The sequence below is a fragment of the Podarcis cretensis genome, assembly GCF_951804945.1.
Source record: "Podarcis cretensis genome assembly, chromosome: 1".
Classification (NCBI taxonomy): domain Eukaryota; kingdom Metazoa; phylum Chordata; class Lepidosauria; order Squamata; family Lacertidae; genus Podarcis; species Podarcis cretensis.
In genome coordinates this window covers 83,534,409-83,595,356 of record NC_137170.1, presented here as the reverse complement: position 1 = coordinate 83,595,356, position 60,948 = coordinate 83,534,409, and the positions used below count along the sequence as shown (strand labels likewise).

The window sequence follows — 60,948 nt, the reverse complement described above, 5'->3', positions numbered from 1 at the left end:
ATCTATCTATCTATCTTTCTAATCTATCATCATCATCATCACTTTCATTGCAGTATTGTCTTATCTCAGATTCTGTGTGTTGTTTATTCTATTATCTTTGTGTAGTTATATTTTGCTTGTTTCAGTCCACACACAAGAATCCAGCATGTGGAGTCCATAATCTGGAGGGTGTGTTAGACACTGAATCTTAGCGGTACATATTCCAGATTCATTTTGTACTGGGCCCAGGTGCCTCCATAGTCTAGGCTGATGCAAAGTGCCTTATGGTTGCTGTCAGGCCTCCCCACTGGCCCCTCAACTTGAAAGATTATGAGAATGATGGTAGTAGGAAGGGTTTTGTGGAATTTAGCGTAGCTTTTGGATTGGAGCCCAGCACACTTCCCTGGGCCTCACAGCTCTCCGTCCTCCAGCTACTGTAGCAGAGTTTCCGCAGCGTAGAAACTGTCGCAGTGTGTGTGTGTACCGAATCAAACACACTCAGACGTTAGTGTGTATATATCTCAGTCTTTAATCGTGTAGATAAACAGTTCAGAGATTTCCCAGCGACAAAGCGCTCATTTTGCTTCTTTCTCCGTCAGAAGCCCGGAACAGAACAGACACAGAGCAAAACCACTCCCCTCTGTGAAATCTTAGCCACGCCTCAGGAATGTGAGACGTCACTCAGAACTTCTTAACCTAGTTTGGTGGAGGAGCTGCTGCTAGGCCTCATCAAGCTCCGTCAGGACCATTGGTAGTACAGCAGGGCTTTAGTTTGGAAATAAACAATCTGAAATTAAAATGGATTAACTTTGAATGTTCACCTGATTCTTTCCAAATTAATGCCTTAACCTGTCCTAATCAGGTGGAGGAGTTGTATCTACTTACCACAAGTTAATACCTCTGGCACATTGCCAGGGGGAAAGGGGGATCCCTGGTTGGCTTTAGAATGAAATATAATTCTTGGAACTCCCTGCAGCACCCAAAGGCTGATTAGATCCACACAACCTCAGCAAATGGAATCCAGGCCACAGGATGCCACAGGCAGAAATTAGATACTCTGCAGATCTCTTTTGGCAACAAAAACAAAGACACAAACTTCTCTTTGTGGCAGGACCGAGTCAGAAGCTACAATGACTTTGAAAGAGACAACTCAGGCAGTAATCCTAAGCATACTTACTTGGAACCAAGTCCCACTGAAATCAGCAGGACTTACTTTTGGGTAGGCGTTTATAAGATTGCGCCATCTATCTCATATTTAGATGAGATGCACCAGGGCGATCTAGTGTCACAAGGCAAGGATTACAGAGATCTAGGTTCAAAACACTCAACAGCCATGAAGCTCACTGGATGAATTTGGACCAGTCACCACCTCACAGCTTAACTGACCACACAAGAGTTTTGTGAGGATAAAACTGGGGTGAGGAAGACAATGTACATTGCCTTAAGTTTCTGAGAGAAAAAGCATTATATACATGTAATGTGGCAAATGAATAAAACAAAAGCGATATTTCAAGGTAGATTTTGCATTGCCATGGAGAAGATCCAAGAATCTTTTCCTTTGGTGCAGGAGGGTCTTCTGACCAATTCCTTGGTACCTCATGTTCCCAGTTTTCCATCTCTGTTTGCAGCAAACTCCTGTCACAGGGATTTTCATCAGTGTCGCCTCTCCAGACTAAGCATGTATTTCCCCTGGAATTTGGTAGTATCATGCAAAACACCCACCCACCCACCCCTGGTTTTGCCTTTGTGCTTGCTGAGGAAGCAGTTCTGGCAGAAGCAGGATTTACCTATGAGCAGCAACAGCATCAGGAAGAGGGAATGAATCCCCCCCACCACCACCCCGTTCTGCCTTTTCTGCAGCATATCCGACTGTGTGTGACATCACCACTGACAGAAGCCAATAAGACCACTCTTTCTCCTTTCCCTCGAAGAGAGAGTGCTGGAGCTGAGCGCAACCGGGCCAAGCGAGCTGCCATCCATGCTCAGCCTGCGTGGGGCTGATGCAGCTGAGTGTTCAGTTGCTAGGGACCGAGTAGGCTTGGGAGCAAACGCGCCAGCTAGTTCCCATGCAGGGAATGGGGACCTTCCGGCTGGGGAGAAGGACTGTGATGTACACAGTGGAAACCATTCCCAAAGGGAAGAATCGAGTGCTGGGGGTGAGTGACAGAACGGTGGGGGAGGCACTTTGGGGAGGGAGGTGAGCTGGGATATTGGGGGAGGAGGAGGAGGAGGAGGAGGATGGAGAGGACTGGGGTGGATTCCCCTGAAATGGCAGCCGATCTCCTAACTTAGGGGGCAGTGGTATTCTAGATCACTCCTGTTTCTGAATTAAGCATGTGTGAGAGAAAGAGAGAGAAGCAGGACGGGGGATGGTGGAGAAACATCAGGACGGCTAATCATTATGGTCCCTAAAACTAACCTGGGAATTTATTATGTCTCTCAGATGAAAGGGAATAGCTTTTTGAGAGAAGCTCGTTCTCAGGACGTGGTTTTGTGTATGTGTGTGTATTCATATGCTAAATATTCCCAAGGAGCAGTAACCTGCAGCCAGAAAGGAAAGTGGGAAAAGATCCTGTTGGTCGCTCTAAAATGCCCGGTGCCCTGGTGTGTGCTACGGGGTTGCAGACTTCAGCATCAATTTTAGGAGAGGGGACAGATGAGCATTCGTGCCTCGGTACATGAAGGAAGTGAGCAGCATCGCTCTAGCAACACAGCACAAAAGGCAGAAATAGGCAGTGGAACAGGATCAAATCCTAGCACCACTATTTGCGAGAGAGAATTGCTGTGTCCATCACTGTTAGCTACAACAACTAAATGGAGCCTTCATGTTCAAAGGCAGTATACCCCGTAATGCCTGGTGTTGGGGACAGACAAGGGAGGGCCATTGCTTTTATGCCCTGCTTCTGAGTTTTTGAGACACAATGGGCTGATTGCAATTGGAAACAGAATACTGGACTAGATCGACCATGGGTGGGGAACCTGTGGTCCTACAGATCTTGCTAGACAACAGCTCCTTTCATCCCTGACCATTGGCAGCTGAAGTCCATCAACATCGGGGAAGTGGGGGCACAGGTGTCTATCCTTGCATCAGTCTGATGGGGGAAATTGGACTGTTTACAAAGCTGACCTGGGTCCCTGAACACTAATTCCAGATATGGTGTGTGTTTGTAGGTGTGAATACTTTGCACATGCCCAGAGGCCTTCTCCTCACTATTAATCTACATACTCCTGCCAGAGCTCAGAACTAGCTTTTAAAATGGGTTCCATGGCTAAGTCTTGGTGAGTGGTGACTCAAAACAAGCCTTGGCACTGATCCTAGAGGCAGAGTGAGTTTTTCAGCCTTGCCTTGTTCTGAATGTTAAAGGCAGAGTCAGAACACTCTTGCAATGGTTTGCAGATAATAAGGAGCAGCAGTACACCCTCCCCCCAACAGCCTTCTCCCTTCTTTCCTTTCCTGCCTCTTTACAGACTGATGGAAGATAGCAAGACATAGGGCAACACTTTGGGGAAAGAGAAGGCTTTAGGGCCACATTACTGAGTGGATCTGCTCAGTACAATGTCTTTATACAGCCCGGATTCCATGCCACTCTCTTTATGCACATGAAAAGGTTTCTTATTCTGCAGTTGTAAGAAGACAAAATGCATGGGGCTGCCTTTAAGACAATAGCTTAAGCACACGGCCATATCAGTTGGAATCTGCATAGAAAGTAACTGCTGTGTCTACTACACACTCACGTGTACTGGTCCTGCACAGGTTCAGAATAAATGAGAGTCCAGCACATTTACAAAGGGAAATCTCATGGCTGATTTGATGCATTAGTGCTACAGTGAATTATGAAAGCATGGAAACAGACTTTTCCCTACCTTCTAAAAATAGGTATGCTGCTGTGCTGGGATTTCCCAGACCAGCAACACCGACTCCCTTTATGAACAGAGCCCAGCTCCCAACCAGAGCGTGTGGGCTTGTGAGGCAACAGATATGCTAGAAGAGTGCTTTGGGTCACCACAAAAATAGCCTCTTGTCAGAGGAACTGATGTCAGCACACTGCTGTGCTAGGCTGCACCATGCTGAAAAGAACTACATTTACAGTGCAATCCTACACATGCCTACTAAGAAGTAAGTCCCACTGCATTCAATGGGGCTTATTCACAGGAAAGTGGGCATGCGATTGCAGCCCTAGTCTTCCTGCCCATCTGTTGGCACAAATGCAATTCATACGGTGTACCTTGTTCTCTCTTACCGAGCCGCACAATCTGCACAATTGCATGGAAGCACAAATGCACTGAGATGAAGATTATGTTCAGAAAAAAATGAGAGGCACACAATTCCGCCCCCCCCCAGCTGACAGACGGACAGACAGACAGACAGACAGACATTTAAAAAGGAGGAAAGGAGGCTAACAAATATCAGGTTATTTGTAAAGCAAATTCAGAAACCTTGGTCAGGGGTTGTCCCAGTCATTCAGCAGTGTGTGGCGTAGATGCAAGTGGTAATCTCCTGTGGATGGCAAATTCTACTTGGTTTTGAGCCAGTGAAACTGATGCTCTACCAAGTGGGACCTGATTCACCAGCAGTGAAGATGTGGCCTGGCCTGTAATTTCACAGACACCTGCCATTTTCACCAGATGCATCAGTATAGTTCAACAGTGTCCTTTAACTTTGAAAAAGTGATTTAGCGACTCTAAAGGTGTCAGACTTGTCACCTAGTGGCGCCTTTCCTTATGCTCACAGTGTTGTTGTTTCTTACTTGTTACTGTGAGGATACCTAGCTGAAGAAATATTGTCCCTCCACCCCTAGAAACACTATTTTCATGTGCACCTTTCCCAAAGGTAGCCAAAGTGGTTCCCTCCATATATTGTGGACTATGATTCCTATCATCCCTAATCATTGGTCACAGCTGGCTAGGGCTGATGGAAATTGTAATCCATCAACATCTAGAGGGAACCACTTTGACTAACTCAGCCCCAACATGTAATGTTGTCAGTTACCTTCTGACGGCTGCTACCTTCTTTTCCTCCTTGCACCTGTCTAAGTTTTCCTGGCCCTTTTCCTTCAGCTGCTTGTCAGCCAATGCCAGGACAGAAGAATGGCCCTAAAACAGACTAGATCCCAGAAGGCAGACAGGCACAAGCTTGGTGGTCCTTAAGAATCCTTTTTGCTTTTTCTGCCTTTAAACAGGCTCCAAATTGAAACATCTTCCTCATATTATGAGCCCTGATCAGTGTCTATCCAGCTGACCAAAATGCAAGAGGCTTATGTTACAGTATTGCTGCGGTTTCTTTGGCTGTAACATGGTGGCAGTTTATTCTTACCCAAACTTTTAATATTTGTACAACCAGCAGCAATTTGAGTTGAAAACTGGATTTAACAGAGTCCTTTTACACATACCTCACAAAATCCAGAGCAGTGGCAAACCAGATAAACATGGTCCCCTGTGTACAGGCCAGGGCAGAAGAACACATTTCAGTTGATATTCTCCAATGCCTCATTTAGAATAGCCTTGTGTAATTTATGACCCAGCTAAACACAGCCCACCAGTCATAAATTTCAGCCTGCTACGTATCTCCCACCTCCCATTTTTGCTGTGCCAGGCAGGTGGTAAAACCAGGATGTTTGCAGATAGATAGATAGATGTGGCCCTATCATAAATGGCTGGTGACCTGAATCCAGCTTATTTGAATACATTCTGCATACATCCTCTGTTATCTCCCATAATCTGGCTGATTCTGAGTTAACCAAAAGACCAAAATTCATTGCCTGCTGGGAGTCCTAGGAACAATCCAAACAATCATCCAACAGGATTTGCTGTGGTCACAAACCCCCTCCTCCAAATCTCACTTTCTCTTACTTGCTCATAGGTACACCTGGATCAGCTCAGCCTGGCTTGGAGTAGATTTTAGTGGGATGTCCTCCTCCTCTGCCAACATCTGAACAATACGGAAGTGTTAATTAGAGCAGATTTTGTAAATGTCAGCTTCCATTTAGTTACCAGATGACATTAACTATACTGGTGAACAGTCGAGAAGTGCTTAGAACATAAAGATCTCCTGATACACAAAGTCAAATGAAATAGATGAAAATTGTGAAGCACTTTCTCAGCAGAAAGATGCCCTAGAACGTAAGGAATAGTGATCTTACCATTAAAAAGATCAGCTCAGAAGATTCTCTGGCGTCAGTCCTTCGAAGTTGGTGTAATCATTAAGGGGTGTGTGTGTGTGAATGTTAATTTAGTCCATCAAGTGCCGAGTATTATTCCCCTGATTGTTCCCACAGACCATCCAGATCATGACTGGCTTCATACACATTAGCTTTGGGATCATTCTCAGCACCTTGACCAGTGTATATACCTCTTACTTTGTGTCTGGAGAGATCCCCTTCTTGGGAGGAGCATCCGTGAGTATCGCACATGGGACTGGACAAGCCCCCCTGGGAAGATGGGGAGTGAGGTGGAAGAGCGAGGAAGGAAAGAGTGGAAAGAGAGTTGGCATGCCCAGTGTGAGAAAGAGATAGTAACAACCTGGAAGGGGCATCAGCTGTTGAAGGAAAAGTTTGCAGAGCCATCAGAAAACTCCCGGATTAGAGTGATTTGCAGCGCAATCCTAGTCTTGTCTACTCGGAAGTAAATTCCATTGAGTTCAGTGGAGCTTACTCCCAGGCAAGTGGGTGTAGGATTACAGCCCTAATGGAGATTTCAGGCAATGCTGCGGAGTGAAGCCATCAGATACTCTCTTGGTTTATAATGACAACAGAGGTGATGTTTTTCATCTTTCAAAAGTGTGTAATCCATTTTGAAACTCATTAAGTGTTTTGCCTAAAAATGTCCTTTATGTTAAAAAATATGTTATAAATTTGGACTTCCTTGCCTCCCTCCCTCCCACCCTCTTCAGTTTTGTTTTGAAGTGTTCAGAATTCTTTTCTTTTCGTTATAATGTATTGTTAGCATAGTGCAACTAAAAATGAAAACATTTTCATTTTGAGGAGATTCCAATTTACATTTTAAAAATCAAAAATGAAAATCAAGCCATTTCAGATGCTCTCTTTCTCATTCTTGAGAGCAAAGACAGAAATGATTGTATATGTAAAGTTTGTGTTGTGCTGAAATCCTTAGACTAAATTCCTGAGGATAAATTTAGTATTTTACTTCTGGGAAATTTCATGTTAGAGAAATCTGACACTGTCTAGAATGTGTGTGGTTTCCCCCCCACAAAATCTGTGCAAAACTTAAACAAACATGTCAAAAACTCCAAAGACACAATGCCCTTTCTGCAGAAAAGTCTGTTTTACATCTTGTCACCCAAAGATGTCTTATTTGGGTCTCCATGCAGAATTACACAGAAATGCATGAACCCTCAGGTGCAAACTACCCGCTATATGAACATGTGTTTAATTAATTTCTGACTAAAATGAAATGAAAAGCACTCTTGGAAGGCTTAAATTTCAAGTTGGGAAGTGGCAGGGGGAAACGGATGCTAAGCAGTGTGTGTGTGTACAAAATCACCTGCCCTCCACTACAGGTGAAGAGGTGGTGCTGAACTCAGCACTGATTTCCGGCAAGATCTCGCGAGATTTTGGCAAGATCTTGAGAAGTCTTGCTGGAACCTACTGTTGCCGCTGCTGCTTCACACTGCCACTGCACAACCTAGGTAAGAGATGCTAGGGCAGGGGCAGTGGGGCGCAGGCAGGGTGGCATTCCCCATTTCTTCTCAAACAGCAAAACAGGATGTGCTACCCTTGGTTTCCAGACATCAAAATGGGATTTTTCTTCCCTAGGGGAATAGGGAGAAAGCAGCTTTGGAAGGAGCAATGTTGCAACAGAAAATTAGCCAGCAAGGAAAGAGTGAAGCATAACACCACCTTTGCTACTCCCCTCAAAATCACAGCCTCCTGAGGCAACTTTTCATTAAAACAAACAAACAAACAAACACACACTGAGCAGGGCTTCTTTACACACTGTTGTATAACGTGTGTAGTTTTCCTGAGTCATACAGTGGTACCTCAGGTTATAAACGCTTCAGGTTACATACGCTTCAGTTTACAGACTCTGCTAACCCGGAAGTAGTACCTCAGGTTAAGAACAGATGAGAACAGAAATCGCACGGCAGTGGCAGTGGGAGGCCCCATTAGCTAAAGTGGTACCTCAGGTTAAGAACAGTTTCAGGTTAAGAACGGACCTCCGGAACAAATTAAGTTCTTAACCAGAGGTACCACTGTAATTTGAAATTATGAACATTGAACTACTCAAAAGAAGATATGCAGCAGTTCTGTCAAATGTTATACAGTATAGCTACTGTGGGTGGCAGCCTTAGAGAGGCTTATGTTCCAGTCCAAAAGATTGGTAATTACAAGCACCTTCTGTAAATAGGTTCAGGGGTTCAGGTCTGAGAGCCACACTGGTCTTATTTGGGGTTTGGCCTGAGGGTATTTTTTAAAGGATATTGTTACATGCCACCTCAATCTCCAAGTGGTGCGAGATTCCAGGGGTTGGGGCCTGGAGCACAGAATCAGTCATCAGGTAATAGGCAGGTATAATTTCCACTGCAGCAGTCTAAATTACCATTTAACAGCCATGATTGTTGTACCAAAGGGTGGCTACATTATCTTCGATAATGTAGTGCCTGTCCACACTAAGTGACGGCAACATCAACTCATAGTCCTCTCTTCCAACAACATGGAACATGTAAAAGGGCTTTGGGAATGTAAGACTGCAGAACGGTATAGCCTATTAAAAACTTAGTTGTTGCAGTTCATGCTGAAAAAACAGCAGTAATTTTGGATTTTCAGTAACTGAAATAAAGTGAAAACACACAGTCATATAAAATGTTTCCAAGTCTCACAACTAGTTCTTTTTTTACAGAAAGGATAAAATGTGCCTTCAACCCTAAGTTTTTTTTATATAAAAAAAATCTCTTTCTGTCAATGGCAGAATCAAGCATCTTATGACAAAATGTCACCTCCAAAGCTTTGTAAAAGATTAGCAAGTATTTCACATACATAAACCTTGAAAAACCAAACCAAAGTGAGATGGTTGTTGTGGTATGGTTGGAATTGTGATAACATAAAAAATCCCAGTGAATGTCTGTACATTTGCCACCTATTTTCCATCTCCTGAGGCAACCAAAATAACTTCAGTATTAGATAGTGAATTCATTCTTTTTGAAGGAGTGACCCTAAGACTTGGGATAAAAAAGACTTGGCATAAAAAAGCAATATTTGTCTCTGGATAATAGAAGTATTTTTAAAAAGTCCATTGCCAGGCTAAAAGTTCATTAGACCTGTGCAGGCCTTCCAGCTAGCATTAAGGAGCCCGCCCAGAACCATGGTTTTATGTCACAGAAGACCTACAGCAAGAGGTTCTCACCTTTTCTGCTCTCAGGGCTAACATTACTGAGCCCCAACAGTCACAAAATGGTGGCAAATGGAGAATCAGGTGGCAAATGGCATAATCAGCTGGCAATTACTGACATCATTTCCTACTAATATCTAATCCATCTTTGGACATTCCTAAATTCTTTGCTCCAGCATTTTCCTAATGGCAAGGGTTCTGTACCTAAGCTTTCCTCAAGTACAGACCTTTGCTCTGGAGCTATTTGTGACAGCCTCTCTGATCCATTAAGAAGGCTTTTTCTTTTATATATTTCTCTCCCCATTCCCTCTCAATGTGTTTTTTTTTTTTAAAAAATCTCCTGTAATTTCATCTCCCATTCTCCTTTCACACTAGTACCATATCCCACAATTTCCAGTTTCTGTCACCCATTTTCCCTGGTCCTTTTACAGCCACTTCTCATTCCCAGAACAGTTTCTCTCACCTATGCATTCCCTTTTTATTCCCGGTTTCTCTCCTCTGGCCCTTTTACCTCGGTGGAGGGAGACCTTCTCCCCGCACCTCCTTCTCTGACTCCTGGCCACCTTTACTCAGCATGCAAGCAGTTGCTAATGCTGGCATTGGGTCCAACTAAAAGGCTATTGCTAGGAGGGATGGAGCAGGCAAGTGAGGAGGCTGTTTACGAATCACTGGCTTAGAGGAGACAGAGTCCAGTGAGCTAGACAAGAACTTTCCTGTCTCTCTCCAACAAGACCAGAGCAGCAGTGGTGTAGCGTGGGTTGTCAGCACCCGGGGCAAGGCAAGTAATTTGCGCCCCCTAACCCGTGGATTTGCGCCCCCTAACCCGTGGATTTGCGTCCCCTAACCCGTGGATTTGCCCTAACCCCAGATGTTGCGCCCGGTGCGGCCGGCCCCCCCTGCACCCCCCACGCTACGCCACTGCAGAGCAGCAATTGCAGACTTCACCCAGCCGCAACTAAATCCAGTGCCACCTAGTGCCAAAACTGTCCAGATGGGATCTTACTGGATTCTCTGTGCACGTGATCTTGTTGGGTTGAAGGGTGCAGTTCACTGACTGGGCAGAGCTGCCATCTTCAGAGTGACATGGCAGAACATGAGCAGTTAGATTGAAAGACCCTTTGGCTTAAAAATAAACAAAAAAAACACTTCACGGGTATTCAGACGTTGATGCTGGGGAAGGCAGGGCCAGCCCCAAATTTTTCCCTGTCTGAGACAGAACATAAGATGGTGTCTCTACCCATTCTGTGTACTGATGCTGACTAGATTGGCAGTTGAACTTTACTTCAATGCTGTCGATGCGATAGCATCCTGCAGTGCACCTGAGGGCAGCAGGCTAGTTCAGGGGGTATATTGACAGGCCTGCGGCAAATTTAGCTCTGATCACCAACAGTGAACAATGGCTGAGGGGCTCAGGGGTTCTACTGCCTGAGGCAATGACTCCACCCTACCTGATAGTAGAACCGGCCCCTCAGAAAGGTGTTTTCAGTAGTGCTCTGTGAATAACGTGAATTCTAGCCAGTCCTCGGAAAGTTCATTTTAAAAAGGAATTAGTTGCATTGCACCCCTCCCAAAAAGAATCAAGTACAGTTCAAGTTGAGATCCCTGCATTTCAGGGGGTTGGAATAGATGACCCTTGAGGTCCCTTGCAACTCCATGGTGCTATGATTCTATGACCCTTTAATTCATATTTTGCTCACGTCATCCTTGGCATTTCCCCCCAGCCTTCAGAGTTTTACAAGCTGCTCTGCTAAAATGTAAAACATACTCAAAAAGTCTAAGAAAGCACGCACTGTGTAATGTCAGCAATTGCTTTATTTATTACCCCCAACAATTGTGTTATTTAAGCTTAAATAGGAGCATCACTTTTCAAATAGGTGAAAATGGTCAATGCATTGGCCACAAACAAACAGAGTTAGGGGTGATGAAACCCTATAAGAATTGAAATTTCATTGAATTAGAAATTGCCCAGAGTTCCACAGCAAAAGGAACTTAATTCGTGTTCACCCAGAAATTATAACAGCTTCTTTCAGATGTAATTCAGAGATTTTTTAAAATTCAGTGAATTAGTTATTCTGAATTAGTTCATTCCTTCCAAGCACTGATTCAAGCCTGCCTTCTGGCCCTGTCTATTCCCACTTAAACATCATAATAGGTGTTTTAAAAGACAAGAGTTCTCTGTGGCTTTTCAACACCTTCTCCTGCTGCATGAGAGAAGGAGCATTGAAGAAGGAAAGCACAGGATTAGCTAGTGCCAGTTTTGACCTGCATGCAGACAGCAAGCACATAATTTAATCAGGATCCACGTTGGGTTACCATCTGTACAAGCTGATATGCAGTATGGCTTCTCTGTGGTGGTTGTTACGATGTCACCATGCAACCACCCCAGAAAAGTGCCGCCTTGTGGCCCTGCCTCTTTGTGGATCTTCCTCCTCTCCACCAGCTTGCCACCCTCTAATGGAAGAGGAACGACAGCAAGAATTCTTACTTAACCATTTGCTTATTGTGCAGCCTTAAGCATACTTGTTAAGAAGTCCCATTGGACTTAATTCATGGCGGGAAAAATGGTTTAGGATCAGGGATAGCAAATGCATTTTGAGATCTTTGTGGACTCTCCTGCTATTTCCTCAACATGCATAAATTCTATGCTTCAAATCATTTGACAAAGTTTGGGGAAATTCAATCAATATTTTGAATATTCAGTATTCAAATGTAGAGAGAATTTTGCTCTTCTGATATATTTACCACTTTCAGGGCCTAATCAGAAGTTAATAGGGCACATAGCTGCTGCCAGCTTACATGACTCGCCCTGCCCTGCCATATGCATGTCACCAGTAATGTCAAATAAACATTTCAGATCAACATGTGAAATGACATCATGCTGTCAAGCATTTATTTCCCCATCCTCTGTAGCTGCCAGTTAAGTGGAGTGGGGAAATATTAATCACAGTGACATCATCAAGGAGATGAAGGGGGCAGATATTGGTCTGCCACAATGCATTCCCTGTAATCTTTAGTTAAGCTCTTATTATCCCAGTCAAAAAGCAACTCCTTTTTATTTCCAGGGGTGTGGCCACAGCAGCATTTTATCTCTCTCCCCCCCCCCCCCAGTTCATCTCTGGTTCATTTTTATCTTGTATTGCTTCAGTACAGATTTCCCATATAGGAATGGAAGGATCTGTCAATTTTGGTCCTCTCAGTTTCTCATTTTTCTAATTTTGAACTCATTTGTCTGCTTTTTGCAGTAATAATTTTAAAAATCCTCTTGAAAATTCAACAGTGTTTTAGTGCCAATTTCTCCCATTAAACACATTTTTATATGCAGTTTTGAATAATGTACACATTTTTGTCGAGCAATTCCCCCCACTCCGATATAATGCATTTTTGTATGTTCTTTTTCAAGAATACCTCCATTCTTATCCCTAATGTATGTGTTCTTGGAAGCATTTTTGGGGTGGAGAACTGATGTGTGAATTTTGAAGGATAGCGTATGAATTTGATACGTTCAGCTTTAAATGCATACTGAATCAAATCTCTCCCTCCCTCCCTCCCTGTACACATGTGCCTCCTCCTCCTCCTGGATTTGTGAGCCTAAGCTGTTGTTCCTTATTAATGGCAGACTGCACAAGATTGCACTCCTGCAATTTCAAGGAAGAATTGGGAAAGAACCAGTTTGAGGAGCAGATGGGTTGCTAAGGTGTCTGGCGGAAGTTGCATGGATGCAGTGGACACAAACTTTGCAGTACAGTGGTACCTCGGGTTACATACGCTTCAGGTTACATACGCTTCAGGTTACAGACTCCGCTAACCCAGAAATAGTACCTCGGGTTAAGAACTTTGCTTCAGAATGAGAACAGAAATCGTATGGTGGTGGCACGGCAGCACCAGGAGGCCCCATTAGCTAAAGTGGTGCTTCAGGTTAAGAACAGTTTCAGGTTAAGAACGGACCTCTGGAACAAATTAAGTACGTAACCAGAGGTACCACTGTACAAGGAAACTAAAAATACACCAGTAACTAGGTTCAGGATAGGGGTGGACCGAGGGCTATGGAAAGGGAAGAAATTGCATGAGAATTCTGGCCAGATGATAAGTCTTTGCTTCTGTATTGAAACCCACATGTTTACACTTTTTTTTAAAAGAAAAGGAAAAAGTGTGGAGTGCTAAACAAATGCAGTTCATGAAATGTGATCTGAAAATGCTGCTTCTGCAAGTTACTTTCTATAGCAGATCATACAGACAATAGTGGGTGCACCCTGACCTTACTTTAGGGCAAGTGCATGGGGAAATGGCTGCCTAGCAATGGGTGAGGTTAGGGTGGGGTGCACTGCCAACGTTCACTCCTACTGTTAAACCTGTGACTGTCTTTTCTGAGAAGTTTCATCAACATCTCGTTTTTCACCTTGCAGTCTGTTCACACACATCTTCCATTCTCCATCCACTTCATACAACTTACGTGCCTTGGGTGGTCTCATTCTATAGCTCAATTTTCCTTTGCTGTTTATTGGTGTCCTTCTGTGCGGTCTTTTACCTTTTTGTGTGTGAGGCTTAAAGTGATCCTTGCTTTAGATTGCAATGGGATGCGAATGGGAAACCTAAGGTGCGCAGAATGCACACGTATATTGTAAAAGCCTTGATTCTGCTTTCTAACAGAGCCATCTCCAAATCTGAAGGGGCCCTTGGCAGAGGGCTTTCTGGTGCCCCTCCTCCTCATACAGGGTGCCCCTGGCTTCAGGCTTCAGGCTTCAGGTGGCAATGGGCAGCTTCAAGCCCCCATGATAAATTGCCTGCCATGCCCCTGATATCATGTTACTCTGGGGCATTGTGGAGAATTAAAATGCTAGGCTTCTACATTGCCAGCCTATGCAATGGCACCCTAGGAGTAGTCTGAAAGTGCTGGCATAGCCTGATTAAAATTGGCCATGGTTGAGCAATGGAGAGGTTCAAAGATTATTTAAGCCTCATGTATGAAATCACCCTTAAGTTGTTTCTGCAAAACCACTTCCCCAAGATGCATTTGTTCTTCACTCCTGCCCTGATTAGGGCTCCGACAAACATTCACCTTGAAATTAACACAGCCAGACAAAGGACTGCTAAGGATACTTGTCTCACTGAGTAATCAGATTGTTTTGATACTTTCTGCCCTCACAGTCCTCAGCCGCTGCCACTTTGTCTGAGGTGATCAATGGGTTCTCTTGTTTTCAAGCTTCCTTGACATCATTGCATAAGAGTTGCACACCTTCTTTGTGTAACCATTGACAAAATAAAATGGTTTACCATTGGAATAAGCGGCAGTGTGGGGAAAAGAGGCTAAAGAAGACTGTGAGGGCAACAGATGAAAAGGGAAATGGGTCAGAGAAGTTCAGCATTGAGACAATAGCCCTCTTCGAATATTCCGTATGTGAGTTAGCTAAACTCACGATGGTGTGCATAGGGCACTAATTCCACACCGCTGATGCTGTTCGCATCACCTTCCATGAGTTGTAAGCTGAATCTACAAAGTGAGGGGCCTCCTGTACTCATGGAGTCTTCCTGTGTGTGAAATAGAATCCTAACAGATCCAAAAAGCAGGCTCCTCTGTTCATACATTTACCACCACCACCACCCGATTTGCAGAAGGCTAGGCAACAGGGGTGGTCTAGTATGCTTGTACCCACAGCTCCCTCTTTTTGTGGTCACTTAACTCAAATATAAACCATTTGAAGAGGGCTAAAGTCAATGTCAGATATGTTCACAAGTGTTGAAAACTGCAAAAATAGGACACTTCTTTTTTCTCTTTCTTTCTCTTTATTTGACTTTATTTTGTTTTATTTTTGACACTCACAAAACCAAAAGTTTCATCTCAGCTCTAAAATCAACGGCATCAAATGCACTACACTCTTTCTGTGGCTCCGAAGCAGAGAATCCATAGCATGGCTCCGCATCACCCCAGTCACTTGAGCTATCACTTGATCAACCATCATTCTGGGGGGTGGCTCTGCCTAGGCTCAGAGGTGTCAGGCCTCATTCATCTTGCGCCTCCAACTTCCTTTTGGAGGTATGAAGTGCCTGCCAAGAGAAAGTACAGAAATAGTCTTAGTTTTGAGGCCCAGAATGGAACATTGAAGTAGACGATGGGGATGTTAAGTGAGCTGTAAGAAGATCAGCTATCCCAGACAGTAGAGATCTTTTACATGCGGGAAATCTGACCTGGCCAGATGATGGGGCAACCTTGCTACATGTGGTTAAGAGGCTATAATAGGCTTTCTCCCTTGAACAAACCATCCTTAAAAATAAATAAAAAGCCAGCAAGGATGATACCAATCTTCCTCTTCATTTCTATCACAGCCTTCTAAGGTGGGTCCAGTGATTGTGGGAAGGGTAACTGCCTTTAACATGACTATCAATTACACACTTGTTTCCTTCCTCCCAAACAGTTCATTGTCTCCGGATGCCTCTCAATTGGTGCTGAGAAGAGCCCTACAGAGTGTGCAGTGAGTTGAAGTCAGCCGTTCTTTTAACTGTAGTCTAACTCTGCTCACCTCAGATGAACAGCTAAGGTTTGGCAGGTTTCTGGGATCAACTGAGCAACAGTGTGTTGTGGTGTAGCGGTTAAGAGCATTGGACTAGAACTGAGGAGATGCTGGTTCAAATCCTTGCTCAGGAGGAGAATTTGTGCCAATCACTATTTCTCAGCCTCACTTACTTCATAGGGTTGCTGTGAGGACAGGTTGTGGGAGGGGTGGGGGAGAGAACCATATGTGCTACTTGAGCTTCCTGGAGGAAAGATGGAATATAAATGCAATGGAAAAATAGTGGAGACTTTGTAACAATAATCTGAAGTGAAAGTAGATTCTGAGGTTAAAGAAAGTCCCATTCAAAGCCTGATTTCAGCCCTGATCAGATTGCATCAGGGAAGTGGAACTTGTTGCCCTCCAGATACTGTTGAACTACAACTCCCATCGTGCCTGGCTATTAGCAAGGTTGGCTGGTGCTGATGGGATATAGAGTCCAAAGGCATATTGGGGGCCATAGGTTTGCTACACCTGGCTTCCATGAAATATATGTGGTCCTATTGCACGGGAATTCTCTGCTTTATATATAGGGTTTTTGCGCAGCATTGAAAGGCTCAGTACAATACAGAGGGGCATTTACCCAGGTCTGAGGGTAGATGATGCAGCTGCCTTGCTGAAGCTTGGTTTTATAATGGGGAGTAGGGCTAGCAAGAGCTATGCAATATGTGCAAAGGATACTGTGGTAGATATTTATGAAACGGCGGGACAGGGCAGGACAGGGGCTATTTCTTGTGGCATTATTGCACTCCTTTTTGAGTTGCCATATATTCCATATGGACTAGCCACAAATTGGACAGAGTGAGAGGCTTGTACCACTTGGAGGAAGAGGGTGTGGAGGATAATCTGCCCTCCTGTGGCCCAGTATTTAGTCATCTTCCTTACAGCTTCTCCATATCATGTTTCCTACAAGAGCGAGAAGCACTGTTCTACTTTCTGGCATGTCCTTCTAAGGTCTTTTCAGTCCATCCCTGTGAATTATTGTAAATACAAAGCTTTAGGTAAGGAGAGGAAAATTGAGAATGGCCCTGCAGCTGCTGTTGGACTACAACTCCCATTATCCATCACCACTGGCCATGTTGGCTGGTTCTGATGGGAACTGGAGTCCAGTAACAGCTGGAGGGCTGCTGGTTCCCTTAGATCTACTAGATTAGGGCTGCAGTCTTATATCCACTTATATAAGAGTAAGTCCCACTCTTTACCTCCAAGTAAATATGCATAGGATTGCACTTTAAATTCAATGCCACAGGACTCACCCTCACTGAATTCAGCTGAGCTTATATCTGAGTAAGCATGCAGAGGATGATGGGGCTGCATCTGAAGTTGTTCTTAGTCTTATGGGAAGAACTTTGAAGAATGCCTTTGTAGTGAGGTTTTGAATCTCCGGGAACCCAGATGAAGCTGCTGTGGAGAGGGTGAGAGTTTCAAGCAGAGGAAAGTTGATATATTCTTCTTGGGTGATCCAGAGCTGGAGGCAGACAATAGCACACAACAGAGGCCTTGCTGCTGACGGCGTTCATATACCCCTATTGTCTCTCTTCAGGGATGCACGGAGGGTGAGGAGTGTTTCAGAAAACCTATTTGAGCAGAGATAACAGCGAGACAAAACAGTGTACATCACAGGCAGTGATGTCTCTATCATGCCGCCTTCAGCTCCCTCCAAAGCTGCCATTTGTGTCTTTCAGCCTAAGCAGCTTCCGTGGCTGCCAGATCCACTCTCTGGGTGCTTCACATCATGAGTCTCACTTGACATCATGAGACTCACTTGACATTGGAATTGAGAGACTGGAGTTCCTAAGCAAAGACTATAGAAGAGGATGGCAGCTCCTGCACTTTGCTACCACTTTAAATAGCAGAATCCCTCCTCGCAAATAGCCTGCATTCAGTGTTTTATGTTTTTCAGGTAAAAGGCTCCCAAGCCATGAATATCATCAGTGCCATCTTTGCATTACTTGGAATATTGACTTTTATAGTAGACTTGAGCAAAAATGGGCCATTTCATTACGATGATAATCATCACTATTCTCTGGTTATGGTAAGTTTCCCTACCTCAGCAACAACATAACTTTTTGAGATTAACGAGGGGAGGGGCGTCAGAGGGGTTAGTACATGCATATTTTAATATAAATGTACTGGCACTTACAATGTGCTTAAGGTGCCTCCAAATGCTGTCAAGCATACAGAGTCAGCATGCCAGCTGCGTGGGGACTGTCAGGATCCCAAATGGCAGGTGAGGGTCAAGATGTGGGTAGCACAGTCTCAAAGAGCAGCCATTGCACAGCCCACACATCCATACTCTCAGGAACCACATTATTGTCGTGATGCTTGCCCCACTTCTGTGTTGGCATTACAATGTGAAATTCACTATGGGAAAACTGCCCACATGTTCCCTCACCCAGCTCTCTCTAACATAAATCTCATTCCGCCGCCTTCCCCCTGCTAGCCTTTACCGCTGTTAGGTAGTGCATCAGCACAATGAACTATGGTAAATGCTAGCAACCATGATTCCATCTGAGCTGGCCCTGCCATTAGTCAAAGTGAGGCAGCTGCCTCAGGCAGCAGATACTGATGGGTTTGGAATGGTGGTGAGCTGTTTGAGATGTTTGTGCAACACAGCCTTCTCTTCACCCCTTGAATTTGCTTGCTAGTCACAGGTGTGATGAAAGGCATTGTCCCATTGCCAGTGTTGAAGTAAGATTCGACTGCCAGGTGAGTGGGCTTGAGGGATGTGGGAGGGCACCATCTTGTCCTTCACCTCAGGCAGCAAAATGTCTTGGTCTGGCCCTGATCTTAAGTAGCATTTGCTAACCAGCTTCAGATCTTGAATCCAGGTCCTGCTTAAGAGGGAACCTAAGGTGACTGACATTGTGGTGCTATTTATTAGTCATGAATCTTGAAAGTCTCCAGCTGAGAGCTGAGACTGGAGCCAGACTGTGCAGGGAACATCTCTCTCTCTCTCTCTCGCTCTCGCTCTCGCTCTCTCTCTCCATCCCCCTTCCATCTCACATTCTCTCTCTGTCTCTCTCTGTCTGTCTCACTTACACACACACACAGAGCCAAAAAGCTTTAAAGAGCCGGCATGAAAGTACAGCGGTGGGTGTTTTCTCAAGCTAAATCATTCAGACCAAGGACACAGGCAACCTGATAATAATCCTATGCATGTTTACCCAGAAGTAAGTCCTACTGTGTTTAATAAGGGTTACTCCTAGACAAGTATGCAGAGGGTTACAGCCAGAGTCTCATTTCCTATTAGCAGTTAGACACCCATGCCACAGCCAGATCAAAGCTGATTTATACCCTAACTTGAATTCCTTCCTTTACATTTTATTACCTGCAAAAAAACAAGCCTTCACTGACATTTGGTTGACAGCTTCAAATAACTTCTTCCTGCATTCACACAGAATAGAGAGGGGGGAAAGGTACAAATCTAGGCAGGTTCATGGGAGAAGATAAATGGATAAAGTTCAGTTTGGTGATCAGCTTTGTAACATTGTGTTTTTTTTCCTTTTTGGAGAAGACAGGCAACAGGATTGCCATTGTATTGCTGACATTCACCATTGTGGAATTTTGCATCGCATCTGCCACTGCATATTTTTGGTGCCGGGCAACCCGTTCTGATTCCAATGAGGTAAGTGCATAATTCTCACCAGAACTGCAACTGCATCTGTGTTTGGGGACCAGAGTGTCAAGTGTCTTAGTTGCACTTCAATCAGCTGCATAGGTAAATGCATACACAAGACGTTAGGGTGAGGAAGATGACCCAATTAGGTTGGGCAGATAGTGGGGGAATTGGTTCACGTTTTAATGCAAAGCTCCTTAATTTGCACTTTCTGAAATAATATCCTTCAAAATCCACATCTCCAAATTTTGTGATGCAGTTCTCAAACCAAGTAATGAGCACTAAAACTGCATGCATTAGGGGAAAGCATGCTTACAAATGCATATGTTCATGAAAATAAAATTCAGAAATGCATTATATTGCAGGGAAGTGTGCATAAAGTGCATTTATTAGTGAAGATCAACTCCAAAAATGTGTTATATTATGAAAAGCATATATTAGGAAAATGTTGCACTAAAATTATGAGAAATTTTAATGATTTCTTTTTTAAAAAAACAAAACAAAAACAAAAAGTGTCTACAAACTGATGCAGAAATGTGGAAAAATGAATTTAAGAATCGAAAAAATGAGAAACTGATGAAAATTGAAATTAATAGATTCATCTGTCCCTGGGGTACATTCACACAGAATAGAGAGGGGGGAAAGGTACAAATCTAGGCAGGTTCATGGGAGAAGATAAATGGATAAAGTTCAGTTTGGTGATCAGCTTTGTAACATTGTGTAACATTTTAGCTGATAGGAATATAGCTTTGGTTGGATAGGGATAAGAAATGTGATAATACTAGCTAATGAAATCAAGTTTAAATTTCTTCTGTTTTCTAGGCCATATTGATTGAACCGAACACCATCAGGACAGATACCGAGGCCGCATCTGTAGAATCATCAGTAACCCATCCGCCAAATTCCAATGATGTAAGTTACGATTTAAAAGTAGAGACTGTGTAGAAGACTCAAGAGGAGGAATCTGTATGGAGAAATCACACCAGCTGCACCTATTTTGAGGTGTCAACGCTGGCCCTTTCCTGCATGACAGAGTTCCGTCAATTACTGCCAGTATTCCAGCTGCCAGGCCAGTGAGGCCAAAGGGACCATCTCTCTTCTTTCTCCAGTACAGTCTCAGCTTTAGACTGTGGCTAAGAAGCATGTGGCTTGATATGCTCTGCCTTGGACTAGGAGGTAACATTTGGACTCCTCTTTTTTGCATAGGCCGTTTATGGAGCTCACCATGAGTTTGGCACATGGATTCTTAACATGTTAAAGTGTGTTTGAAGACCGTGTAGTATTGGGGGTGGTCACAGGACAGCTGGAGACCCAGAGAAGAACGCGGAAGGGAAGCATGTAGGAGCACGGGCAAGTCATTAGTGCGTTTTTCTGCCTCTGGCTGGCTCCATTGGTGACCCTGGTGCAAAATATAAGAGAAAACAGTATGTGGTGTTGATTTGGATGGCTCACTGCTCAGGGTTGCAGCTGGTTCTTAAAGACTCTCTACCTAAGTTGAGCCTCCTGAGATGTAGCCAGCATATGGGACTGCCTTGGCCCCAATCTCTACATTTGTCCCCCTCTGCACCTCCAAAGCACGGGTGCATTGTAGAAAGCAGCTCATGGGAATCAATTTGGAAAGCTGATTGGTCATCAGAAGTTTCATCAACAATGCTGAGTTTTATTGAGTGCTGCATACTACTGCATTTATTTCAGTTAAGTGTACATACATATCCATTAAGACTATCCACAGAACAACTCCTGGGAAATTTTCTCCTAGTTTGTTCCCTAAAGGGATCCTTCACACTCTCTTTGTATAGCTTGCAGGTATGATGAGCTTAAAGCAGACACGGTATACATTCCGGATTATTGGCTCCTCCCCTAGCATTAGTCATTCTGGAGCTGGAAACTGCCATCTAATACCTGGAGGTAAGATATGATGTCCGTTGTTAGCGGACGTCAGAAAACTTTTGGCAACATTCCGCACAGATTGATTTTCAAGGTAGACCTCTAGCATCTCCTCACACTCTTCAAGGTCAGCCATGGCACTTGAGGCAGGCCCAGGAACAAGAGGCGCAAGTGGGACTAATCTCTGCTCCTACATTGGTAACTTGGAGGGGGGTGAGCCCTGTTGGTTTAAAAGAAATTAACTTTTAACCCAAGAGGATCTGCAGCAAGTATGGAGGCATTTAGGTGGCAGCACTGAACCTTGTTAGATGTGCTTAGAGTCCCACTGAACTGACTGCAGCATCCGTGTGCCTAATGGAATAAAGGATTGCAACACAGTCGAACATGAAATCCTCCTGCTTGGGCGCTATTGAAATGAATGGGAGCTGCACGAGAAGCTGTGCAGTGCTCTTGAGCGGCATCCATTCATTTCAAGAAGGCTTGAGAAAGAGAGATTCCCGGTCAATCGTGCTCTTGGTCTCCAAGAGTGCTGGGCTGGGTGATTGCTGGTTTTGTTCAGGGTGGGGCGGGTTATCGACTGAATACTGTGTAAGTAGCAAGTAGTGTTTTTTGATATTTTGTATTGTTGTTATAAGGAACTGGGAATGGCTAGGTCAGAATCCATTCCGCTGGCTTCTGAGCATCTTGGTTAATGTTTCTTCAGAGCATGTTTTCATGGGGAATTTCTACTGACTATTTAATGCCTGTCTGTGAAACAGGGATACCTAATATTGAGTGGCCTCACCGAGGTCTGAATCTTGTAGCTGTTTATATGGTCCTAGACAATTTTAGGTTTTAGAGTCTGCAGCTGATTCACTCTTTCTAGGTCTGATCTTGCTTTTCATGGGTATGATTTTTTAAAATGAAAATAAATTATGTACCTGAAACAACATGCGCCTGTCTTTTGACTTTTTGTTGTTGTCCCTAACAGAAGATTCACCCTCCTGCAGATGCTTGCTCTTACTCCACCCAGAGCAAAATGGTGAACTAACTCACCATCCTGTTGCACTCTTCATTGCAGCCTGATAGCTGTCTCACAGAAGGAGTTCCAATGAATTGGGGGACAGGGGGCGGGCACGGGATAGTCATCATCTATTTCTGTGAATGCTCAAAGTGGATTAATATTCAAAGATAAAGACCACCATACTTACAAGACACCTATTAGAATGTAATATAACAAAACACTCAGTGTAATAGTAATAAAACACTCAAATATGCCTTCAGCGTCTAACTTCTTGGCTATGCGCCCCAAACCCAGGTCTCAGTATGTGAACATTGCATTTTAAAATTCAATGTTCAGACTTTACCCATGCATTTATTCTGCACCTGCTTACAGTGATGCTGAGTACTCATCCTACTTTTCCACTGTGTATAATATCAATGACTGGTTTTAAAGTGGACAAGTATGAACTGTAGTGTAAAGTAGATGAATCCTGAAAGTGTTGATTTGACGTAAAACCTTGCCTGAAGCAGCTAGTCAGAGGAGAGTAAAAGGTTGTAGAAAATGCACTGAAAGAGCTTAATCTGAGGTAATAGTAGGTTAGCTGCTTAATACGGCAACAGAGTTTTAGCTGGTCTTACTGTGCACTGTCTCTGTCTCCTGTCTATAACGAAACAAGGCTGATTTTTTAAAAAAATCTCACAGCAAGTGTGTGTATGAGTGAGTGAGTGAGAGAGAGAGAGAGAGAAAGAGAGAGAGAGATGTATATCTACTGAACCAATAAGCTAAAGCAATAGGAAACTGCCGTTGTACAATTCAGCAGAATAAGCCCACACAGAACTTGCATGAGGCAAGCAGCAAGGCAGTTTCTGAGGCAATATTACATAACAACCTGATGTAGGGCAACACAGCATATGAAATGCAGCATGGATGATAATTCCCCTCCCAGTTTTACAGTTTTCTGGACCCTGAGAGAGAACAATGCTTTAGGAATCTGTCTGGGACGTGGAATGGAGTGGTATATTTTGCAAACCAGGTGAGGATGTCCGAATATAACATCTAACCTGACCAAAAGGTTTGAGTGGAAATGAAGTACCTTTAGCCTTTCAGGAAAAGGGCAACCAGAACTTGTAGGAGATGGACCTTAATATTGTCACATGCACCCTGATCTCCAAGTGGTGAGAGATTTCACAGATGCCAGGGCACACTTTGGTTTTGGTTTGCTTGGAATGAGGGTGACTGGAGATGGTGGCGTCTCTGGGATACCGTTAACTCGCAACTTATGCAGTTTTAACTAGCACAATTTCAGCCTTCCTACTGAGTTCTAGGAACTCTTTCTTGGGCTTTGGAGGCCTCCTCGAGATCTCACAAAGGCCACTAGAACCTGCACGAGAGTTTCCCAGAGCCCAGTAAGCAAGGCAGAGAGCTTAAAAGTGCTTTTATGTACCAGGAAAACACTTTCGTTCTCCTTCCCACCTTTTCCTCCTGCATTTTGTCCCCCTTGCTTCACCAGAGCATTGACCCTCCCCATTTCATGGTGTCTTACTGTCCCTTCTTTTCCATACGTCTGTCAAATCGCTTTGCCACAGAGTCCCACTCATGTGCAGCTGCCTCCTGACAGGCAGGCTCCTAGCTTTGCAAAACAGCAGCTTCAGTATCCAGCTAGTAAGGCATGGTGCAAAGGCGAGAGAGAAGGTGGTTGGTGGAACGGAAAGAGGAGGCATGTTTTGAGAGGGTGAAGAGTGGAAAGAGAAAGGGTAGAAAGGGATTTGTAAGTGTGAAGAAACTGTCCCGGGTAGAAGATTATGCAGGAAGGGAAGTTGGCACAGAACCCAGACCCAAACCTGCCACTCCTCCCAGAGTGCTGCTTGAGGTGACTGCCTCAAATCAGAAAGGCTCATCGTAGTGCCAGCCCTGGGCTGTGGGCCATCTGTGGCCTTTGGGCTGCAGGTTCTCCACCTCTTTTTTAAGGGAAAAGGAAACTGGACTCAGCACAGAGCAGATTTCTGGAAATCAAAGTCTATTATTGTCCTGATGTCAATTGCCCAGATGGTACGAATAAATTTTAACAGGCCCGTTGCCTAGTGATTGAAACATTCTGTTCAGCCTTCTAGTCAAATACAGTGTTTGACTGGAATTTCTGTGCATGCAAAATGTGAAAAGGCAGTATTTAAATAGAGATTAACTGACCTTCTGTCACCCAGGAAAGCACACTTGAGCACCTGAACCAGTCTCAGCAAAGCAAAGGTCCTGTGAGGAGGCATGCTATATGATTTGTGTTTGGTTTATTATTTGTGTTTGGACATATGGTTTGTAGGAAGGAGGTGTTTTGTTGTTGTTATGGAAATTTTTCAACCCATAATTAGATGTGGTCTTCCTAGCAGTGCTTTAGAATCAGGCCTGAAAGAAGAAGGGACACAGGTTTGTAGTGTGCTCCTATCGGTTGTTCTTTTGCTTTAAAATGCTGGAGGGGAAAACAAACCCTAACTGAATTGTTTTCTGTGTATCGATTTCAGCTTGTATTTTGCTGGAGGCTCCGGCCATATGTTGACAGGTTTTAAAAGAAGATCAGGATATAATGCTATCATTGCTAAAACTATTTAACATCATTTAGTGCTGACGCTGTGCTGCATCCTATTATAGTAATTGAAAATACATCTCCCAGCTTAGCTGAATGCCAAGATGAACAAGAAGATCTTGTGTTCCATCTGGCTTGAGATTTTGATGAATGCCCTAGAAAAGGGAATTGCCACACTTTGAACCAGACATTGACGATGCATTTCTACACAGCCTTATGGTTTGAACTTGGTGCAAATATGGTGCTGGAGTTGCACAGGTGGTGCTAAAGTTTCCCAAGGTGGGTGCCTACCATTCTGGGGATAAAAGGAGAAATATGGGGCTGCCAGAGATTCCTCATGGGGGTCACATTGTCTCTGCCCTGGCCCCTTTCATATACCTCATTTACTACTTAAGAGCAAAAGTATACATCCTGCTTCATTGTACCTATAAGACTATTTTTCCTTCAGTCCTTGTGATCTCAAATAATTTGCTCTTCTTTCATCTGAACTGAAAAACAGCAGCAACACTAGTTGCTGACTTCAGTTTTAAAATGGCTTAAGTTTTTGTTGATCTAGGCTCAGGTATTGTTTATTGCTGCTTGTGTTCATACCTTGGCTGCCCTTCTCTCTGGTTATTACAATCAGAAGCAAGAGCCTGTTGTAAATTTACTATTATTGCTTTATTAATTGCCTTCTAAACCACTGTCTCGAGGCAATGTGCACATAAGATAATTAAAAACAGTTAAGAACACAAAAACAACACTTAAAGCAAGACTAAAATCCTAACAAGTGGACACTTATGCTGAATGCTCATTTATCCAGCTAGGAAAGCCTGTCAGAACAATCACTATCTTCAATTGTTTCTGGAAAGTGCAGCTAGTGATTGCCTGCTGTATCTCGACAGAAATGCTGCTCCACAGAACAGGGGCAGCCACACGGAAAGCCCTGCTCTGAGTTACAGTGCAGAGGGCTTCTGAGGTCTGTGGCACTCACAGGAGAAACTCTCCTGCAAAATGCAGCAATCTACTGGGTGTATAAGGCGCTTCTTAAGCAACCTTGTCCGGAGCTGTATAGGGACTTGGTACCAACACCCTGAACTTGGCCTGGTAGCAAACTTGGCAGCCAGTGCAAATCCTGCAAGTGAAGTGTTGTTGTGATGGTAGTAGTTTGCCCACACAAACAACCTAGCTGCAACCACCGGACCAATCACAGGGGTGGCTACATATAGAGCACATTGCAGTAATCCAGCCATGAGGTTACCAATGCCTAGACAACTGTGGTCTCATACAATCCTGATCAGGGAATGGCCATGAATGTATTTACCGGCCATAGCTGCTAAAAGTCTCTCCTAGCCACACCTGACGCTCCAGGGATTCTCCAGCAGAGATTTGACAGGCGTTCGACGTTCAGCCATCTCTTTTAATGCTGACCTTTTAATGCCGACAGGCCAATGTGGTCATTTCAGTGATTATTTTCTACCATTTTTCATGGTGTTTTATGTTTTATTGTATACCTATTGCTGCACACTGTCCTGATATTTTATGATATGGCTGGATGTAAATATTTTTTAGAATAGATAAGCTCAGATCATCCAGTTGGAAGAAGCCTTGTGGACCATCTGGAGCATCAGCACCCTGCCTGATACAGGAAATCCTTCCTCTGGCCTCAGAACTTGCCCTGGGTTCTTTGCAGGGATCTCTCTTCACCTGAGATCTCATCAGAGCCCAGCTGGTGTTCCGTGTGCATGGTCATATTTCTCTCTCAATGGCTGACTTTGCCACCAACACTGGTGAAAGAAGGGAAGCAGATGGAAGCTTAGCTGTGCAGCAGCAGGCCACTGCGGCGCAATCTAATCTCTTTGCAGAGCCGGCAGTCTAGAAGGGGTTGAAATGCGACCTGCAGGGATGACAAGGTGTGAATGGAAGGAAAGACAAACCATGGGATGTGTGGGTTCTAATTTGGGATATGCAGAGAAGTGGCTTCAGACAATAATTTCAACTGGAGGTGGAGAAGGGGAGGTCCACCTGTTTCATTATGTTGCGCATGTATGCAAACACCTGAGTTCTAGTGTATATTGCACAGTGCTTTCTGTGGATTGTGGTGCTAAACACATGAAACAAACAGAGAGTTTAGCCCAAGTGTCTTGGTCTTCATTCCCCAGTCAGTGCTGTGATACCCTAATGCATAATGCAGAACCCTCTGCTTGTCCCATTCTGCCTTGAAATTGCATCTGGTTTCCAGTGACAAAAACATGGTAAGGCAATACCTTTCATTATGCTAACTTCAGCTGGTAAATATATAGAAGGTTTTCAGACAAGGGAGTGTTCATTATTGGGCTTCTGGGCATTGATGTTTTTACAGATCTTCAAGATTCATTATTGGGCTTTTAGGCATGCAAGCTCTTAATGAAATGTTAAGGTACAGTTGTTTGTATTGTATTTTCACCCACCATTTAACACAAAATGTATAACATGTCATTGATGTAGTTGAATCAAAATACAGAGTGATAGCAAAATCAAAACAACAAGAGAGTCGTGTGGCATCTTAAAGACTAACCAATTTATTATGACAGAAGCTTTTGTGAATGACAGTCCACTTCATCAGATGCATGAAGTGTTATCCTGAGTTGCAGGTGTGTATACACACACACACACACACACACACACACATACATGGTTTAGGTGTGGGACTGTAAATGGGAGAGCCAGAAAGAAATGAAATGCATAAAAAAACTGGGGAGTGATAGCCATGTACAGCCAGCCCTCAAGGAGGGTTACGTTTCACACTTAAAGCCAAAATTGCATATAGTCAAAACACATTGGGTGCAATGGTTGGTGGGATTGCCAAAGTCTTTACTCCTGGATACTTGCCTCCTTTCTGCCCCCGTTGTTGTTGTTATTATTGCCAGGCACATAAAGATTAAAATTTTTGTACTTAAATTTAAAATTTTGTAACTTAACTTTAAAATTTAAAATAAGTCCATGGCATTCTGAAGAGATTGGCATTTTTAGTTTTGAAATATCTCAATTATGGGTTGAGCTTTTAAGGTGTTTGCGTAGTCCGGCAAGGCCAAAATTGTCATTTTTTTGAAATTTCAAACTCCCATAATTCAAAAACGGGATGAGATAAAAATATCAAAAACTGAGATTTGGGACCTTCTCTTATACTATTTTTAGGAAACTGAAAGCAATATAAAATGGTAAGGTAAAAGTCATTGGATCACATGACATGGAATGACCCTCACACCTTTTCCCCTGATGAGACCCAAGGCAGCTTACAAATGAGAACAAGAACCGCTAAAAAAATAGACAAAACAATCATTAAAGACAATTTAATATTGGTAGAATTAAAATGATATAAAATATAAAATTTATTAAAACCATACAAATAATTACAGATTAACAGATTGTTCAATTCAATTGTGTGATTCATTAAGCTTTCCCCCTCCTCTCATATGGGGATGGCCCTACTCTGTGCCCATCCAGATATTTCTTTGTCAATGAAACATTGAAATGGATATCCAGTGCCATCTGAAGGAAGCATTCTCTAACTTGTGACTCTGACGTGTGCAGACTTGCACTGAATGTTAATGCAGAGTGCCCCTGCTGTTAGCCAAAACTGTAACATCTAATCCAAAAGCTCAGTAATTATTCTTCACATTCATGTGATTTCAGATAGGCATGGCTGCTGGGAGGGAACTGTAAACAGTGAGGTCAGAAGGAAATGAAAGGCGGAAAATGCAAAGAGTGAATTCCATTGCTTTTTATTGACATTGTTACAAATTAACAAAGCAGTTTTGGAGAAAGCATAAATCCTGGCACTGGTAATCCAGTTAAAGATGCAATGTGATTTTTGAAAACCGGAAAGATTCCCCTATCCGTCCCATTAGCAGGAGGAAAAGAATTATGAAATAAAGTTGGGAGACAGTAAAAGAACTTTTGTATCACAATAAGTAAGGCATTATAAAAACCATAGCCTCCCTGTCCCCCTTATTTCTCACGTTCTGTGAATGAGAACCTCTGAGACAAAGAGGTTATTAAAACTTTAGCTTTTAAGCTCTCTATCAAATCTTATCATAAATTATGTTCAAAAGGACAATAATATCTGATCCATCTACTTATTACAGAATTTCTGAAGCCCAAGCCTCTAATTGCCATCTCCTGAAGAGGCCATTTTCATTTTCAATCAGACAGTGGGACTTCTTTTTTCAAGTAAACATGCATAAAATGGGTCTGTGTCTGCGCTGCCATGGGCTCTGCAAATACTATGGTCTCTCTCCATGGTCTGTGACCTTTATACAGTAGAAATTCTTCTACATTGGTTGATAAAAAGGGTACTTGTTGGCAAACGTGTTTATTAACATTGCATTTCTCATGCAGATACGTGAATAAAGAAAACATATTCTGCCCTCTGCTGTTCCAGAGATAGAACTGTGAAACGTTGCATTAAAACTCCAATGAGATGTTCCTTCCAAGTTTCTGTTTCTGGCACCCATCTCTTATCACTCAGACAAGCTTCGCCATGTAAATGGTGCTAACTCAGCCTCTCCTACTAATGGGGGAAATTGCTTCATCAGTGAAAGTGGCCTTAGGATACAAGCCAGCTACAGGAAAGCTGGAGCAAGCAGTGTAAAGAAATAATTTTCTATCATTCTACAGATATTGAAAAAGCTGCCACAAAGAATGATAACATGTGACAACGGTAACCTAAGCCTGGAGCTGGCAAAAGTTAAGGTGAAGTAGCCTGCAGGTTTTACTATAAGACATTGACTCTTTGGGTCATTTTCCTTACTGATGATGACCCTGTGCAGAGGAGGCCTTAATGTGCAGAGCAAAACCAGCACAAGGAGCCCTTGTGGAACCCATACCCCATGGGATCCTCATGCCCTCTCCAAATCTGCTTAGGAGGGTCAGGAGAACCCCCGGAACAGCACACGAGGGCAGGGAGATTGTTCTGTTTGGCCAGCAGAAATGCTTGCGCTGACGGAATTGTCACCTTGGCGTGACGCTGAATTCCAACCTTTGCATTCTGGCTCCTGCAAGCCCCTGCTGAGCCAGGCCCAGACCCATTGGAGGCCTGGGTCCGCCCAGTTGGTCATGCCCTCACCACTGCTCCACTGCCTACTCAAAGCTTATGCGGTGGCATCAAGCCCTCGCAGGACGATCCCAAATGCTGCCACAAGTGTGCTGCATCAGCATCCAGAGTCGTCAAGAAAGAACCACAGGAACGACACTTCCCGTGGTATGTGGGCCAGACTAAAGCTGTCCTGCAAACCTCACTACCCTCTTCACTGAGTATGGTAGGGAAAAGAAGGGGTAGTAGAGGGTCCCATTGAGGAGACCCAATTGTAAGTTAATTAGTGAGGCAATTATAATTGGCCCAAATTAACTCATTTGTGTCAGTTCCATTCTAAATTGCAGCTGGGGCCCACCCTTTTCTAGGGATATACAGTGCAGTGCTCTAAAGAGTGTAGTAGTAATCACTATGATGTGTAGGGCTCTATTGATGTGTTCCAAGAGTGGGACTCCTCAGCGTTGAGCGGTGAATATGTTCTCTAGGTGTCTCTGTCTCGGCCCTGGGACTCTCCCTAGGACCACCCTTCTGCCCCAGACCAGGACCCCTCACTGGCCTTGCTCCTTGAGTGGTTTTACCAGGCTGAAATGTGTCCTTCAGCAGTGATCATCCCCTTTGCTTGTTTGGATGGAAAATTGAGAGAAATGCATGGTTGTTTGTATAGAGAAACCTGACTTCCGCATGATGGGACTTGTAGCTTACTGCAGGGACAAAAATAGCTTTTATTTCACCTGGGTCAAATACCCAGTTTGGCACCCAGCCACCCACGTGCATTTGCATATATACACACACAAGCAAGGAGTTTCAATGGCACCACTCTGGAGGCTTCACCAGTGTAGTTTAGTGCTTAAGAGCAGTGGACCCGTAATCTGGGGAACCGGGTTGGTGTCCCTGCTCCTCCACATGCAGCTGCTGGGTGACCTTGGGCTAGTCACACTTCTCTGAAGTCTCTCAGCCCCACTCACCTCACAGAGTGTTTGTTGTGGGGGAGGAAGGGAAAGGAGATTGTTAACCGCTCTGAGACACCTTAAAGTAAAGGTAAAGGTACCCCTGCCCGTACGGGCCAGTCTTGACAGACTCTGGGGTTGTGCGCCCATCTCACATAAGAGGCCAGGGGCCAGTGCTGTCCAGAGACACTTCCGGGTCACGTGGCCAGCGTGACATCGCTGCTCTGGCCAGAGCCAGAGCCAGAGCCGCACACGGAAACGCCGTTTACCTTCCCGCTGGTAAGCGGTCCCTATTTATCTACTTGCACCCGGAGGTGCTTTTGAACTGCTAGGTTGGCAGGCGCTGGGACCGAGCAGCAGGAGCGCACCCCGCCGCAGGGATTCGAACCGCCGACCTTTCGATCGGCAAGTCCTAGGCACTGAGGCTATAACCCACAGCGCCACCTGCGTCCCTAGAGACACCTTAGGGTAGTGATAAAGCGGGATATCAAATCCAAACTCTTTTTCTTTTCTTCTTCTTCAACCAGGGCAAAAAACCTGGCCAGCCTGCTGTATAAAAATGAGAGCCACATCATTTTCTCTATTTACTTCTGCTCTTGACCCACAATCCACTGCCATGCTCAGAAGGTTTCCTACAAAGGCTTGTGACCACACATATGAGCCAACTCCTAGGAGCCAAGGTCCCTTCAGCTCCCCCACTAAAACATTTAAGGGGCTTATCCCCCCCCTATTGATTGGCATTGCCATTCAAATGGGGCGTGTGCACTGTGTCATGGGATTGATTATGCAGGGCAGGCCCCCCCCCCAATATTTTATTCAAGCGGGCACTCTTGTCCCCACTCCAGCTATTCTGAATTGTTGTAAACTACTTAAGGGACGGTTAGTGTGTGTGTGTGTGTGTGTGTGTGTGTGTGTGTGTGTGTAAGTGAGTGAGAGCTCTGATTGTTACAAAACCTCTGGGCAGCTTACACCCCACCTCAAATATTTAAATTCTTAATAAATGTGGCTGCTTCAGACCCCCCCTTTTAAGCTCTGGGAGTGGACTGGAGAGAAGCCTCACCAAATGCAGTCCGCTCCTTTTGCCCCACCCCCAGGCCGCTGCAGATAGGCCAGAATTTGAATCTGGGTTTGGCGGGAACCCATCAGGCACTGCAACAGCCAGGGGATGGGAGCAATGCTCAGGGGGATATGGCATGACTGCGGGAGGATGAGGAAGCCCCATGCCAGGTTGCAACCGACGCCCACCGCTGGAGTGGGTGAGTGGCCATTTTAAAACATTGACGTAATAAGAAACATGAACAGTAGACAAAAAGATAAATTGACAGGAGAAGTCTAGATAAGCTTGCCTGAACAACAGTGTTTTAAGGCGGTGCTGGGAAACATCCAGTGAATAAAAAAGCAGTATAGAAATATTTTAAATGAAATAAAAATATAAAAATAATGCTCTAGGGTAGAACTTTCCAAACTGTGTGTCATGACACACATTAGTGTGTCGGCTGCAGTATGTAGGTGTGTCACCCAAACGCTCTTTGCACTGCTGCCGGGGCTGGAAAGGGGTTAGTTAACCTCTGGTTTGCTAGTAAAACTGGATTACTGTGTTGCAAAATGATGCATGTCTAAAAAATGTGTCGCCAACATGAAAAGTTTGGACAACTCTGCTCTAGGGTATAGAGAAGCTCATTAATAGAAGGGACCATGGCAACCATAACCCTGATGAAGGTAGAACTGGGATGTACCTGCAGGAGAAGGGTGGGGCGGATGGATATGACCAAGCAAATAAGATCAAAGGTCCAACAGCAACGAATGACACTCTTTAAAATTCTGAGCAAGCTTCCTGGTTGACTGAGTAGAACTTGAACACCCGAGAGAGAAAGCAGAATCTGCAAGGTCAGGAAATACAGTGAGTCCTATCACCTCTCGGTAGCTTGGGTCATTATCAGGAGGATCATTGGTCATTGTTGGTGGCCGAGGCCTCTCACAGGAAGGAGGGAGGGGTACGGAGAAAGACAGGGAGGGAGAGTCTCCAGGGTAAAGAATTAGATCTTTTTCATGCTGCTAGAAATAGGGCAAATGGGGAAGACAGGGGTGGGGTGGAGGTGGAAGTGGATGCGAACCCATTTGCCCTTGAAACAGGCAATAGAATACCTAGGGTGAGATTCAATGTAGCACTAAGTGGGGTATAGGGAACAAGCTCAACTCACACAATGGGACTTCCTCCCCCCCCCCCATTTCCCTCCCTTGCATCCCCTGAACCAGTTCTGGAGGTTCCTTTAACCCTCCAACAATGATTTAAGGGGCATAAGGGCGCATGGGCCAGGGGAAAGGAGGGAACTGCACAAATATACCTCATCTCACCCATACAACAACATAGTTAAATCCCAACCCTATTTCTTACTCTCCTTTAGGGACGGGGGAGAATTTCAATTGTTTGTATTTAAAGGTGAATCTACCTAATCTGCAGGACGCGGGTGGCGCTGTGGGTTAAAACACAGAGCTTAGGACTTGCCGATCAGAAGGTCGGCGGTTCGAATCCTCGCAACGGGATGAGCTCCTGTTGCTCGGTCCCTGCTCCTGCCAACCTAGCAGTTCGAAAGCACGTCCACGTCAAAGTGCAAGTAGATAAATAGGTACCGCTCCGGCGGGAAGGTAAACGGCGTTTCCGTGCGCTGCTCTGGTTGCTAGAAACGGCTTAGTCATGCTGGCCACATGACCCGGAAGCTGTACACCGGCTCCCTCGGCCAATAAAGCGAGATGAGCGCCGCAACCCTAGAGTCGGTCACGACTGGACCTAACGGTCATGGGTCCCTTTACCTTTACCTACCTAACCTGCACTTTTGAAAACAATACGCATTATGCAATCAGCCTTCCAAATTCACACTTTTCCAAATTTTGCAGTGTAATTTTCTAGCCAGGTAACATATATTTGTGAAAATAACGTACAAAAATGCATAATATAAGGTGATAGTGCTTTCCATAACTGTGTGCATTAGGCACAACTGCACCCAAAATGTGCTTACTAGAAGCAGTTTTGCTGTACAATGCTAATGAATTTTCATGAGGACTTTTTAAAAAATTGCAAACTAATGTGGATAACTGAATTTGAAATTTGAAAACGAGAAACCGAGAGAATGAAGTTGAGAGAACCGTCCATCCCTAATCTACTGTATATATATATATATATGATTCCGGCATGAAGTGTATCTGTAAAAATCACTGGAGCTACTACTATTGCACTAGAGAGCGTGGAATTCTGATGTATTTAGAGAACAGTCTATAACCAGTCTGTGTCAGTTGTACTTTCGTTCATTCATTTGTTCATAAATCTGTTCTGTCCCATTTCTGCATCAGTTTGTGATTTCTCCCTGAGTACTTTTGTTTGGCTAGAATGTGGACATGAATTTGCCTGAGTGGAGACTGTGTGTACAAACCTCTGTACAAAGGTAAAAGCCACATCCATTGCTCTGTGGTTCTGGCCCTGCCTGCCAGTAGCACGCAGTTCCCAGAAGGTTGCATACAAATGTGGCTGAAAAAGTATTTCCACCCCTGCTGTATACCAGTCTTCCACAACTTGATGCCCTCAAGATGTTTTTGGACTACAACTCCTACCAGCCCCAGCCAGCTTGTTTCTACCAGCAACATAGCAACATAGAACTGTCTCCTGTCATTGCATATGCCCGGGGGAGCCCATATCAAACTCAGAGCAAGGAAAAATAATGTGCACTTTTCATGAATGAATTCATGGATTCTTTTCTCTTTCCCCTCTGTTACAGTAGCTGCATTGCTCAGCATGGACAACCAAGCATTTGTGGTTATTCCTCACCATGGTGTGATGGCCAGCCACCCAAACCAGATTTTGTACCCAACTGGTGCCATGCCTTTGGGTGGTCAGCCGCTCGGAACAGGCTATCCAGGGAGCCATCTCTATGGAGGAACTGAGCCAGCTGGTAACTTACGTACAGAACACAAAGGAGAACCCAGGGTGCTAGGGGTAAGTGACCCATCTCATACTAAGGTCTCTGGGGATTACTGTGATCACCAATAAAGAGTTATATAGCAAAAATAATTATGTAAAGAACAGAAGTATCTTCCTCTATGGTTTCTTTGTGGACTAGCTTATACACCAAGCATTGCCTCTCTCTCACAATTCATCCACCCCAGCTCTGATATTCTGATTCACATCAAGGGGTGTGGGGAAATAATTCGGCATTGAAAGGTGAACTCAACTCACCTAATTCACACTCTCTGGCACACTATGCGCACCAAAATGTAGCCATCTTTCAAAATGCACTCTTCTCTGAAATATGCTTCACCATAAAATGTTTTCTATTCGGGTACAATTGCTGTGCTAAATGTGTATGTTTGGCAAAACTGCATGCTGAAATGTGTGTGGTAAGATAAATTCACCCTGAAGGAAAACTTTCTGGGGAGGGAGGGAAATTGTGATTTGTAGGGAAATGTGAAGAACTGAAATTAAGATTGGAAAAGTGAGAAACGGAGAGAAATTAAAAATGGTCCCATCCAAACTGAACACCTGAAACATCTGCTTTCATGCAGATGCGGATGCGGGTGGCGCTGTGGGTTAAACCACAGAGCCTAGGACTTGCTGATCACAAGGTCGGTGGTTCGAATCCCTGCAACGAGGTGAGCTCCTGTTGCTCGGTCCCTGCTCCTGCCAACCTAGCAGTTTGAAAGCACATCAAAGTGCAAGTAGATAAATAGGTACCGCTCCGGCGGGAAGGTAAACGGCGTTTCCGTGCGCTGCTCTGGTTCGTCAGAAGCGGCTTAGTCATGCTGGCCACATGACACGGAAGCTGTACGCCGGCTCCCTCAGCCAATAAAGCAAGATGAGCGCCACAACCCCAGAGTCGGTCACGACTGGACCTAATGGTCAGGGGTCCCTTTACCTTTACTAAGCTGAACACCTGAAACATCTGCTTTGGGGGAAAATCCAGGTTTCCCTCTTCCCCTCACCCCTGCCAGTTCTCAGCAGTACTTTTAAAAACTGAGTTGCAATGGAATTCCCCCACCCCACAGACACACAAAACAATGTTTTCTGAATGCCACTTCTTCGCAAAGTGTGTTAAAGTTATCTATATCTATATCTATATCTATATCTATATCTATATCTATATCTATATAAACACACGCACACACCCTTTCGCCGCACTTCCGCAATCCTTATTCTGGCTGCTGTTAGGAAGGGAGGAACTTTATATGAGGCATTGTGTGAGAGTTGCTGCTGCACTAGGTGGCGTAGATGTGCCCCAAACCAGGAGCTGCTAGCACCTCTTTGGCCCAGGTCGGGTGAGGTAAGCTTCCCCCTCAAACAACACATGTAGCTGCTCCAATAGCAAAGCCTAAATGGTGGAAAGGCAGGATATGAAACTGTAAAATAAACAAACCAACCCATGGCAATTTTCTCACTTCTCTTTGGGCTGCATACCTTTTCGTTTGTTTTAAATGTCGTTTTTACAACCATACATTTGCACGATATATAGGGCGTGTCTAAAAAATGCATTTTTTAAAACTCTGGAATGCTGCTCTTTGGGAATGTGGAGGGTGTTTTATGATGACACAAAAGTTGGTCAGTGCTCTGGACAGTTCCTTCGGTTTCAAATTGACAGAATTTGTCTCCCCAAACAAAGACTGTTGAAGATACTGGGACTCATCTCACCTATTCTATTCAATTGTATTATTACAGGCTATCCAGATTCTGATTGGCTTGGTTCACATTAGTTTTGGGAGCCTCTTGACCCTTCTCTTGTACAGAAGCCGATCATACACTGTGCTCTCTGGATATGTGTACTGGGGCGGACTCATTGTAAGTAGCACCAGTTCAATTCAAACAAATTCAAACTATGCCAGCCACCTCCCCGTTTGACAAGTGATTGCTGCAGGCAACCTTTCCTCTAAGGGAAAGAGAACCTCACCATTCAATAAACCCTAAGAATAGGGGATTAAATAGCAGTTAGATGTTTCATGAATTCAATAGCACTTGAATGTGACATTTCGATTACTAATTGCCTAGTCTTTTTACATCCAACAGTTGATCAGCGGGGAGGGTACCAACTAGGTGGAAAATTGGCCTTGTCCACATGGTTTCTGGGATCAAATGCTTTCTGTGCATTCTGGAACCCACATGGAAGCAGCTCTCAAGCTCAGCCTAAATTTAGCGGTCATTTGTATAAGAAACCCAAATTGCTGGTTTCTCTTAGGAATACCAAACTGAATTCAGATAATTTGCCAGGTTGAGTTCAGACAATTTAATGCAGGTAGAGATACCAACATATAACATGTGTGTGTGTGTGTATTCTATTTCTTTGGGTGCTCAGACACTACACTGAGGAATCACAGCTTATTAGCTCAAGGCTGAACTCCAATTTCCTATGCTTTCCAGGAGATGGTGGGTTATGCATCAAAGACAGGAATGGTAACTACAACAGAAAAAAATCACATTCAGGAAATGCACGTAGTGCATTTTTTCCTGTCCTAATTATCTTGCCCCTGGCCCCTTACTTTTGCCTAACTCCTGTAGACAGCCTGCCCCATTTGTCAGCATCCTCTTTTATCTGCATAAGTCTTTCCCCACCTGAATTTGGAGTGAAGTTTTACTCTAATCCTGATTTTTTTTTTCTTGTGTGACCCAGTTCATCATTTCCGGATTTGCATTGGCGATAACTGAGCATAACAGATCATCCCTACAGGTGAGTCTGGTTCCTCACATCCTGCCCTGCCTCTCAACCCACCATTTACTGCACATATATTGCACACTTTCTTTGGGAGCTCAGTACAGCTTACACAAGACTTCTAAAAATCCTCCTGCCAGGACTTCAGGGCTACAGAATCTGTAGCATCCTCCTTGTTCTGAATTTCCCCCCAGATAAGAGCAGCCAACTCTTACTGGAGCCCCAAACCTTGTGACGCCTCAGAGAGGTCTTGGAATAGCATGGAAAAGCTGAGACTCTTTTAATCATTGAGCCTTCTCTGCAGTTACTGCGCAAATATCCTAATAAAATAAAATGGCGTTTTCTTAGAGAGATTCCTGGAAATAATCTGACTTCTATTGGCAGTTGTTTCTAAGGTCTAACCATGATAAAACCTTGGACTATAGCAGTATTTCATCCCTGCATAACTGATTTAGGAAGTAGGCTTGTCCAAAATTTATCAGAAAACAATTTTCTGATACTTTTTTTTAAAAAAACCTTTTCTTTTCCCAAGCTCTTTCTGAACACTTGGAGAATTTCAGTCCACCCATGGATAATACCTGCAAAACTCCCACTTCTTTTAATGCTCACAGATAACATGGGAGAATTTTGGGGTGCCATTTTCAGACAGCCCTAGTTTTCACATAGTCAAAAGGAGGTAAAAAAAAAGAGCCCAAACTCTTGCAATTCCATTAATAGAGATGGTGCCAAAAGTTCTAGTCCTGCATTTCAAAGCTGCATCTGTGTAAGGGAGTGGGAAGTGTACAGGAAGATCTGAAGTGGGGTATAACCATGTTTGGCTTGCATGCTTGCAATTCTCTCCACCACAAGGAACCCTAGGTTCTTGTTCACAGGGAGAACAGTCACTGCATCCAGTCAAAAGCACTTCCTCCTTCAAACCTTCCCACTCAACTCAGGAAGATGCGGGGTGGGTGGTGGGGCTGGGAGCAGTGTGCACAGCCCACCTCCCCCACCATGTTTAAGAATATCTGAATAGGGCTGGGGTAGCCAACATGGTGCCCTTGAGATGTTGTTGGACTACAACTCCCATCAGCCCCAGCCAGCAGGGCCATTGCTCAGGGATGCTGGGATGGCCAGCAACACTTGAAAGCCACTGTATTGGCTATCTCTGGAATAAGGCTTTTGTCAGGTTGCTATGCAGCATGACCAGAATAGCTTGTACCCTAAGGGTGTATTTGTTTCTTACAGATGAAAGTCAGTGCATGCCTGAACATTGTGAGCACTCTTGCTGCAACTGTTGGGATAATTGTTCTCCTCATAGATGAAAATGTTTTTCCTGTTTATTATACGCCCTCTGACTTAATACGCCAGGTAAGCCTGTTTTTGGGAATGTTGAGTTCTGAACTTATTTTAGCAGCAGTTGAATGGGCTGCATCTGAAAGCTCCCTTAACCTGGATGTAGCAAATGGGGTTGGCTGCCAAACTCCTGAGATTTTTTTTGTTTTCCACTGTAATCCTCATCCTTTATTTGCTCTGCCCTCATTATATCCCTTGCCATTTACCAAGTGGTGTGAAGCGAAACTGCTACCGGATAGGAGGATCTGGCAGGAGGGTAGGTTAAGCCAGAGAGATAAAATAGGCCTTTCTTAGTCACCTGAGCCATAAATGAATCAGGCGGAACTTGATTTAATATAACGGCAGCCTTACAACTTTTTAAGGCTGTGTCTCCTTCCACTCCCAGCTTGTAGATGTGGCAGGAAAGGAGTTCACAAGATGAACTGCATGTCCTTAAGCAGCAGGAGCAGAGGGTCCCAGCACCAACTCAGCTGCACAAACCATGCAGAGGTAGAGTTATATCATTGACTGAGCTAATAATACTAATAAGGCTAATGCTAATGCTAATAAGTCGCCTAGCAACAATTGAATTTAACATTTCAGCCACATAGGGACTAGTTTGGCTCTTCAATGGCAAATATATTGGAACCAGGGACAGTGAATTAACTGTGTACCCTGCTCTCAGGTACAGCCAAGCCCCTCAGACATCACGTGGACTGCAGAGAAAACCTGCTACAGGCTGGTGTGTTAAAAACACAAGCTCTGCAAATAAACCTGACTTGTTAATACCTGTGTGGAGCCTGAATCAGCCGTGGACGTTTAATAGATGAGAGAGGGCTCATCTGTGCTTCTGCTTGGCCTGTGCTTTCTAGGCAAGGGTCCGAGTGGTTTTGTGTTTGCCCCACCCCTTTCCCCCTGGAAAACCCACTCTTTAGTGATAAATCGGAACAAATGGCAATCCGCAGAAAACCTGATTGTCGTGTGCTCTGATTCAGCACTGAACCATGGGGAAAGCTGCAGGGCAAACAGAAGTGTATATAAGCCCACAGTCATGATTTCTTAAGATCGGAGCTAATTTTAACTTGTTTCCAATACACACACACACACACACACACACACACACACACACACAGGCAATGATTGTTTAGTGTGGGGGTTATGTTCCTGACTCCCACACATGTTGGCGGAGCACACATAAGCCCACCGCACCCCGCCTCCTTTCTGGCCACTTCTGGGTTGCTGTGATGCATGTGCTCACGGTTGCACATCAATTGGACACATGTAAATCAGCCATTGCCTGTATAAAAAGGCATTCAAGTAAATGAGGAAATTACTTTTCTCCCTTTGGGTGCCGGATTCATCACACATCTAAAAATTGGTGATCCAGATGTTGGTGTTGTCGTAACCTCTTTATGAGTGTGTTTCAGAACCATAGGACCTGAGAAGCTGAATTACAAGTTGCAACAATGTTTAAGGCAAAATACTGATCAATCTTAAATTAAAACGTTTAATATTTAAAATATTATTTACTATATTGCTATCTGAAGACAAACACTGGTTATTTTATTTTATCATCTATTACTTTAGTAGTTTTCTGTGGTGATTCAGTTATCCTTAATTGTGTAACCTTAATATGATCTGACGGCATGGCTTTATGTTTGGCAGAGAGTAGCCCTAGGACTTTTAAATGTCATCTTGATCTTTGCCGTCCTGGAGTTCTTCATTGGAATGGTCTCTCTAAGTTTTGGGTATGAAGCAATATTCCGTCGAGGTGAAGAGGTAAGCAATACCATGGGACTTCTTCTGGGGTACGGGGGTGAAACTTGTAAGATGTTTGCTTTGGGAAAATGGGAACCAGGTGGCCTCTAGAGAATTAAAAGGAGGAGGAGATGCTATTGGGAGAAAATTAAGTCAGTGGTGGCATCTGGAAGGATGTAAAGCATAATAATAGCATCTGAGACTTTCTAATTGTTCATTGTAATCTACTTTCCAGGCAATATATGATGTGCCAGATGCAGTCATCCCACACCAAGGAAATCTTCTGCCAATAGGTCCTCCTCCATCTTATGAAGCATATGCCAACCCGTGCTATGAACCCACAAGCCAGGGAGAATAGAAAAGCCAAGATGAGACTCCTAAGAACAATCACACCCAATTCAGGTCTTCTGGAATGCCAAGTCAATCACAAACTTCAGATGTGTCTCTGCTGTGTTATGTACATAGTTTTGGGAGAAAGGCCTGGGAATAAGAAGGCATGTATCTTTGAAACTCCACTGTCGCTGGTACAATGTCCTAGCTTCCCCACTGTAAAGCAACCTACCTGTCACGATTCAAGCATTCTTCAGCCAGAGATAGACTGATCGATCTGATTCTGTCCTCTCTCAGTTTCGCTGGCTTCAAATCATAGGTCTGTTCCATGCGGTTGTTGTATAGATTTTTTTGTTGCTCAAAGGATGGACAGAAAGTTTCTATTTAAATTGTGCACATTTTGTATGTACCTCTTATGTCAAACTGACACACTCTTTTCATCAAATATGCATTTCCCAATACTTTTCAATGCATTTTCCTGTAAAATGTGAATTTTGTAAAAAAATTAAATTTAAAATATGTGTGCCCTTTACACGCACCAATAATGTACTGTAGAATCCTTATAAAGCTGCGATCTGACTGGGAGTTGTATTCCGATCTGCAAGCAAGTCCAGTCTTGTCTAGGGCTGCCATGTTTCAAAAAGTGAAAATCCAGGCAGAAAAGTTGTTGAACGTTTTTTGGCAAAATTTTGAGGTATTCCTGAAGGAAATCAGCAAAAATGACATTGCCAACATGGATTTTCCAGGATATTTAGCCAATTTCCGCACGGACACTGCTTGCGACTGCAGTATTCTGGATATGTCTGGGAAATTATGGACTTATGGCAACCCTAGCCTTGTCAGATTAGTTGAGTTCACTGCAAAACAAATTCTTCCTCTGTTCTTACCATACATGCACTGGAATTTCTTCCTTGTTATTATCATCTGTGAGGATGGGGGGAGGAAATCTCTTCCAGTTCTCATATTCTAGTGAACAAAAACCCCAGGGGGAAAACAAAATCAACTATCACAGAAAATAGCTCTAAACTTGCACTGTATTCCTGGAAGTTGCTTTTAGGAAAGTTCAAATATAATGCAGAAGGGAACAGTTATGAAAAAAGAATAAACTAGCATATGAATGCAGCCTAATTCAGTATAAGGTAGCATCCTGTGTCCCTTTGAGAAATATAACGAAGTTCAATGCCATTAATTAAAAAAAAGCTAAAACATAATGAATAAGCCTCTTTAATGCCTTATATGTCAAAGATGACCCCATGAGCAGAGTGGGGCTGCATTTAGTGTGCCTTTGGCTCACCACCAACTTCCATACATTGAGTGTAGTTGATTGAATAAGAGAAGCCTACACATATATAGTGCTACCTGATCTGGACCCCTGATTCTGCCAAGGTTCCAGATTGCAGGAAAGCCTATGCATGGAAAAATATTCGGATGTAGGTTTCGCTTTTTCATATGCTATGGCTAGAACAAGGGAGGCACCTGGCATTGCTGCCAGGGGCGGAGCTAGCCACTCAAGCACCTGGAATGGTGCACATGCCATGCACTCCGGGGCGGGGCAATCTGCCCAAAGGGTGGGGCAGTCCTCACAGGGAGCCAATCATGGCATGGTGTGGTGATCCTCTTGGGGGGCGGCCAATCGTGGTGTGGCAGTGTGATCCTCCTGGTGGGAGTCCGATAGTGGCGCGGTGGCGTGATCCACCCGGGGAGATTTTGTTACACCCCCCCCCCGGGATGACACCCGGGGCAGCCTGCCCCCACCGCACCCCCCTTCCTACACCGCTGGGTGCTGCTCCTCTTCCCCTTCTAAACAGGGCGTTCTCTTAGCCAGTGTGGTGTAGTGGTTAAGAGTGGTGGACTCGTAATCTGGGGAACCGGGTTCGCGTCTCCGCCCCTCCACATGCAGCTGCTGGGTGACCTTGGGCTAGTCACACTTCTCTGAAGTCTCTCAGCCCCACTCACCTCACAGAGTGTTTGTTGTGGGGGAGGAAGGGAAAGGAGAATGTTAGCCGCTTTGAGACTCCTTAGGGTAGTGATAAAGCAGGATATCAAATTGAAACTCTTCTGTCAAAGGTCTTGCGGAACCTTCCAGCGTTATGGGAAATTCCAACCGTCACTCTTCATTTGCCTCTTTTCTCTCAATCTCTGTTCTAATATCTAGGTAGCCTAATGCCAAGTTTCTCATAGACTGTGATACTCTGAACAAAATAATCCTGACAGATTTACCAGTGCATTAACTGGTTTTGCCGTTAAGCGAGAGAAAGGAGTCTTGGTTTCCAAGCTTTTTACTGCCTCAGGAGGGTCACATTTTTTCACCATGACAGCATAGCCGCAAGTCATGCAAAACATCCTTCTTCCCATGTCCATCCATGAGACATGAGCTACTGTGACGATGTCAGCTCAGTTTCTCTTTGAAATTTATACCAAAGAACTGATTTGTAGCCATGATCCTGACCACATCAACTTTTTAACCATGGCTGAACTATTTTGTTCACTTTCCTGCAAAACCATCACATCACATTTTAATGTAAATATTGTCATGAACTGTTTAATATGAGACTTGTAACTTTTACACATTTTTTAATCTACTGGTTTTATAACTTTAATTTCATAAATGCTTGTAGTTAAGAGATGGGATTTCACTTATATGGATAAATATATGGATAAACCTAAAATTACAACCAGAATATATGAACCCTACATTACTGCATTAGTTATGAAGTGCACAATGGGTTTCCAAAAGACAAAACGGATGTGAATAAATGTTAGAAGCAGAAACGATGACTGTTCTCTCTCTCTCTCTCTCTCTCTCTCTCTCTCTCTCTCTCTCTGTCTCTGTCTCTCTCTCTCTCTTTTAATTCGTTAGTAGAAGCTCTTTAAAACATCCAATTTTGTTGCCTTTTTCAGCTATTCTCTCTGAAGCTAGGTCACTGTGTGTTCAGCATCCCATTTTGTCCTGGGTGGAGTTGTGTACAGCCCTAGAATATTGCACCTCAGAAGAGGAAAAGAACAGTCAGATGATAATATACGAGGTTGCCATATCTCCTTTGTAATATGACTACCATGATCTCTAAGGAAGCTTCATGATTCTAGCCAAGAAAATCATTTGAAAACAAACCTGGTGTGTTCATAACTTTGCCATTAGTTGTCCTGTTCATGTAAACTTCTGATCACATAAAAAGAGTACAAACCTTCCATCATTTCCTGGTTGAAAGTAAGGGCACTCATAAAAATCTTGTGTTCCTGCCCGGGTTCTGCCACGGTTTCCAGACCATTTTAAAGGAAATGTCATGTAACACGTTATAATAGTTTAAGCAGGAAGTTAGAAGTGCATTGGTAATTGTGGCTAAGCTACTGCCACCCAGTTTGAAGCTGATATATCAGCCAAAGCAGATAAAAGGTGCTTCAAGTCACATAACAATTCAAAGTGTTGGTGCTGACCTTTAAAGCCCTAAACGGCCTCAGTCCTATATACCTGAAGGAGCATCTCCACCCCCATCGTTCTGCCCGGACGCTGAGGTCCAGTGCCAAGGGCCTTCTGGCGGTTCCCTCATTGCGAGAAGTGAAGTTATAGGGAACCAGACAGAGGGCCTTCTCGGTAGTGGTGCTCGCCCTGTGGAATGCCCTCCCACCAGATGTAAAGGAAATAAGCAGCTATCTTATCTTTAAAAGACATCTAAAGGCAGCCTTGTTTAGGGAAGTTTTTAATATTTAATGCTGTACTGTTTTTAACACTCAATTGGAAGCCACCCAGAGTGGCTGGGGAAACTCAGCCAGATGGGCGGGGTATAAATAAATTATAATTATAATTATCATTATAATTATTAATCATGTGTCAGTGCTGAAACAGTTAGCACTTCTGGACTGCAGATCTGATCCTTTAGGTGTGTGGAGATGGAGTTCAGCAACCTGTTAGATAAAGGTGTAGCAAAAGCAAAGAGTCTCAGATATGCCACAAGTAGGAGAAACAGGAACTCAAAGTGCATGCAGGCATTTGGCTGCTGGAGATGAGGGAAGCAAACCAAAAACCGCACAGCAAGTCAAATACATAAAGCACACAATTAAACACTGCAGGAAGTGATCATGGCTGAGATTCGCATCTGCTTGGCACAATAGCTCTATTGATATACCGGTAAGTAAACCTTAGGCCAGGTCAAAAGCAACAGAGTGCAGTTGTGGCCAGCAGCACAATGTTACCCCAATCCCAGAAAAGATATTTAAACCACAGAGGTAATAGCAAGCCTGAGGAGGGCAGAATGGAGGAGAGGAGCAGCAACAGGGTCAGGAAAGGGGATGAACTCGCCTCATTGTGCTGGGCTGGGTGGTGAGCTGGAAAGTTATCCACCCTCACCTCCCTTTGGGGATTGTTTCTGGACAGGAGAAGGAAATAAGCAGGTCTTCGGAAGATTGCAATAGGAACATCAGGACACTAGAGGGAACTAGAGGCAAGCATAATGGAAAAACAGAAAGCCAAAAAGGTGTTTGTGGTCTCCGTGATAAGATAGGTGTCTGCATCCTATCACCCCTATAGAATGGGATATATTGCAGCCTTACTCCCATTTCTCAATGGCAGAAGAGTCACAGGTTGTGCTCTGAGGGTTTCAGAAAAATAAACTCTCACATGCACACTATTGCATTTCTACTTTTTTTTAAGAGATTGGTTCCATTTTACAGCTGAGGAACAGTGAGACAAAATAATAATCAGTGCATTCATCGAATTCTTCAGCATAAATAATAGTTAACTAATTGAGCGTTTCTGAGAATCTGCAAAGCAGATTCTCTTTAGCACTGAACAGCTGAGCTTAAGAATAAACTAAAAGTTCCAGCACTTCTCTCATGAGAAGTTAAATACTGACTTCACCTCCATTGCTAGCAAATTACAAAGAAGTAATTTGAAGCTTCTTAAGCTCTTTTCTGCACCAAAATACATGCCTGCACCACAGTGGAGGCTGCAGTGGTTTTGTAGCGATGGCTATATACCACCCCACTCCTTCTGTTAGTGAAATATTAGGGCCATATGTACTATACATTTAATGCAGTATTATAGCACTGTAACAGTCTTGGCTTACCCCCAAGAGTACAGTGGTACCTCGGTTTTCAAACGCAATCCGTTCCAGAAGACGGTTTGACTTCCGAAATGTTCGAAAACCGAGGCGAAATGGCCGCCTGCAATTTCCTTTTTTTTTTTTTTTAAATACATTTTTATTCAAAATGTACAATCACACACATCGAAAAAAGAACAAAAACAAAATACACTTATTGATAAACATATTAATTCTAAATAATTTACATTCTCTCTCCTCGTTTATACAAAGCACGAACAAAAACAAATACACCAACATAAAATTCTCTATATTTAGGCTCTATTTAAGAGCCCTGGACTCCCTTCCACCCTTTTGGTAAGTATCAAATAAATTCCACGATCATGTATTTTCTTTTTAATCTTAAATATTAATTTTTCTCTGTAGGTGTTAATCCTAAAACCGCCAGTGCTTTCTAGAATTCATTTCCAATATATTTCCAATATTTACTCCAGTTTTTTTGAAATTTCTGTTCATCATGATCTCGTATTCTGTCTGTTAATCTAGCAAGATCAGCATAGTTTACCATTTTTACTTTCCAGTCACTTATGCTAGGTATTATTTCCGATTTCCAGTTTTGCGCCAACATGGTTCTTGCGGCTGTGGTGGCATAGAGGAATAGCATTTTATCCTCTTTTTGGATTTCTTTGCCTGGCATTGCCAGCAAGAAGGCTTCAGGTTTTTTGGGAAAGGTATATTTAAAGATTTTTTTAAGTTCGTTATAAATTAATTCCCAAAACACTTTCACTTTATTACAAGACCACCACATATGGTAGAGGTCGCCTTCTGCTTCTCCACACTTCCAGCAACTTTTATTCTTTAATCTATACATTTTTGCCAGTTTTGCCGGCGTGTGATACCACCTATACATCATTTTCCAGATATTTTCCCTCAATGCCATACAAGCCGTGAACTTTATGTTGTTATTCCATAGTTCCAACCATCTTTCAAACTCGATATTGTGACCGATATCCATCGCCCACTTTATCATTACCTCCTTCACCTCCTCGTCTTTTGTGTACCAGTCCAATAATATGTTGTAGGTCTTAGATAGAACTTTACTCTCACCCTCTACCACTTCTTCATTGAATCTAGATTTTTTATCTTCAAATCCTATTTTCTTTTTATCTTCATTCAATAAACCATTCACCTGGTGATATTGCAACCAGCTAGTAAATTGGTTTTTAACCTCCTCATACGGTCTAAGTTTGACACCTTGTTCTGTTTTAATTATAAGTTCTTTATATGTGGCATTCTTTTCTTCCATATTGGTTTTCTTAATAGCCAGTACCTCTATTGGTGAAATCCACCATGGGGTCTTTCTTTCTAGAAGATTTTTGTTCCTCTCCCATACCTGAAATATAGGTCCCCTGAAGATGTGATTTGAGAACCCCCTGTGTATCTTGGCTTTTCCATACCACAGGTACGAGTGCCACCCGAACCTGTTGTCAAAGCCCTCCAAATCCAATAAATCTGTGTTTTCCAGTTTTATCCAATCCTAAGGCCGCCTGCAATTTCCATTCAGAAAATTGAAAAAAAAACCTCAGCGGAAGCTGTTTGATTTCCGAGGCTTGTTCGAATACGGAAGCAATTATTTCTGGGTTTTCGGCGTTCAAAAACTGAAACGTTCGGCTTCTGAGACACTCGAAAACCAAGGTACCCCTGGATCAGGAAGTTTTGTTTGTTAAAGGTGCTGAGAGTTGTTAGGAGATCCCTATTCCCCTTACAGAGCTACAATTTCCAGAGTGGTTTAACAGTCCATCACTTTTCGCAGGGAACTCTGGAATCTCATACCCTCCAACATTTCTCTGATGAAAATAGGGATATCCTAAGGAAAAGCGGGACATTCCAGGACATCCTATTTCATAATAATTTTACAATTTATACACTACCCATGTGACTGGGTTACCCCAGTCACTCTGGGCAACTTCAAACATACTGTATATAAAAACATTTTTAAAAACCAAAAAACTTCCCCATACAGATCTGCCTTCAAATGGCTTGGGGGTTTGATAACTCCATACCCTCCAACATTTCTCCAGTGAAAATAGGGACATCCTAAGGAAAAGCGGGACATTCTGGGATCCAATCAGAAACTGGGACAGCTTCTATAAATCTGGGACTGTCCCTGGAAAATAGGGATACTTAGAGGGTCTGGAATCTAGCTCTGTGGGGGGAAATGAGGGTACTGAGAGTTGTTCGGAGACCCCTATTTCCCTCACTACTAGAGCTACTATAAGGGAAGTAGGAGTCTCCGCATAACTCTCAGCACTCTCAGCAAACTACAGTCCTTGGGATTCTTTAGAAGCCATGACTGTTAAGTGGTACAGTAATTCTTCAAACGCATGGTGAGGAAGTATTCTAGGACTAAAAGACAGGATTTAAGAGATTCACTTAGATCCACGGTAGTCCAAAATGAGCATTTTGTACAAGTTTGGAAGATCTCTCTGGTGGGAGGTGAAAAGGAAGATCTGAGATTAAACAAATCACACACACAGTCTCAATGCAGAATACAAAGGCAAGCCAAGACGAAAGACAGAAAGTTATTTTGGAGTTCTTTGGAAGGAGCGAGGAGAATGAGTCAGAGTCTGGTGCTGTGTAAACACCCCTTTTACACACTATTGCTTTCACTTCTCACTGCTTCCTGGTGATACCTGAGGCGCACACTGTGAGGCTGAGGACGATCAGATCAAGGAGTGTAATGTAAGTACTTTTGGACAAAGTTAATTAAATTGATTTGGGGACAGTATTTTATTTGATCCAGGCCTCAACTGGGAAAGGCCTGAAAGAATAAAATGGTTCTGCTGAACATGAGTAGAGAGTTCCCCCCTCATGAACCCCAACAAGGAACAGAAGGCAATTTTCTTATCCCTGCCACAGTGTGTGGAAGTCTTTTCTTTGGAAAATTAAGGCCTGGGCAAGCTTCTCCTCCTCCTCTCTCTCAAGCATCTCAGCTTAAAGAAGAATAGCAGCCACAACCACACCATACATTTAAAATGCTCTTATACCACTTTAACAGTTATCGCTCCCCACCCCCACTGCCCCGATCCTGGGAACTGTAATTTCTTCAGGATGCTGCGAATTCTAGCTTTGTAAGGGGTTTCCTAACAAGTCTCATCATCCTTAACTGCTCCAAATTTAGGGTGGTATGGGTGGTTCCCCTGCACAGGGTGCCAAGCTAAGGAGAATAATAATAATAATAATAATAATAATAATAATAATAATAATAATAATAATATCTTTATTTATATGGATACCAGCTGAGAATATCCATAATAAAAACAACTGTACCAAAAATAATAATTGTGAAAATAAGATATATTGTTTGGGGGGGGAGAGCAATTTTTGTCCTCATTCAGGGCTCCATATTACCAAAGTCCACCTCTACCTTTAACAAATTAGACTTTCAAGGAGGAAACCACACTTATTAAAGTGAGATAAGCAGTGCTTTTTTTCAAGAAAAATAGGTACCAGGACTCATCATGAAGTTCTTACAGTAAGTCACCGGAGAAGTGCCGGAACTGTGCTCTGGTGTGCCCTGGCTGAAAAAAAGCCCTGGGCATGAGAGTGCTTTAAATATATGAAGTGGATGTTGCATCAGAAAAAGCCTCAAGCTAGATTGTTCGAGACCATTTCTGATGTCACTTGTTCATTCCATAATCTAACTAAGAGATACTTAATAAGACAAAGGTTCTTTCTCAGGGTTTCAGTAATGTTAGCTAGGGGTTAAAAGCATTCCCTTTCGAAAGGAATACAAAACTGTAGGGCTGAATCTCAGGGCTAAGATCCAGCTCCCTAAGGGCCCCCCAAATGATCACCTGGAGAGTAGCAGATTATGGAGGCTGAGGCACAGAGACCCAGCGTCATGACTGTCGTGGGCATGCCAGTGGATACTGCGTTTACCCTTTCTTCGTTTTAAAACAACATTTATTATCCAGGCATGTCTATGGTTACAGAAGTTCATTTTACTATTTTTACTTTTAAAACAAACAATCCTTTCCTACAAAGCGTGTTCTCCCTCATGGAGAGCACGTGTTGCGGTGGGGTCTGCCGAGCCACCCCTCTGTTGCCAGGCAGGGTCTCTAAAGTTGGCCTGGGGCAACGATTGGTTCACTGGGTTGCTGGGGTAAAAGTTATGTTGCAGTTTTGGTGGGAGGGGTAAGATGTTTAAATACTCTGCACGCAGACCCTAAAACTAAGAATTTGTCAAGAATGTATAACTTGCTGTTGAAATGGAACACTCAGGATGAAACGGTAAAATCAGCTATGATTAAATGGGCACAGGATGTTGGACATAATATTATGATGGCTGACTCGGAACAGTTATGGACCACAGGTATGAAGTTTATGGCATGTAATGCCTTAAGAGAGAATATAATGAAAATGATCTACAAGTGGTACATGACACCAGTCAAGCTTGCAAAAATTTATCATTTGCCCGAAAATAAATGTTGGAAGTGTAAAGAGATTGAAGGTACATTCTTTCACCTTTGGTGGACATGCCCAAGGATTAAGACTTTCTGGGAGCTGATTTATAATGAAATGAAAAAGGTATCTAAATATACCTTTCTGAAGAAACCAGAGGCCTTTCTGCTGGGCATGGTCGGCCAATTGGTGTCAAAGAAGGATAGAACTTTCTTTATGTATGCAACAACAGCAGCAAGAATACTCATCGCAAAGTATTGGAAGACACAAGATTTACCCACTCGGGAAGAATGGCAGATGAAGGTGATGGACTATATGGAATTGGCGGAAATGACTGGCAGAATCCGAGACCAAGGAGAAGAGTTGGTGGGAGAAGATTGGAAGAAATTTAAAGTTTATTTACAGAAACATTGTAAAATTAAGGAATGTTAGAAGGATGTTGGAATGAAATTATGTGGTTTTAGCAGAAATGATATAAAGGATTAAGTAAAAATGGATAGTTATTTGGTGAAAGAAGAGAGTGTAAAATTACAGTATGTTAAGATAAATTACTGGGATAAGAACAAAGATGGAAAGGATTTGCTGAAATATCTAATTGAACTAGAATACAAAAAAGGGAGGTGTGTGTTGTGTATTGAGTCAAAGGATTTTATATCTGTATTATTATTGTCTGTATTTGCATTAGGGTAAAGTAACTGCCTTTTGGTTCCAGAGGGTACAGCTACTATTGGTTCATTTAAGCTGCTGTGTTTGGATCCTCTGTCTTATTGGTTTCCTCTAAAAGGCAGGACTGTGATTGCCTGATATTGTTCCCTCCAAAATGTATCCTTTCTGGCTAGTCCCTGTCCCTATAAATGTAGCTCTCCCCTCCTCAGGTCTTAGTCTTGTTGCTTTAATAAAGAAGTGTTACTAGAGAACTGTCTCCAGCAAATTATGTCAAGAAAGCTGAAATCACAAACCCCACGTCACAACAGTGTGAGGAGGTCAAGGAAATAAGCGAATGGAAAATAAGTTATGGGAAGGTTTGATTTGTTTTTTGTTCCTTCTCTTTTTTCTTTTTTTTCTTAATTGTTTGAATTTTTCTGGGGTTTTTTTGCTTGTCTGTATACACGGTCTTGCATTTTTCTTGCTTAATCTAGTGTGGGTTTTTTTTGTAATTTTAAAAACTGGAATAAATATTATTTTAAAAAAAACCTCTGCACGCAGCTTTCTCTTTTTTGGAGCTTTCTCTTTGCTGCGTGCAATGGATCACCTGCCCACCCACCCTTGAGTAAGGGGTTGTTGCATTGACCTTGCTATGCCTGTCAAGGGGTCGTCTGCCGTTGGGGCAGGGGCCTGGTAGGAATTTTGTCCATCTGGCTGATTGGCTGGGCCATTTGGTTTTTGCCTACTGCGTAGCAAATCGTCACAACTTGTAAGGTTGCGGTTAGGCATTGGTTATAAATTGGTGGAGGAGGGGTTAGGATAGGCTATGCCTGCCCCTCCATGGTTGCTGCGGAAAGGGAATTCCATTAAAGGAATCCTGGGGCTTGCCATCTTTTCATCCAATGCCTGGAATGGGACTAGGGCTGGCAAGCCTTGGGGAGCATGCAGGTGAGAATTGAGGGCCTGTGACTCAGTTCCATTTCTCCCCAACTTGTTTTCCCTTTACTGGCTTTTGGTGGTGCCCGGAAGTCAGTTCTGTCCCCAGGTGGGGGGGACAGATAGTCTTAACCAATGCCTAAACAACCACTCACGGTTTTGTATTTAAATAAAGTTGTGGCCAAAATTATGCCAAAAACCTTAAACAAAAATTAAGTGTGCGTTGTGAGTTATTTGGGGGGTGGCTTGGGGACCTCGACACGCAACAACATGGTTTGCATATTCCCAAATAAGCATATGCAGCACCAGGGCAGCAGAATCAAATGCCATTTTACTTGTGTTGCTTTTCTGGTACTATGTGGTTTTAAAAAAATTATACAACTGCACATGTTCAGAATATTTCTTCATTAACAGGGTTGGTCAAATGTATTTGTGTGGAGGGGGGTTGTGTTAACTTATCAGGCATGTGGAAGCAGTTGTAAAGCATGGAATGGATGTTGGGGAGGGGGAACATGTTAATTGTGTCATTCCCCTCCCTAAATTTTCTGAAATTACAAGGGAAACAAGTGGCAGAGAGCCTGGTTTTTCATCCCCCCCCACTAGTTCCACCTCTCAAAGTACAACTGGGTAAGTACCCTTAGGCCATGTGGATTACATGTTACAATTATTATATTTAGAATTGTTCTACAATTTAGAATGCTTCTATCCCGGTTTATAGCACAGAGGCTTTCAGAGCAGCTTTTGGATGAATCTCAGAAGAAAACCACACTCAAATCTACTACAGGAACAGAAATCACATAGTGTACCCGCCTTTTTCCTTGGTGCCATACCAGGCAGCAGCTCCCACCAAAATATTCTGAGATAAAGGCGTAGGATTGAGCAGCTGGAACTTGCTCAGCCCCTGATGAGGGCTCTTCCCTTCCTTTCCTAACAATTTATAAGAGCTGCATTATAAACTAAAGAATGCAGTTAACAAACAAATTCAGTCTCTTCCTGTTCAAACTCGTCCTGTTAGAAACTTTCAGGATGTCAATTCTGCCAACACCCTCAACACAGTCATCAAGACTAAGATCAAAGTTCACAGTGGCAATGCAAATTCTGGTATGAACCATGTTTTAAAAGCAATATTTCCTTCCCTGCCCACGCCACTGGAAGGAGCAAGAAACACTTTACTGATAAGATACATAAAGCTATTGCATGCCCCTGTCTCATGCTTAGAGGTCTGTGTGGGCACCAGCATGCCTAATAAAAGTTTAAATGAGTCAAGAGAGAGCTAGATTAGGTCAAGAATAATGCTGATCTCTCCTTCCCTTCCGTGTCTCTGAAGCCCCAAATAGAATCTGGTATAGTAGGTGCACCCCCTTCACTGTCTTGCCGTGGCGAAGGGGCTTGAATAACTCAGAGAAGCTATGAACTATGCCGAGCAGGGCACCCAAGATGAACAGGTCATAGTGGAGAGTTTTGACCAAACAGATCCACCTGGAGGAGGAACCGGCAAGCCACTCCAGTATCCCTGCCAAGAAAACTCCATGGACAAAGACAATAGGCATATAAAAGTTATGACGCTGGAAGATGAGCCCCTCAGGTCGGAAGGCGTCCAACATGCTACTGGGGAAGAGCAGAGGACAAGTACAAGTAGATCCAGAGCTGATGAAGCGGCTGGGCCAAAGCTGAAAGGACGCTCAGTTGCAGATATGCCTGGAAGCGAAAGGAAAGTCCAATGCTGTAAAGAAAAATATTGCATAGGAACCTGGAATGTAAGAACCATGAACCTGGGTAAGTTGGATGTGGTCAAAAATGAGATGGCAAGAATAAATATTGACATCCTGGGCATCAGTGAACTAAAATGGACGGGAATGGGCAAATTCAGTTCGAATGACCATCATATCTACTACTGTGGGCAAGAAACCCGTAAAAGAAATGGAGTGGCCCTCATAGTCAACAAAAGAGTGGCGAAAGCTGTACTGGGATGCAATCTCAAAAATGATAGAATGATCTCGATACGAATCCAAGGCAGACCTTTTAACATCACAGTAATCCAAGTTTATGCACCAACTACTGGTGCTGAAGAAACTGAAATTGACAAATTCTATGAAGACTTACAAGACCTTATAGAAGTGACACCAAAGAAGGATGTTCTTCTCATTATAGGGGATTGGAATGCTAAAGTAGGGAATCAAGAGATAAAAGGAACAACTGGCAAGTTTGGCCTTGGAGATCAAAATGAAGCAGGGCAAAGGCTAATAGAGTTCTGTCAAGAGAACAAGCTGGTCATCACAAACACGCTTTTCCAACAACACAAGAGACGACTCTACACGTGGACATCACCAGATGGGCAGCATCGTAATCAGATTGATTATATTCTCTGCAGCCAAAGGTGGAGAAGCTCTATACAGTCAGCAAAAACAAGACCTGGAGCTGACTGTGGCTCAGATCATCAGCTTCTTATAGCAAAATTCAAGCTTAAACTGAAGAAAGTAGGAAAAACCACTGGGCCAGTAAGATACAATCTGAATCAAATCCCTTATGAATACACAGTGGAAGTGAGGAACAGGTTTAAGGATTTAGATTTGCTGGACAGAGTGCCTAAAGAACTATGGGTGGAGGCTCGCAACATTATACAGGAGGCAGCAACAAAAACCATCCCAATGAAAAGGAAATGCAAGAATGCAAAGTGGCTGTCCAACGAGGCCTTACAAATAGCGGGGGAGAGAAGGCAAGCAAAATGCGAGGGAGATAGTGAAAGATACAGGAAATTGAATGCAGATTTCTAAAAAATAGCAAGGAGAGACAAGAAGGCCTTCTTAAACGAGCAATGCAAAGAAATAGAGAAAAACAACAGAATGGGAAGAACCAGAGATCTGTTCAAGAAAATTGGAGATATGAAAGGAACATTTCGTACAAAGATTACCATAATAAAGGACAAAAGTGGTAAGGACCTAACAGAAGCAGAAGACATCAAGAAGAGGTGGCAAGAATACACAGAGGAATTATACCAGAAAGATATGGATGGCTCGTACACCCCAGGTAGTGTGGTTGCTTACCTTGAGCCAGACATCCTGGAGAGTGAAGTGAAATGGGCCTTAGAAAGCACTGCAAATAATAAGGCCAGTGGAAGTGATGATATTCCAGCTGAACTATTTAAAATTTTAAAAGATGATGCTGTTAAGGTGCTACACTCAATATGCCAGCAAATTTGGAAAACTCAGCAGTGGCCAGAGGATTGGAGATGATCAGTCTACATCCCAATCCCAAAGAAGGGCAGTGCCAAAGAATGCTCCAACTACCGCACAATTGCACTCATTTCACATGCTAGCAAGGTTATGCTTAAAATTCTACAAGGCAGGCTTAAGCAGTATGTGGACCGAGAACTCCCAGAAGTGCAAGCTGGATTTCGAAAGGGCAGAGGAACCAGAGACCAAATTGCAAACATGCGCTGGATTATGGAGAAAGCTAGAGAGTTCCAGAAAGACATCTACTTCTGCTTCATTGACTATGCAAAAGCCTTTGACTGTGTCGACTACAGCAAACTATGGCAAGTTCTTAAAAAAATGGGAGTGCCTGATCACCTCATCTGTCTCCTGAGAAATCTCTATGTGGGACAAGAAGCTACAGTTAGAACTGGATATGGAACAACTGATTGGTTCAAAATTGGGAAAGGAGTACAGCAAGGCTGCATATTGTCTCCCTGCTTATTTAACTTATATGCAGAATTCATCATGCGAAAGGCTGGGCTGGATGAATCCCTAGCCGGAATTAAGATTGCCAGAAGAAATATCAACAACCTCAGATATGCAGATGACACAACCTTGATGGCAGAAAGTGAGGAGGAATTAAAGAACCTTTTAATGAGGGTGAAAGAGGAGAGCGCAAAATATGGTCTGAAGCTCAACATCAAAAAAACGAAGATCATGGCCACTGGGCCCACCACCTCCTGGCAAATAGAAGGGGAAGAAATGGAGGCAGTGAGAGATTTTACTTTCTTGGGCTCCATGATCACTGCAGATGGTGACAGCAGTCACGAAATTAAAAGATGTCTGCTCCTTGGGAGAAAGGCGATGGCAAACCTAGACAGCGTCTTAAAAAGCAGAGACATCACCTTGCCAACAAAGGTCCGTATAGTTAAAGCCATGGTTTTCCCAGTAGTGATGTATGGAAGTGAGAGCTGGACCATCAAGAAGGCTGATCGCCGAAGAATTGATGCTTTTGAATTATGGTGCTGGAGGAGACTCTTGAGAGTCCCATGGACTGCAAGAAGATCAGACCTATCCATTCTTAAGGAAATCAGCCCTGAGTGCTCACTGGAAGGACAGATCCTGAAGCTGAGGCTCTAATACTTTGGCCACCTCATGAGAAGAGAAGACTCCCTGGAAAAGACCCTGATTTTGGGAAAGATTGAGGGCATAAGGAGAAGGGGACGACAGAGGACGAGATAGTTGGACAGTGTTCTCAAAGCTACAAACATGAGTCTGACCAAACTGCGGGAGGCAGTGGAAGACAGGAGTGCCTGGCGTGCTCTGGTCCATGGGGTCACGAAGAGTCGGACACGACTAAAAGACTAAACAGCAACAAATAGTAGGTGCACAGCACTATTTTTCTAGAAAAAGAAGTGCCAGAACTCACAATGATAATGTTCTCTTATAATGGCAATGGCACCCACCTGAGAGGTGCTGGAACGGAGTTTCGTTGAGTTCTGGCTGGGAAAAAAAGCCCTGTTGGTACACAACCCAAAAGGAACCTAGCAGAAACTGTTCTTTGCTCTTCATGTTTGTCTGGCACACTCTGTGGTCCCAAAATTATCTAGAGTACTGCAAATTACAGGTTTAGTGTATGTCCTATGTTACCATATCCTGAATCAAGCTCTGCCCCCTGCAATTCACCGCCACCCTGATCCTTCACTTGGTTTCACATCATCTGTTGGGCAAGGCAGGTGTTCCCAGGCAACCTGCCATTGGGCTGAGCAACAGGATCAGGGCACCTCCTCTACCTGCTCCACCAGATAGTACACCAATGGTAATGGCCGGCTTGGGTACCTCTGGGTCCCGCAGCCATGCAGAGGCAGGAGATAGAATAGTCCAGGAGGAGGACATCTGGTCCAGTGGTAGGTGCCCACTGATATTCCTGCCTGCTCTGATTTGTGAGGAAAAGTGAAGAGTTTAAGTTGCTCTTAAAATGAACCCACAGTGATTAGGGAGCTGGGGCTCCAAGGGCCCAGATCACGTTCATAACCCGAGGTTCCACTGTATTTGCCCAAATCTGAGCGGTTATTTTTTAAAAATTGTATCTTTGGTTTGTTTGTTTGTCTTTTTGCAGATAATGGCTAATAGAACTGTGGTGCTGATTCCCCAAACTAATGCCAGTGTTATCCAAGCAGGCCAGGGAATCCTTGGTACTGTTACCCTATCACCAGGGACGGTACAATACATACAATATGGAGGCCAGCAGGTTGGAAGCCCCAACAATCAACCTCAAACAGGGTGGATGGAGAAACTTGTCAAAGTGGAGGCCAAGACTCTGGGGGTAAGTGTATCTGAGATCTGCCAACATGGAGGTCCAATGAATTAAATGAATATTGCATATGATTGCACTGTTGCTCCCTGGCAGGGGGGTGAGGAAGAAAACCAGTTTGGCTTGCGTTTTCCCTGGAAACCAACCAAATTTGCACTTCCCAAAACAATAGGCAGACTAAAATGCAGTTCTCTGAATTTTGTGATACAGTTCTCCAACCAAAGAAACTTACATGTTAGGGGAACAGGTTCTGCAGATGCATATATTAATTAAAATGTCATACAGAAATGTGTTATAGTAAAGGAAATGGCTTGTAAAATGTGGAGGGGGGGTATGCTATGCCTACTACTTGCATGGAGAGGGAGCAAGGTCCAATTTACTAGCAGACTCAAGGGGGGGTGGGACCTGGGTGAGCATCATGAGGTGAGGAGAATGTGTTTCAGTTCTGAATTTACCAAAGGGAAATTGATGTGCTGTTTTGTGCATTTTGTTCCTACAGGCCATCCAGATCTTAATTGGTTTGATACACATTGGCTTTGGGGGTGTCTCAGCTGTTCTTTGTACCTGGATGTTGACTCTTGCTACTCTTGGAGGTTACCCATTCTGGGGTGGACTATTTGTAAGCAGAATATTATTTGCCTTTTGAGTGACAGTGTGTATCAGTGCCTATGATTTTGAATTTAGACTTTGCAGATCTGCATCCAAATCCCTGTTCAGGTAGTGACTCTTTGTGTGTGGAGAATAGGCGACTGGTAACAGAATAGTTGTGTCATTAAGAAGGCTTTCCCTGAAGTACACTCTATTCATTTTAAGGATTTGTAATTGTAGAAAAGGCTTCATTTCTTGAGTATATAGTTTTTAGACATCAGGCTTAAATGCATCTTTTCTAGAAAGCATTTGGATTAAGTAAGCCAGTGTCTAACCCATGGCTCTCCAGTTGTTCCTGGACTACAACTCCCATCATCCCTGGCTATTGGTTATGCTGGCTAGGGCTACTGGGAGTTGTAGGGCTCTTGCCAGCTATGCCCTCTTCCAGCACTCTCCATTCCATCCCTCTCCTCCATGGGAATTCTACTTCAGCCGGCACTCTGAGGTTGCCAACCAGACTCAGTCCTCACTAGGCTGTTCTGAGTTTTTTCCTTCCTCTTTTCAGTTCCTACCACCCCACCCCAAATATCTTTTGCATTTTTGAAACTGGGTTTTCCTAAGCTTGCTGATACCGTCCCCCCATTTGCCTTTTGTGTGGATGGTGTTACTCTGGCTACACAAGGGACAGCACTTAGAGAATTGAGGCCGCTATTTGAATATTTGTGATTATGCAGGTATGTGATTCTAACATGATAAAAACAATGGTTCTCTTCCTAGAAGGATAAACTTGTGAACTTCAAGAGAGAAAAGGTTCTGTTATCTGATATAACCCAGTTTTTTACAGTAGAGAGCATGTTTTTGAAATTTCTAAATGAACTTCAGTCAAATGTGTCTTTTTCCTTGTTTTGTGCAGTTCATTATTTCTGGAACCATGTCGGTGTTAGCTGAGAAATATGGAACTCCCTGTCAGGTGAGAGAGAAAGAAATGTGAGTTTTAATCTCTTCTATGATCCAGGAGGGACGCGGGTGGCGCTGTGGGTAAAATCTCAGTGCCTAGGACTTGCCGATCGTATGGTCAGCGGTTCGAATCCCCGCGGCGGGGTGAGCTCCCGTCGTTCGGTCCCAGTTCCTGCCCACCTAGCAGTTCAAAAGCACCCTTAAGTGCAAGTAAGATAAATAGGTACCACTTTCTAGCAGGAAGGTAAATGGCGTTTCCGTGTGCTGCGCTGGTGCAGGCTCGCCAGAGCAGCTTCGTCACACTGGCGATGTGACCCGGAAGTGTCTTCGGACAGCGCTGGGCCCCGGCCTCTTAAGTGAGATGGGCGCGCAACCCCAGAGTCGGTCACGACTGGCCCGTACGGGCAGGGGTACCTTTACCTTTACCTTTACTATGATCCAGGAAATGCCAGTTAATGTGTTGCCTTCTAATTACAAATCCAAGGCCATATTGACAGCTTCCTCTGTAGATTCATTTATTGTAAGCCCAAGTTCTGAAACAAGGAGCCTCCATCAAGTCCCATCCTCTGATCCCATAAACATCCATCTTGACCAGACCAGCCTTTGTCTGAAATGAGGACCCTCTTTGGCCAATGGAGAATGCAGAGGCAGCCTTGAGTCTGCCAGCTGGACCTGTTGCCCTTCTTTCAGGACTCTAGCAAGGAACTGTGCATTCGCTGTGCCCCTTCTGATATTCCTCACTGGCATATGCAAATTCTATCCATTTATGTGAAAAGCAAAAGAAATTACAACCATTTTTAGATTCCCCACTATAGGCCATGGGGGCAAAACAGGTTTGGATTTCACTAATCAGATGCTAACCTGAATAATAAATCAAATCGGAATGACCCACAGCAGGCCTGAAACAGCTACTTCCAAACACAACAGAACTTGCCATAGTTGCTGAGGCTGATGGGAATTGGAGTCTGAAAACATTAGGAGGGTGCCAGGTTTGTGAAGGTTGATTGCTCAACAAACTAAAAATTATTTTTCTGTAAGGGAAATACTGCCCCCCCCCCCGATTCAACACAGGAATTGTGTTGACATTTAATTCATATTAAGAACTCAATCGATGAACATTCCTGAACAACTACTTTCCTTTCCTTTAAACATCAAAATAGGTAGAACAATCCATAGTATGACGCATGTTATATACGTATAATGTATACATAAAAAATGACACAATTTGAAGGAGCTCAGTAACTAACATGGAATTGTTTTATGGAGGTTACCTTAATTCAAAATATTGCCAGAACTGCTAGAAGCTCTCCCACAGAAGAGTCAAGATAGGCAGCTTCATGTTCTTATCAGATAATTTAACTTTAAGGTAACCTTGTGTTATGAGTCTGTGGGGTTCCTGGGCTCCTCTTCTAATTCTTGCGGTTAGTAAATGTTAACGTTTTATCACTACTTAGAATATTGAAATGGAATGTCAGGCACTGGATTTAGGAAAGTGCTAAAATACAGGCCAAACCGGTTTTCCCCTGACCAGAAACCTGCCTGGCAGAGGAACTATCAAGGGGGGAAAAGGAAGGAAATGGCTGGGATGTTAAGCAAATAAAGGACAGGTAGACAGGCCAGTAACAAAGCAGAAATTCTGTACCAGAAGGCAAATAGGGAAAGCCCCTCCCCGAGCTGGGTGAGTAAAAAGACAAAGCCTTGGGAGATCAGTTTTTGGGAGGATTGCATTTTTCCTGTTGTAAGCGGGAGGAAAAATAGTTGTATTTTGCAAACACAGCAAGCTGAAGAGACGGG

General features: G+C 43.6%; 3 protein-coding genes across 7 annotated transcripts in view; all 3 read left to right on the top strand.

The window, feature by feature from the left end:
- Positions 1 to 1,753: 1,753 nt before the first annotated feature.
- Positions 1,754 to 22,306, top strand: LOC307204923 (membrane-spanning 4-domains subfamily A member 15-like). 3 transcript variants are annotated; one of them, XM_079957092.1, is made up of 6 exons: positions 1,759 to 2,135; positions 6,255 to 6,374; positions 15,735 to 15,791; positions 17,773 to 17,904; positions 19,384 to 19,497; positions 20,311 to 22,306. In XM_079957092.1, exons 1-6 carry the CDS (start codon positions 2,046 to 2,048, stop codon positions 20,431 to 20,433), a joined length of 636 nt encoding a protein of 211 aa, XP_079813218.1. In that variant the 5' UTR covers positions 1,759 to 2,045; the 3' UTR covers positions 20,434 to 22,306. The 3 variants fall into 3 exon arrangements, with proteins under 3 accessions (XP_079813220.1, XP_079813218.1, XP_079813219.1); XM_079957093.1 differs by having other exon boundaries at positions 1,760 to 2,135; positions 19,387 to 19,497; XM_079957094.1 differs by lacking the exon at positions 6,255 to 6,374 and having other exon boundaries at positions 1,754 to 2,135.
- Positions 22,307 to 24,236: 1,930 nt separating this feature from the next.
- Positions 24,237 to 42,007, top strand: LOC307224730 (membrane-spanning 4-domains subfamily A member 15-like). 2 transcript variants are annotated; one of them, XM_079991802.1, is made up of 7 exons: positions 24,237 to 24,775; positions 34,703 to 34,920; positions 36,634 to 36,753; positions 37,580 to 37,636; positions 38,846 to 38,968; positions 40,598 to 40,711; positions 40,926 to 42,007. In XM_079991802.1, exons 2-7 carry the CDS (start codon positions 34,720 to 34,722, stop codon positions 41,046 to 41,048), a joined length of 738 nt encoding a protein of 245 aa, XP_079847928.1. In that variant the 5' UTR covers positions 24,237 to 24,775; positions 34,703 to 34,719; the 3' UTR covers positions 41,049 to 42,007. The 2 variants fall into 2 exon arrangements, with proteins under 2 accessions (XP_079847928.1, XP_079847927.1); XM_079991801.1 differs by lacking the exon at positions 24,237 to 24,775 and adding an exon at positions 32,596 to 32,832.
- A 6,423-nt stretch (positions 42,008 to 48,430) lies between these two features.
- LOC307204855 (membrane-spanning 4-domains subfamily A member 8-like) overlaps positions 48,431 to 60,948 on the top strand; it is a 19,830-nt gene continuing 7,312 nt past the window's right edge. Inside the window, exons 1-4 of one of the 2 annotated variants that reach the window (XM_079956917.1) lie at positions 48,431 to 48,798; positions 57,415 to 57,621; positions 58,109 to 58,228; positions 59,111 to 59,167. In XM_079956917.1, coding sequence (XP_079813043.1) covers positions 57,418 to 57,621; positions 58,109 to 58,228; positions 59,111 to 59,167 — 381 coding nt within the window. In that variant the 5' untranslated portion in view covers positions 48,431 to 48,798; positions 57,415 to 57,417. Of the gene's footprint in view, positions 48,799 to 49,927; positions 50,034 to 57,414; positions 57,622 to 58,108; positions 58,229 to 59,110; positions 59,168 to 60,948 lie in introns of those variants that run through there. The other variant, XM_079956918.1, reaches the window with a different exon arrangement.

What these genes read in the sequence shown, in the direction of transcription:
- LOC307204923 (XM_079957092.1), top strand. Translation starts at nt 2,046, where the DNA reads ATGCAGGGAATGGGGACCTTCCGGCTGGGGAGAAGGACTGTGATGTAC. An exon ending in AGAGCCCTACAGAGTGTGCA is followed by an intron (nt 15,792 to 17,772) that starts GTGAGTTGAAGT and finishes TATGTTTTTCAG; the next exon opens with GTAAAAGGCTCCCAAGCCAT. An exon ending in ATCACTATTCTCTGGTTATG is followed by an intron (nt 17,905 to 19,383) that starts GTAAGTTTCCCT and finishes TCCTTTTTGGAG; the next exon opens with AAGACAGGCAACAGGATTGC.
- LOC307224730 (XM_079991802.1), top strand. Translation starts at nt 34,720, where the DNA reads ATGGACAACCAAGCATTTGTGGTTATTCCTCACCATGGTGTGATGGCC. An exon ending in TGTACTGGGGCGGACTCATT is followed by an intron (nt 36,754 to 37,579) that starts GTAAGTAGCACC and finishes TGTGTGACCCAG; the next exon opens with TTCATCATTTCCGGATTTGC. An exon ending in TATTCCGTCGAGGTGAAGAG is followed by an intron (nt 40,712 to 40,925) that starts GTAAGCAATACC and finishes TCTACTTTCCAG; the next exon opens with GCAATATATGATGTGCCAGA.